Source organism: Dermacentor andersoni, chromosome 8 (assembly GCF_023375885.2).
Source record: "Dermacentor andersoni chromosome 8, qqDerAnde1_hic_scaffold, whole genome shotgun sequence".
NCBI lineage: Eukaryota > Metazoa > Arthropoda > Arachnida > Ixodida > Ixodidae > Dermacentor > Dermacentor andersoni.
The window spans coordinates 120,258,878-120,314,886 of record NC_092821.1 but is presented as its reverse complement, the minus strand read 5'-3'; the positions used below and the strand labels follow the sequence as shown (position 1 = coordinate 120,314,886).

Below are 56,009 nucleotides of genomic sequence, written 5' to 3'. Positions count from 1 at the left end.
TTTATTGAAAACGGCAAGTGTCAGAGGAGTTTATCTCACCTCCTTTAGATGGCGGGAGGGAGATGTACTTCCCCGATTCTCAGCTGGAAATATTCTTCCCCAAATTTTGGGCAGCTAAGTTGGGGGTTTGGTTTGTCCAGGTCAGTGAATTAATGTGCAGGTCAGTGAATGCATGCTCACTGACCTGGACAGGCAAAGCAGAAGGGTGGGTCTGAAAATTAATCTGCAGAAAACTGAAGTAATGTGTAACAGTCTCGGAAGAGAACAGCAGTTTACGATAGGTAGCGAGGCACTGGAAGTGGTAAGGGAATACGTCTACTTAGGACAGGTAGTGACCGCGGATCCGGATCATGTGACGGAGATAATCAGAATAAGAACGGGGTGCTGGGGTGCGTTTGGCAGGCATTCTCAGATCATGAACAGCAGGTTGCTATTATCCCTCAAGAGAAAAGTGTATATTAGCTGTGTCTCAGCAGTACTCACCTACGGGCCAGAAACCTGGAGGCTTACGAAAAGGGTTCTACCTAAATTGAGAACGGCGCAAGACGTACCGTATAGACTCGTGTAAGGGGCCGCGGCCGCTACTACCTTACTATATTATTTTTTATATTATCTTTTTTACATTGGTGCAGAGCTACTCATTTGTAAATTTCGTGCTTCAATGTTTTGGGAATACTTGCAAAAAAAATTCCAAGCCCTAAACCAAAATTTTGCTTGCTACAGTCACTAAAACTTTATCTCTCAAATGCAGCAAATTCCATTCAAATTGGTCAATCGATTGTCTCATGAAAGCATTTCCGCGTTTTAAATGCATTCGAATAGTGCCATCGGAGAAATCGTTTTTCTCGGCAACCACTCCACCAAATTTGGTGAGGTTTGCTATACTAAAAAAAAAAAAAAGAAATCCAGTGACAGCTGGAAGCAGATTGCTTATTTAGTTCAATCTATTTTTATAAGTACTGTCAAAATCGCAAATTTCCAGAAGCGAAACTACCAAGTTTACAACTCTATAGCCCGGCAATAAAATATAATATCGAAATGCTGTAATTTTCAGCTAATACATCTAAAGCGGAAAAAAACTGACCTATTATTTATACACCGCTCTCCAGTATACCGTTCTTACATGAGCGTGACTTTTGCAAACCCCTTGTAAATATCGCACGTGACAAATTCACGTAAGCTGTATGTATACATATTGCTGGCCAGAACTGTATGTATACAGTCCTGGCCAGCCGCGCCCCAAGAGCGCCCAGCCGAGCATCGAACCACCGCTCGCGCTGACGAGTCACTCTGCCCCCTACTTCTTCGACTGCTGGCTCCAATGCCGGTGTTCCGACGATGCCGGTGGCTCTGATGATGATGGCGGAGTTCCCACACTGCCCCTCCCTCTGCGAAGGCGATGACAGCACTGGCCCACGGAAGCTTGCAGCGACGGCACCGCATCCCCGGCGCTGGGCAAACCTCGCAAACTGCTGAACCGAACAAGGATTGGCGGAGCAGGCAACGTCCGAGTCACCAAAGTCTTCCAGGAACCCGAAGGCCATAAACCTGGCTGGCTCCCCGGACGTACGCGTCGCGAAGAAACGTTAGACCAGGTGGTGGGGCCTCCCAGTTGTCGAGGTCTTGCAGGAACCAGAAGGCCCTGAACCATTCCCGGAGGCACACCTGGTCCGGTCTTCCTCCTCGACCTCGTTCTGACGAGTACACGTCGACAGTTCGCCGGAAGCCGCCCGCTCGCCGCCATTCCACCGCACAGAGACCAGACGGCACCGCACCACGCAGTTAACAGGAGGGGAAGATCGCAGATGACGATGGTCGTCGCTCGAACGGTACCGCTTCCACTGCCATTGGCAACCGACCTCGAGCGCCCTTGAGTTTCTCGTCGTAGCCGTCGTTGAACTCCTCTTCTTCGGCATCGTCGTCATCGTCGTCTTCGCTGCCACTGCAGCCGGCCGGTAGCCGAGGAACCGCCGCCAGAGTCCGAGACTTCGCCCTCCTCGGGCTCAGACCGGCCCGACGCGAGGCGCTCCTGTTCTCGGCCTCGCTACCCGACGAGCGGTTATTGCGAGCCGTTTTCTCCGACGGCTTGCTTTCGCGCGCCTTGGCGTCTCCCTTACCGTCAACGATCCAGTCGTCGTCGCTCTCCGACGTCTCCGAGTCGCTCGACGCGGCCGCTCCGCCGACTTTGGAGCCGCGCCTGGTCTCCGTGCTTCGACAACTTGTCGCGTTGATGCAGCACTGCGTCGCGTTGATGCGGTAACCGCGCCTGCAGGGTCCTTCTCCAACAGTGGCTCCGGGAGCTTCAGCAGCCGGTAGGAGACCACTCCGCCCCCGCGTCCCATGCCAGACCCGATGCCGGTGACAAGAGGAGAAGGCGGAAGCGCTCCTCGGCGAACGCCAGAGCTGCAGCTCGCACCACCGCGGCGATGGTCACGCACCAGGCCAGGCAGGCGTCGCTACTGGCCGTGGAACGCGGGGGTGCCGCCCGCCTTCCCCACGATAGTGGTCCGTGCGGGAACGCCCTCGGTCCACGCCAGCAGGCCACAGTCCTGGCCAGCCGCGCCTGGAACCACCGCTCGCGCTCGCGATGCACTTTGTCACCTACTTCTTCGACTGCTGCCTCCCATAGAGTTTCCTACTCTATGCTGCCTCCGATGCCGGAGTTCCCATGATGCCGGTGACGTAGTTCCCATAATATATATATATATATATATATATATATATATGTATGTATATATATCAACTTCGTCTGCTTTAGGTGCTTTAACGGATGCAATTTACAGAACCGCGATATCTGTTTTTGATGCAGAGGGACAAATTTGTAAACTTCGGGCTTGCATTGTATTAACGTACAATTTTCTTTTTAAAGTACACTTGTAAATATATTCAGGGATTGCATCAAGATTTTGCTTGCAACATTGTCTAGAAAGTAACTTTCTTTCTAAAATGCAACACAGTTCATTAAAATCCTCCCAAGGGTTATCTCAGAAAAGCAGTTCTGCGTTTTACACGTATTTGAATAAGCGTCATCGGAGTTGGGCCCGAGCTAAAGCTTAGAGCTCTTAAGAAACAAGAAAACAAACAAAAAACGGATGTTTTGTACACGGGCGGTTTTTACCGCGAACGGCGCTGTTTAACACTCCTTCGTACAATTCTTCGTACACACGCACAAGTTAAATACCCAAGAGAGTGGACGAAATATCATCCCCATAGTAGTTAAAATGGTAAAGCAAGGGGAACGGAGAAGGCGACGAGCGTCTCCTCTCCTCGCCCGGCTGCTGATGCGCATACAGGGTGTCCAACCGAAATCTTCTCAGCTTCGGTTCAGGCTCAGGCTTTCTGGTTCGGCTGAGGTTCAGCTCCGAAGCGAAAACCGGTACGAAACTTTCTGAACCGCTTCGATGATGATGAAGCCTCAATTAATGGCACAAACACGTACACTGTGAGGGGATAGGCGACGAATCGGGTGGTGTTATGATTGAATAAATAAAAGAAATTGGTTAATAAATAACACAAAAAAGGAAAACAAACATATAATCTAAGATGATAAATAAACTGTACATACATGAGATAAGGTAGTGATCAATACTATAGTAAGCCTTGCGTTTATAGGAATACTGAAAAAAAAGGGGAAAAAAAGAGTAAAAAAAGGATATACTTAAACATGAGTAAGTTAAATTTTGAATAATAATAGTAAGATTTAAACTGTGAATTCGTGCTTCTACTTTCTGAAGTTTCTAAACTGAAGTAGTAGTAAATCAATTGTGGAAACTAAGAACTATTCACAAGGCATTCTTTTTGTGCCACATAGAAAATCATATGGCTAGGCAAACGTTCCTGTGGCTGCATCCCAATACTGTTGCTCCAAGGGAGAGTATAACAGTACTGCTTAAAGGCAATCCTAAATTTTGAAGTGGAATTTCTAGACAGTTTTCGATGAGCAGAAAACCACCATGATAATGAAAATAATCTATAAATTCCGGTTCATTGCAGAGGTAGCATAGAGTATCTGAACCGGTACATTTTCAAAGGGCTTCGAAGAAAAAAAAGAATTATGCAGAAGTTCCACTGCAGTTGCCCAAGTATGCGTAAGCACTGCGCCATTTGTTCATCCGCACGCATACAAAGCGACGTACGTTGTTTTAACATCGATAGCTTTAAAGGGCCCCTGAAACGGTTCGGACAAATTTTGTAGACGCGTAGGGTACAGCTTAAGTAGAACATTCACACCACAATTTAAGTGAAGCGTTACGTATTAATGGAGCTACAAGCGATTAGAAGTTACCCTCCTCCCTAGTCATGCTTTTCCTCCTCAACTCGTTCGCCGAGCGATCGGGTCTAAGCTCCGCCTTCACTGGTTTCGCGTCACGATGAGACGTCACATCGTCCACTTCCGGTTGTTTTGGAGCCCGCCCGCGTGAAACCTCTCCGCTAGCCGCTTGGCCGTCGACCCCAAGCGAGAGCTATCGAAGCAGCGTGCGTTGCGAGCATTCTGTCGTAGCGCCGAACGTGTCTGGTATTCCGGTAACCACAGGCAAGCTAGTCATTTCGGCAAATGACTGGAGGCATAAACTCAAGCTAATGAAGGAACTTTAGCGTAGACGTACGTGCGGCCTGATCGGTCTGCACGGTCCAGCCACTTGTTGGGGCAGCGCTTAACCAGCCAAACAAAGCGCTAATATTGCTCTAACCAAGTGTAAAACATTTTAAACATTTATAAAAACAAAGTGTTGATGATTACACTCCTGCGAAAAATACACACCAGCAGCAAAGAAGAATACACTTCGTTGCTGCTACTGTGTATGGTTGAGCTCTGTGCCACCAGGTGGCTGCACCGTGCAGACCATTCACATTTGCCCTTCTGCCAGTGCTCATCTCATGGCTCATCCTGTTACGGCACAGTCAAGCGGTGAGACTCTGTCCCTTTGCGTTTGCCCTAATACCGGAGTCGCGGAACGCTATTGCGTTAGTAATCTTCCCGTGTAAAGTGACGGCCACAAACACGCAAATCCTGGCGCCGATCGGATAGCGGCAGACCGATGCGCAGCAGCCAGCTCGCTCGTATGCTGCCTTGCAGAGGGACACGATGTCGCAGCTTGACATATTGCCAGTCGCTACGTTTGCAGTCCACAAAGCAACAAAGTCGAATCATAGTGCTCGCGAAAAGACTGAGACAGACTCTGACCGCGGAGCTCTCGTCAAAATGGAGTACGTTGTAACACAAGCAGACGACACTTGCTGTGTGCCGGAAGTGCTTCATTCTATTGAAAAATCGTTCTTGTGCATTCTCTTTATGTTACTTTCTGTTTATAAAAACAAATGAACTAACATTCCAACTATTACGAAGATCATTTGTTTACCATAAAGTTGGAAAAATTGTTGATCACGCGCCCTGGTCAGCCAATCGGATAGCTCACCCCACTGACGTCATATGGGTGATTTTCGTCATATGGGTAGGGGCGGCTTAAAATTCCGCCGAGCAGCGTGCTCCGATCGGCAGCGATGTGCATTTTTAAAACCTTATAATAAATTACACGCTTTACGCGGAGCACTTAGATGTGTCAATTAATGATCAGAAGGACCTACTCTAACGACTCAGTACGTTAGGGACCCTGAAACGATTTTGTCGATTTTCTACAAACGTACTGAGTCGTTAGAGTAGGTCCTTCTGATCATTAATTGACACATCTAAGTGCTCCGCGTAAAGCGTGTAATTTATTATAAGGTTTTAAAAATGCACATCGCTGCCGATCGGAACACGCTGCTCGGCGGAATTTGAAGCCGCCCCTACCCATATGACGAAAATCACCCATATGACGTCAGTGGGGCGAGCTATCCGATTGGCTGACCAGGGCGCGCGATCAATAATTTTTCCAACTTTATGGTAAACAAATGATCTTCGTAATAGTTGGAATGTTAGTTCATTTGTTTTTATAAACAGAAAGTAACATAAAGAGAATGCACAAGAACGATTTTTCAATAGAATGAAGCACTTCCGGCACACAGCAAGTGTCGTCTGCTTGTGTTACAACGTACTCCATTTTGACGAGAGCTCCGCGGTCAGAGTCGGTCTCAGTCTTTTCGCGAGCACTATGATTCGACTTTGTTGCTTTGTGGACTGCAAACGTAGCGACTGGCAATATGTCAAGCTGCGACATCGTGTCCCTCTGCAAGGCAGCATACGAGCGAGCTGGCTGCTGCGCATCGGACTGCCGCTATCCGATCGGCGCCAGGGTTTGCACGTTTGTGGCCGTCACTTTACACCGGAAGATTACTAACGCAATAGCGTTTCGCGAGTCCGGTATTAGGGCAAATGCAAGCGCAAGGGGACAGGGTCTGGCCGCTTGACTGTGCCGTAACGGGATGAGCCATGGGATGAGCGGAATCGCAAATGCGAATGGTCTGCACGGTGCAGCCACCTGGTGGCACAGAGCTCAACCATACACAGTAGGAGTAACGAAGTGTATTCTTCTTTGGCTGCTGGTGTGTATTTTTCGCAGGAGTGTAATCATCAACACTTTGTTTTTATAAATGTTTAAAATGTTTTACACTTGGTTAGAGCAATATTAGCGCTTTGTTTGGCTGGTTAAGCGCTGCCCCAACAAGTGGCTGGACCGTGCAGACCGATCAGGCCGCACGTACGTCTACGCTAAAGTTCCTTCATTAGCTTGAGTTTATGCCTCCAGTCATTTGCCGAAATGACCAGCTTGCCTGTGGTTACCGGAATACCAGACACGTTCGGCGCCACGACAGAATGCTCGCAACGCACGCTGCTTCGATAGCTCTCGCTTGAGTTCGACGGCCAAGCGGCTAGCGGAGAGGTTTCACGCGGGCGGGGGCGGGCTCCAAAACAACCGGAAGTGGACGATGTGACGTCGCATCGTGACGCGAAACCAGTGAAGGCGGAGCTTAGCCCCGATCGCTCGGCGAACGAGTTGAGGAGGAAAAGCACGACTAGGGAGGAGGGTAACTTCTAATCGCTTGTAGCTCCATTAATACGTAACGCTTCACTTAAATTGTGGTGTGAATGTTCTAGTTAAGCTGTACCCTACGCGTCTACAAAATTTGTCCGAACCGTTTCAGGGGCCCTTTAAGAGGAAGCTTTAGCTCGGGACATGTAAAAGGAGAATTCGTTTTTCTCGGCAACCACTGCACCAAATTTCACTAGGTTTGTTGCACTTAAAAGAAAAACGTAATATCTAATGACCATTGGCATCAAATTTTCGTCGTAGATTGTCAATTTTTTATTTAAGATTGGCTAATATAAATTAACATCGGAAATTTTCAGAAAACGAAACTATGGAGTTTGGAACCAACTCGGAAGGAAAATTATCAAAATTCTGTGAATCGGATCTGATAGTAGATCTAAAGCAGACAAAATTGATGTTACACATGAATTAAAAAAAAATCAGTAGTACGTAAATAGTTTTTGCAGAACCCTTGTAAACAACGTAACAAATTCATATTTGTAGTACTTACAGAAATCTCCAGGGGGGCAGCCGCGTTCTTATTGAGTGCCGTAAGCCAAACCTACGAGGAGTGCGCTGCGTTGTCCCTCATACTACGCGTGGGGGGCGCTTCCGACAGATGGCGACTCTGCAAGCCCTCGCCCCCAATACGAAACTATGCGTGGAAAGGGGCTGGGTGCTTCGTGTCAGAACGCCCTCCTAGACCATCGACACTACAACCCTGCTGTAAACGCACTTTTAAGGGTAACAAACAGTGCCTAGGCAATCCTAAGCACTTGCAGAAACAAAGCAGCCATTTTCTCATTAGAAACCATGCTCCCAAGCTGGGCATTGTTCCAATCAATGCCGCCAAGCCCTCACGTTGTTGCCTGGTAGACTTCCATAGTTTGCAGAAACATTTCGAGGGTTCCTATTTTCGTTAATGTTCGCGGCGACTACATAAAGGTACCAGGCATCCATTTTTAAACTTGCAAGGGTGGAAGGAGACTTGTTGGAAACTTTTCATCTTTGGTTAGCAGTACGACGTCCAACATAGGGAGAGAAGTGACAGGAAAGAGTGCAAACTTGCAACAACTTTACTGCCCACGCAGACCAGGCATCATGGCACAACAGAAGAGACTATTAAAGCATAAACTGTGTGTGGTGATCTTTGCATTAATTCCTGCGGCCATCACTGCAGATCGATTTTCGTAGGTACAGAAATCGTCAGTCACCACAAAAGCAACTAAATGAAAGATAACTGACGCGCATTCAATATACAATCCCAGAAAGCACCGTGAAAGTGCCCCTTCTCTGTCAGATAAACTGCAATATCCAGATGCATGATCTGTCCCTTGTAATGTTTGAAAATTAGTACTCTTGCAAACCTCCTCTCTTCTGATGTGTAATGGCATCGTATATAAGCCTGGTCTGCGTGTAGTACAATAAGATTGTTGCAAGTCGGCGCTCTTCCCAGTCGCGCTTCTCATTTCTTACATTGGTCACTGCCCTGCTAACCAAAGATGCATTTCTAAGCATTGCTGCACCTTTAACTGGTAAAATACGCAATGTATTATGGCTGAGTATAAGGAATGGCTACATGTATCTGTAAAGGAAAGTCAATACACGTTGCGTACTAGGATCAGACCCTCATGAAAAGTTTGTTCTCCACACAATGCAGCACAAAATGCCGACGTTGCCATTTTGCACCTTAACAAGTCGCAAAGCCATATGCAGCCCTTTGGTCTGTTGCATGCAGGAACACAGAGTCAAATGTCTAAGTTTTAATACATTCAATATATTTATTTACTCAGTTTAGACAGAGTCAAACAAAGCATCATTTTCTTTGTTTCTTCGTTCGAGTCCTTTTTTTTTTCATCGGCATACTATGTATATAAAAATGTTAAAACAGAAACCTGACTTCAAATTCCACAAGCTTAACACCGCAAACATGCACACATCCAGACACTCTGAACCAGTCACAATTTTCTTTTTTAACACACACACTCCACCACTCGCGCAAGCATTCTCACACACGCACCACGAGTAATCACTTTTTTTCCTTGTTTCTTCTTAGTGCTTTACAAAGTCATTTCCATTCCTACAAAAAAATAATGAAAAAGCCTAGATTCAGTCCACATCCTGGCGGTCTCCTCCTCCATAAGACATTCTGGCAACCATACCGCCATACCACGAGATGACAAACAGCTTTTCTGCCGTCTCCGTGTTCTGCGCCGCACAGCACGACATCTTTTCTGCTCTTTACCGAGCCTATGCCGCATGTTATGAACAACAGGGGTATTGGGGGTGGGGTGGGGGTGGGGATGAGAGGATTTGTGGGAGGACCGGCCAGTTGGCTGGTGTCGGTTGGAAAGGGAGCATGCACCGACGGTGCTACACTCGAGATGAACAGTTCGGACCCCTAAACACCGAACTACTCGAGTTACGGCAGCAACTGTGACAAACAGGGGTCGACGGGTGCCTGAACATCAAGCACGATGAACAGGACACCTAATAGTGGGGGGGAGGAGGGATGTGCGGCCTACAAGCATCACTCCTGACAAAACTTCCACTCCAGTCCTCCCCTCGCGGTTATCATCAGCAGTTTAACCATACTTTGTAAACAAGCGACACGAAGCTGCACCCTCTAACACTGTGAAGAGGAAAGCAAGAGCATGTCGTCCGGTGTCGCACCTAAGCGCTGGAGGTACATTCAACAGGCAAACAAGAAGAAAAGAAATATACAAGTGTATTACAAGTGTATCGGGCACGGTTACTAGCCAGATGGAGATCTTGGCAGCCTGTGCAATTCCTAAGCTTCCAACAAGTTGCACTTTGTACGAGGGGGGAGGGAAGAGGGGGGGCGCAAGGGGGAGGCGGGGGATCTCCGCTGTCATCACAGAGACAAGAACACAATGCAGCTTTCTATGCACGTACAGAAACTAAAATAAAGAACTGCACACATACATGAGACAAACGAAACGAAGGAGGTGGGCTCTACATCACCCAACAATGCACGGCTTCTTAAACAACACCCTGCCCTCTGCAACCCTTCCACCCTCCCCATTTAGCTGTGAACACTTCCTTCACTTTGGTGCTCATTTTGTGCACAGAGCTCTCGCACCTACGTTATATATGCACATGACATAATTTACAGATGGCTCCCCACCGGTGATGAGAGCTAGGTAGCAGCAAACGTCTCTTCCTATTCCCCTGAGTTGCCGTACGCCCCCACCCAGAACAACGATTCTTTCTTGACGAAGCCTGCACAAAGCCTGCTAAAGCACTGGCCAAGAAGACTTCTTGAGATTTCGTTTCTATGCAATGACGTCGGGATGGCTCTACGTAAGTGACTGATGCCAACCCAGACAAAAAAACAGCAGGCTATCCGTTGAGCCTGCATAGAAAATAAAACTGAACAAAGTGCAGAGGGAGAGGGTGTAGGGATTCGGAGGGAATGGGATGGGACGAGCAAGGTGGAGGCACTAACAACACTGCACGAAAAGCGTGCTCGTTGAAGTAGATATACGGTAGCGTTCATCAACTCCAACGGAGCAGGGTCACTCGGTTTCCCTTACGGGAGTCGCTAAAGCAGGTGGGGAAAAAAAAAAATAGTTCGGAAAGAACACATCTTGGGGAGTGAAGCCGAAGCGCACCTCTCCACATTCAAGATCCGCTCATGCCAAATCGGCACACGGACACACAAGAATTGCAACACAAAGAAAAAAGAACAGCAACTGGCCAGCTATTTTGCGCTTGCTTAGAGGTACGCTGCTTCTTTCCTTTTAATGTTGAACGATTACGTGCCCAACAGCACGGCGAAAGGGCCACAATTTGCAAGGTTTTTTTTTTTCTCCTTTTTCTTTCAGCTGTCCCTGCCAAGGAGCGAAAGTAGGGAGGGGGAACACACACACACACACATGCGCAGAGGGGAAACACGATCTGCCACGTAGAAACGTAGAGAGGGAAGGCTGCGGAGAGCTCGCCCAACACAAAACTCCCCCTAAACGTTGCAGTCCCGTCGTCTGCAGAGTCGCCGCCGCAACTCCACACGAAAGCAGACAGTGCTGTAGCCGGCACACCACGATGTGGGACATGCAGCAGCTTGACCCAGAAAGGAGGGAAGAGCACGCAGTCCTGTCACCGAAGCCGCCACAACTTCTTGTTCCCTTGCAGAGTGATGCGTGATGGATCGGACAGAGAGATGGCAAGCCAGACCATCTCGTGTGACCCCCTCCTCTCTTCTTTCCGAGTCTTCTTGACTGGACAACAAAGCCTCCTCAAGCTCCTACTTGAGGTGTCAAATGGTTAACGGTCCCGCTCGGGGGAGCAGCTCGGCAACAGCAGCAACCCCCTCTGGGCCCCCCACCTTCAACCCTACTGCAGAGGGCAGAAGTAGGAGCGAGAGAGAAAAAAAAACAAACAATAGTGGCAGGGACCCATCAGTGCTTGCGATGCCGCCGTTGCTCTACCTGTCCGACGCTTTTGCTACACCGCTCTGCAAAGAGAAGCAAAGAGGACATCACATTTCAGAGACAAATCCTCTGGAAATAACACGTCGCAGCATGTCAAGTGTGCAGACCCTTTTGATGCTCACAAAGATTCCTAGACACTTCTGACCTCCCACGTTGAAATTGCCCGCTAAATTATGCGGGCTAGGTCTTAAAATTTTGTAGCGATGCCTTCCACTCAATTTTACACAACACTTATCTACCAATCACAGCCTGCTGATCCAACTAATAACGCGGGCGCAGCATCCCTCTAACCACTGACAAAGGAAAAAAAAAAAAAAAAAAGGCAATGAGAGAATAGCACCGAAACAAGCATCACTACATTATCGTGATCCGGCTCTGCATTGCAGTTCATATGGACACCTATAGTCTACAGTTAACACACTACATTTTTTTTTTCCTAGCTGAGCTTTCAAATGAACACATCTGTTTCATCTCCGAGGAGAACTGTCTGAACAAGTTCCACATGAAGCCAAAGGTGGCTTGGGGTGAAGCTCGCTTCCAGGGTTCTGCCTGGTGTTACCCGGCTACTGGCGAAAAAGTTAACGTAAAATATATATATACATATATTTAACTGAATATCTTCATCTTCAAGTTCACATTTCAATGAAAAATAAACGCTTCTTCCTGGATATTATTGTGTCTTGTCTGTAAAGAGTTAAAAAGTGACACTAAAGGTAAATACCAAGTCGACGCGGACTGTTTAAGTACCATTCCAGAAACATCGCAACACCGGTTTCGTGCCAAGACTTTGTTTACGAGAAAATTGCATCTGAAGGGTCCAAATACTTTTGTCGCAATTAAAATCCCCCACCACCCAACCGGATAGTGGTGACGTCGCATACATTATCACCACCCTTTGCTGCCGTCGGTGAGTAAAACAGTGTCCGATAGACAGCTACGAATGAGTGGCCACGGAGAAATTGAGCCAAGACAGCAGTGGATTCGCCACTGCAGCCACATCTGGTCTAGTGGCGTGGACCTTTCGGGCATTCCACAACATCACATGGAAGTGGAATTCTCTGCTATTTGCAGTTCATGCGAGTTTTACGGACGCACAAAACCAGCAAAACACCCACCAACCAACCAAACCAGTTTCATTATAAAAAAAAAAAAAAAAATGTGATAATGAAACTACTGGAAAGCGAGATTTCGGGTGGCACAGAATCAACCAAAAACGAAACCTTTTGACTACCCGTGTCGTTGTCAAGGCTAATGTCAATGAGGTTTTTTTTGTTTTAAGTAGGAAATAGAAGTGGACAAGTAGCATTATCTTTCGTCTTATAATGCAATACAATGATGTATTTATAATGAGTGGTTGAGTCGTAGTGACACATTTAAATTAGGCATGCCTCCGTCATTGAGCTAGTACTTGAATGTCTAATCGTGTCCTGCATTGAATTTCTTGATTACTAAGGCTTTGTTTGTGATAATATGGATGCCTTAGAGATACTCAAGCATTAACCTATCGCTTTAGCTTGACTTCACGAGCTTGAGTGGTATTTTCGGCCAATAACTTTTGGAGATCCCAATACTTTCTTTAATTTCTTATTTAAATTGGGTGCACATTAGATTTGAGGGCATGTTAGGACTTGGTAAACACGGTAATTCTATCCAGACCGAAGGGCCTGGCTGGTTCCCATGCGTTTCTATGGGCCCAAACTTTCGTTATTTCGACCCTAAAATCGGTTTTCACCTGTTATTTGAGCTAGAACAGTTAGCGCCTGACCCCAAAGCAGCCCTTTACTAGCAGCGTCTGTCTCGACAGAGCTAAGGGGGCATGAACGCATTAACACACGCCGTCTGCATGGCAGAAACTCCAATTTTCAGCCTGCCCTGGAAGACCTTCAAACAGTAACGGTAGCTTGTAATGGCCGATTATGCCATTTACCCGATTCTAATGCGAGCCTTTCTTTATTGCGACAGCAATTAGAAAATTTTCACCATTACTGTCGGCGCAAGACTCTGCATATATTTAGGTACATGTACGCTATATGGCATGGTAAATTTGCAGGGTATATTGCCACACTAGTCCATCGCTAAAGTTGCTCGTACAAAGTCTCACATTCTTGACAAAGTCATTTCTCAGAATTCTGGGAATGGCAGCCCACAAACAAATGTCATGAAAGATAACACCGACAGCACATGCCTTTTATATTAAATCTGCTCGGACTATTAAATATTAAAAGTGCAAAACAATACCAGAGATCAAACCTATAACTGATGCACCTGTAATTGTACTACTGCAGCTCTTTTCAGGCTACGCTCTCTCTGGAATCGGCCCACGTAGGAGGGTTGAAGCATACACGATATGGAAAAGTGGTGGTGACTCACTAAGAAAGACTGCCTTTAATAAATAAACAAATGAAATTGTCTCGCGACAGGATTTGAAGAGAGGACTCCTAGCACAACAGCTCGATCCTCTAACCATTAGGCCCACGGGTGCATGCCTCAGTAAATGGAAAAAAACAACCTCAAGAATTTCCCACGTGCAAGCCAACATACTCAAGGGCTTGGCCTGTTTTCTGTATACACTGAGGTTTCTCGCTGTCGTCGATAACTACACGTTAAAATAAAGAGTCCTGTAGTTTCAACGCGATAGCGTTAAGGGCTTCGTGTTGCAGAAAATCTGGCGTCGGGGTCCCGTGTCCAGTTTTGACCGCCGTTTTAGCAAAAATCTTTCCAAACCATGCAAACCCAACCACGCATGCACAACCACACAGACCCTCCATCTAGCGCAATGAAATTACTGAACTAACTGGGTTTCTAAAAGTAAAATGCGTCAGAAAAATGGTAAAGTATGACTTGCACACAACCTACAGACATGACAGCGTTGGATTGTAATTTGAATCTACGAGAAAACATAATTCTGTTACGCAGACACTCCAACAAAACACCCTTTTCCAGTGCTTCTACTATTCATAGAGTGGCCATGGCTCCCGAAATTTGCATGCGGAAATCTAAAAGGCCATAAAGTGGCGCACCTGGTTCCTTGCAACACCTCCAAATGGCCGCTCACCTCCACCGCAACGCGGCCTTCACAAGAGGCCGCGTTTCTACCAGAAAGCTCGCCTTCGTGCATATCGTTCGCAGCCAGCATTTCCCAATAAACATTACGGTTACATAAGCTGCAGTTGCTGGGAAGTTAGCGAAGCAGTCAGGGATCTTTGAATGCTATCGCGTTGCACTCTTAAAGACGAAGCTTAAGTGTCCGCCAAATTTTTCATGTTTTCTAAGAACATAACATTAACTGCACAATTTCCTTTTGCATCAGAATTTGAAGCAGGGTAACGTAAGATGCCTGTTCCCGCAGTGTGTGGTTAGACAACTTTTCTTGCTGGAACGGATTGTAAAACCATCTACTCTGCAGACCCTATTGGCTAGTGTAATTGTTTTCCCACACGTAGCCAAAGTGTGGCTAGAACAGTACCAGTTGGCGCACGGCTTCTGCAGCGAAGCACCGCGTCCCTCACATCGCGCAAACATGCCCCCGCGTGTTGTCAGAACACCGGCAGAGAAGCTCCAGTGGAACTCTATAATCGCAATGAAGCAAGGCTGGCCAGCATACATGCAAAGACCACCCCGTTAGTTCAGACGCAGAAACAATGCGCTGCTGCATATACAGTGCATGCTGACTCTCAACATCGGAGGTGCCCCAACGTGCGGCTGTGGGAACAGGAGGCCGAGGCTAAGAGAAAATGTCCACAAAGCCCTGCAGTTCAAAAGCACAAAGGGGATGCACACATTGTGCCCACCCCAAGTATGCAGTAGTACGAGAACGTCGAGGTTAGCACTATGCAACAAAGCCGACGGGGCCTTGCAGTTTTAACTGACGCTGCTCGGGGGCCATTGTAAGGTCGTGAACGGTCTCCTTGGTTAAACTTATGTGTGCATTCTTTTTGTTTGGTTGAAGTGCATGCTTGCTCGACTTCTCTGGGGTCCACTCTGTCTTTGTGTATATATGTTGCATTGCAATGTTGTGCTGTTGGCTCGCACCCGGGCTGCTTCCAGAGAGCGCCTGCTTTGGGAAGGCGGTGGCCGGACACCGTTTGGTGAAAAAGGGAGCGGCAGGGGTTCTCGCGCACTGGTTTTGGCGAGCGCCATAAATAGCGCAGCGAGCTGCTGTAGTGGCAACTGGAGAAGGAGTCTTTGGGAAATGTTTAGGTCGGGCAGAGGCAGGGGCGGCTCGGGTGGTTTGAGCGGCGGCCACCGCTGGTGCAAGTTATGCAGCCCAGAGACATGGTCCCGCGGCTGGGGGGTGAGAATGTGTCTGGCTGAGCATCCAGTGTGGTCTGTGACGTGAAAGACAACGGACCGATCTCGCCGTGTGCCCGATCGGAGCGATGGACTGCTCCGAGGCCTTTGTTCAGCCGCATTCGTTAGTATGAACTCGTTTACCTTGTTTAGTATATACGGAGAGGTTCCAGTGTGGTCTGAGACGTGAGAGACAACAGAATGATCTCGTCAGGTGCCCGATTGGAGCGACGGACTGCTCAGAGGCCTTTGCTCAGCTGCATTCGTTAATGTGAACCTTCTTTCCTTGCTTAATATATACTCAGTGTAACCCCGCTAATGCCTGCCTGTAAATAAACTCAGTTCAAATTATTGCCATCCAGCATCTTTAGTCCCGGGATACCGAATCAGAGAACAGTGCAGCGGCATAGGAAGAGCCGAGAACGAACTAAAGCACCAAGAAAGAGGAACCCAGCGGAGGAAGAGAGGAGAAAACTTTACTGCCATTGAGATTTCTCTGTTGATGGGCCTACACATGCCACAGCATGCGTGTTTTACCTAGCTCGTTTATTGGAATTCATGCTGCCACTACAGCTACGAGTCTTATACTTCAAGCAATATGCTAATACGTTGCTTGCTATTGCATTCATTGCTTTGCACTTAAAGCGAAAATGAGCTTTTTCTCTCCAAGAAAATTGAGCCAGACACGGCATTCATGGCATTAGTGTGCTTTGCCACACAACACGCCGTATTGCGGCGAAGCTGACCTCAGTAAACCAGCTACCACTGCGCAACACATTCGACCCTTGCCCATTTCTCTTGCTAAAAATAGGATGGGCATTATTTACTTTGTTTGGGAGCTTTAATGGTACCTCCATGTTAGTTTTCTACTTTGCACACATTAGAAAGCAGGCTTGCGTTTGAGCCCGGAGTGTGCTCGAATCTTTTTGCACCTTGTTTAATTCGACCCACCAGATAATTACAGTCGCCGACCATTTATTCAGACCTCACGGGGACTGCGGAAATGTCCGAATAAACAGGTGTCCGAAAAAGCAGATTAAGAAAAAAAAAAAAAAATCTAAACCTTATTTTCACTCACTTATTCGGGCTCGGCAGTAGGCTTGAAGAAATTGTGAATGCGCCGTTGCAAACTGTTCCGTTTACGCGCAATCAAATAAGCCTGAATCTCAGAGAGGGTCGTATGGTCACTATAGGCGGCTCAAAGCACAATCACTGCTTGTACACGCTCCGCATGCGACGGCAGCATAGCACATGGTACGTCATCTTTCGACTCGGAGTCATCATCCGGCGGTGCAACAGAAACCTGACGAATGATCTCGCCGTCGTCGAGTTCTGCACGTCAGTACGGCAGTGTCAGCACCTGTGAAACTGTCAAATGAGAGGGTGTCCGGAATCGCAATGCTCGGCAGAACATTTTCGGTGTCAGTAGGGAGCACATTGGAAGGCGACAAATCCTAGACCTCCCGGCAGCTGCTTGCCGGCATTCCCCAGCACAGTCTGCACGGGCACTGTCGGCGCAATTAGACACTTGAAGCGATGTTTCTGTATGCCGCATTGGATCACCACAACCTCGACACAGCACACAAAGCAAACATCACCGCGTTGTCACGCAGACACCAGTCGCACAAACGAAAAACGTCGCCTACTCGCAGAGTCGTGCACGAAAAAACAAAACAGCTGCTGAATTGTCTTGACATGGTTTACTAAGCTGAGACCGGAACTGCTGTAGCAATGGCTGTAGCCACAAACCAGGCAGAAACGATGATGATGAGCGGAGATTTGCAGTAGCACCACTTCGTGGGGCAGCAAGGAGGCTCCGTTCAAAACAAAAATGACGTTCAGCAAGTCGTACCATGCACCGGTCAGAGTTGGTCATGGTGCTCTCGATCGAGCTGGCTCAAGGAGTGTCCGAAAAATCAGACGAGAGGTTGCAAGGTGTCCGAACTTTCGGCAGTTGTTATACGTTATGGTCTATGGCGAAAATGGCGGTGCCGCGAAGCAGACCAAATAATAGAGCATGTCTGAATTTTGGAGTCCGAAAAATCAGTCTGTGACTGTAGGTCCATTTTGTCAGTCCCACCAGGGTTGAATTAACGGAAGTAGACTATATTCCCTGCAAGTAATCATGTAGCACAACTTTGTGCATTTGAATAGCGATTTTCCACAGGGGCACATTTGTTTACATTTGCAACGACGAAATACTGCAAAGCATACAGGTTCAGCACCTATGAGCAGCACTGCATCACACTGAGATGAGCTCATATGAGCGGTCGAGCTTCTCAAATGGCTGTAACTGCTGACTGCGCAAGGGGGTTCCTGCTTATTGTGAGGTGCCACTTCCCATTTGTTGCGTGCACAGTGACGAAGTGAAGGCTTCGTTTCAGATCACTATGGCCACAACTGAACTGTAAAAAAGTTTCCTCCATCCCAATTGCTTAGCCTTAATTCAGGCCAGCTGGTTGTGGGTGCATGAACTCGCTGGCTGTGCTAAGCCTAATCTCCACAGAACAAGACTGATACTGGTTCAAAGCCAATGTGGACGTTATGAGTACCCCAGCACAAAACACAAGGACAGGTGAGTAAACAGGACAGGTGCCCATCCTGTTTACTTTCTTGTTTTAGTTGAGTATGGTGCTGCACTCGCAATGAATCCTAACTAGCCCAGTTGTCCGTTCTACTGCCTGCGATGCAGACTGCTGCAAAAGCTAACATGGTAAGTGTGTTTCATCTTACTTTGCACGCAAATGAATATATACAGTCAATGTTCATTACAAAGGCAGAGTTGGCACCATTGCTAACAGCGGCGAATTGTTTCAATGAAAAACATGGTACAGAACTGCAAGAAGCTTGGTAGTGAACATTTAAGTAGCTAGGTGCGAGACCGCCGATTCGAGGTAATCAATATGGCGGCGGCAGTGGCTTCCATGATGTTATTTCGGTACTGCGGTCACGGCAAAAAGTCCAAAAAATCGGACGGCAGTTTTTTTGTTCCGAAAAGACTCTGGCGGTGCACCAAAGGCGTCCCAATTACTGGGCGTGCCTGAAAAATCGGTCGTTGCCTGTATACAGGTGCAGTTGCTCTGGCAATCGCATAGTGAATGCAATGTTTCTGCTCAGTGGCAAATCTTGCGACAGCTGGCAGACCAACGGCTGGCAGACTGGGCCTCGCAACAAACAAATGTCAAACTCAAAACAAACTACGAGGTAAGGATTTCCATACCGACTCATGAACACTGTGTTGACTCGAGTAATGGACCTATCCACCACTTTCGTCCTCGAGAATTGACTTTCCTCCTGTAAAAAATGTGCACCTAACCTTCAGAAAGGTGCCACATTCACTTTGTCTCGGTGCGATTGGCAGGCGCCGTCTACTACAGTCGAACCCATTTACATCAAATTATTCTGTACATCGAACACTTTCTGAACACGGTATAGCTACAATGAGTATATACAGCAAAAATTACGCTTGCATCGAACAAAAATAGCAGAGACTTCCAATGTAACGAACGTCAAGCAGCGCAAAAGTTCCCACAGGAGTTCCCTCGCGCCACCGAGTTTCCCCAGCGGTGCGGCTCCAAGCAACTGCTCTCCCTACCGTGATCGCGCTGTGTCGGGCGAGCCATTGACACCCCCCTGCAAAAAAATGGTCCTGGCCTGCTCGCAGCACTTGCTCAGATCGCCAATCAGAGGCTCTTATGCACTCGTCATGCAAGATGGTGCACGCGCGGGCTGTCTTGCTGCTTTTCTGACTTGTGTTTGCGCCTTGTGGGCCTTCTCCCACAGTGTCGCTGTGATGAAGCGGCAGAATTTGCCTTTCGCCGTGAAGCTTGAAATCATAAGTAGGGTTGAATGCGGTGACAAGTCTGATGCCCCCGCAGCATGCAAAATTCTGAGGAGCACCCTCAGCCTGATCTTGAAGAATAAGGGGGAGATTAGGGGTGAAGCGGAGAAACTCACAACCTGGTGATGACTGTAAATTCTGATGAGTGCGACGAAGCTGTTGCCGATGTTGCCGAAGTCTGGAGCGAGGTGTCAGAATTTATGAATCAATGGTCGACGAGTTTGAGTGTGCCATGATGGTGTCACCACCATGAAAACGAAGACTACATTCCCGGCATCATACCGGGCATAAGTGAAAGTGGGAACAATGAGGAAAGCAACGACAGTCCTTTGGCCACAAGGACAGATGACGATTATTGTTGTGGGACAAGCCCCAAAGGGTGCAAGCTTTTTTTAAGACTGTAGATTCAGTTACAGTTTCAACATGGTGGAAGCAGCTATGCATCTCCGGCGATCTGGATTTTAGACGCCACTGCAAATTGTAGCAACTAATAAACCTTGGCAGGTGGTGAAGCAGTACTGTATTTTGGAACGTATAGCTGCACCGAGAATCATCACTTATGAAACGCAGGTCACATAAATCTTCTTTGAGATACCCAACGCAGACAAACAACAAATGAAATATAAAAAGGTAATCATATTTGGCCAAATCCGAGATTTTAAAAACCAAGGTTGGCAGCGAAGATGACATGTTCTAGGCAACATTCGGCAATACTGATGCCTTTATGTGGCATGTGCGGGTTTATTGACCGGTTGCCTTCACCCAAAAAGATCGCGTTCTCGCGACGCCTGCGGCAGAAGGGATGTTCCACATCCGCCGCCAAGGTCTGCGAGTGGTGTCGCTGGCTAACACTCCCAGGGTTCTACTAGGAAACAAATACCCAAAAAAATGGACGGGGAAACGGAGCCGCAGTAGCTCAATTGGTACAGCATTGCACACGAAATGCGAAGGTTGTGGGTTCGTTCCCCACCTGCGGCAAGTTGCTTTTTCACTCACTTTCATTTCCATCAATTTATCGTTTCTTTATTTCATTTATTAAGCACAAGTAATTTCCCTTACGTTGCCCTTGGTGACAGTGTTTGTTGGCTTCTTATATGACTAATGAAAATTGGGCCCCTCGGTTAACCCCCTTTCTTCTCGTTTATGTTCTAGGCTGCTAATTCTAAGGCTTTTCAAAGCAATGATGACTGATTTCTGGTCCAGTGCGAGTCAGATGCAATAAATTTTCTTTTTCTAAGTGATGGCAAATCGACCTTACTTTCAATCCACAAAAATACACACAGTGAACAATTTACTCTCAATCCATAAAAATCCGCACAGTGAGCAATTTTTTTGGATGTGAATATTGTGGTTTGCATTACAATTGAAGGCTTGTTCCTCATTCTCCCTATCTCTGATTTTTGGCCATAAAACACATTACAACTGAAGGGCACATTCGAATCAAGTAAATACGGTAATGCACTATGCAGCGACATTAATAATGCACTATTTCCCCGCTAATGGCAATGAGCTATAGGTAGAAGATTCCAAAAAGCATTGCAGCCTTCAACACACTTGCATACGAAGATAGATCTCCAGCTCTTTGTACGTCAAGCATCAATTTGGCTCAAAGGAGGCATCTGGTACACAGTGTATAAGGAGGCCAGCAGTGCCTAACTGCGAGACACTCACCTTTGTGAGCGCTCCGGAAGCGGCGTTGTGATGGTCGGCGCCCTTCCTCCAGGGGGGGTAGGGGGGAGATGCGGGCATGGCGTGCTGCTCGCCGTTCATGCCGCTCAGGAAGGTCCCTCGGTACGGGGGCCGCTGCGAGCCCGACGCCGTCGTTGGGGGAAGGCCCCGCGAGGCCGCCGTCGACGCGTGGTGCGCCTGCTGGGTGCCCCCCTGGGCTCGGTGACCCACCTCTGGCCCCCCCTCGGCCCCGACCACTCCCGTGGCCCCTGCCTCGGCACCGCCAGCCTGGCTCCGATTGCCGCCCTGCACAGATCGACCCCACACGGTCGGTCGAGGGTGGCACGGATCAAGGCGCATGCCGCACAGGTGATCACCTCATTTCGTAGAATCTTAATTAAAGATGGCTAATTGCAAACATTGAAAGGATCACTGTAGAATTACAGGCTCACCATTGTACTTACCAGCTCATTTTTTTACAAGTGCAAGATGAATACATTTCGCCTCAGCAAATACCCTTACCCCCGTCTCGTGCCGGTCAACTCCATCCTATAGCGATTGTTTCCTAATGGCTCCACAGCACCCAAATCTCTCGACACCATAGTTTTCATTTCACTTTTCTATCCAGAATACAGCCCTCAGTGGCCTGCTGCAACTACACTTCCTCTTAACCACTACACTCCGTTTCATACTCCGCTGACAACACCGTGGAAGCTACACAAGCAGCGCGATCGTAGAAATCTCACTCTGCACACTTTACAGTGAAGTTGCTCTTGATCGGTGACACTATCTAGGGAATAACTTTCATTTATGCAGAAATGCTTTGGCCTGCTTGCTCAACAGCTTCAGGTCCGTGACGCCTTGCATGGAACAACTACTACGCTATTTTGTGACATAATAGTAAGAGACTTAACATTGCATCAAATACATGATGCCCGTACACACACACACACGTCTAACGCTTTTCCCCTTTTCAGTGCTATTTCCACAGCCCCTAGCTTTTTTTTCTTTTACTCGAATTGGGCTACCCTTCTAAGAGGGCTTCCGAACAGTGAAATTTCCTAATCAAATACCAGCATTGGACAGCTTCGAACTATCAAATATTTCCTCATTTCTATATACTGCATGGAGACTCTTTAGAATAAAGAGGAAAAGTCTTATTGACAATATCTGATACATGTAATACCGTCCCAATTGACTTAACCCTGCCAACTGAGAAGTTTGTAAATAAGCAATTGAATGGTGATCTTGTCTGGCACACCATGCAAACAACACTAACGCAATGCAGGATAATCACATCACCACATGTCAAGGTAATTAATAAAGGGAAAATCGGACATCCACCAGTTCGTAGCAATTGCTATAAAGGAAACCCACACGGGTTTCTTGAAAGAAAAGCCTCACAGATAAGAAAAATTCGTCCTGGCCCGGGACTCGAACAAGGGACCACCGCCTTTCCGGGTCAAAGGATTAAAGTGCAATACCGCAACCCCACACATACCTTCTAAAGGGATGCAAACTTAGTAGGAAATCGAAAAACAAATCGGAGAGGCACCTTTACTGAACTAATTCGAATTACTGAGAAAAAGTTAGTTAATCCACGCACTCCCTCAGAAAGTGGCACCCATTCACAGCAGAATCACTCTGAACAGTCATTGCTCGCACCCGGCTTTCTCCCTGGAGACACCAGTAAGCGTTATCCTTCATGTCGAGAATGTTTCACATTCAATATTTCAAATATTCAGGCAGCACTACCTGAAATGCTTAATTCATGCCAAGAAATGACATATTTCCAGAAGCCACTACCAAAAGACTCAACAATTCAACTTAAACCTCCCACGACGAATGGGGTCTCGCACATAGATACCCCGAAAAGCTGAGCTGGTGGCCTTAGAGACTGTGCTTCGTGAAGCCACTACCGAGTGGTTTTGTTTGAGGTGCAGGTTTCATGGCAAGATGCCACACTTCTGTCAATAGCACCTCGTACACAGGAATTGGGGTTCGCAAATTGCTGTGCTAATTCACCTGAGCATACTTAAGGTACGTGGAGAGCTCGCCTAACGAATAGTGTTACAGCCAATTTGTAGAACTGTGCCAATGGAATTTCATGAGCGCATCGGTGTGCTACAGGCCAGCATCTTAGGCCCAACTTGCCAAGCTGTGAAGGCTGTATAGAAGAAATGAGGTGTGCAGATCACTCCTCCACATGACCACATTTTTAAGCTATGTGAAAGTCCTCCCAATTAAGGTGTTACAGCCAATAAGTAGGTGGCAGGAAGTTGCACAGATGGCACTGCCATGCACACATCAGTTTACTACTACAGGTCAACACTACAGTAACCCACCTTGTCGAGCTGTGAAGGCCATACACAGAGCGAGGTGAACAATTAAACTGCCCACCATGACTGGACTTAAACTACCATTCTTGCAGCTACAGGCGAGTAAATTGAGACTTGTGACAGCCAACACTGAAAGCTTGATGTGTAGAGCTGTTAGCATTCATGGGGTGAGAAGGCCCTGCCCTAGGTCATTATGCGATATATGAACACAAGTTATAGCATCACGACACACACGCACACCAAAACTACAGTTAGGAAGGAGCACAGCAACCATGCTGACTGTTTCGAGTACGACACACATCACATGAATAAAACGAATTGCCGAAATAATCAAGAACTGTGACAACACACACTTAAAAGATATCCTGACACTTCTGTACAGGCATCAGCAATAGCAGACATAGCGAGACACAATGCAAGTATTTCATGTCAGTGTCTGTGCAGTTTTACAACAACACGAATGGGAGAGAAGTGCGCAATGATATCTGAGCCAAAAGTGGCAGAGAGGGCCATTTGCTGCAACGAAAACGGAAAACCCATCGAAAAACACAGCAGCTGGCAAGAAAAAGAAAGAGAGGAGGCCGAGAGCCCAGATGCGTACTCACAAACTTGAGCATGTTCCAGTCAAACACGTAGTCGTAGGTGAAGCCCTGCCTATGGAAGAGGTTGCGTAGGAGCTGCCGCAGGTACGAGTAGTCGGGCTTCTCGTCAAAGCGCAACGACCGGCAGTAGTTCAGGTAGGTGGCAAACTCCGAGGGGAAGCTGCGACAGAGTTCCTCAATGGGCGTCGACATCTTCTTCTCGCTGATGCGTTCATACTTCTGCCGCTTGGTGGCCGCCCGCAGTCCCTGCCAGGGCAGGCTGCCCCGGTTGAAGTACATCAGCACGTAGCCGAGGCTCTCCAGGTCGTCCCGGCGACTCTGCTCAATGCCCAGGTGCGTGTTGATCGAGGCATAGCGTGCTGTGCCCGTCAGGTTCTTGTTCTCCCGGTAGGGGATGTGGTTGTGCGTCCGCGAGTCCCGGTACTTCTTGGCCAGCCCAAAGTCAATGATGTACACCAGGTTGCCCTTCTTGCCCAGGCCCATGAGGAAGTTGTCTGGCTTGATGTCGCGATGGATGAAGTTCTTCGAGTGAATGTACTCGACACGCGACACAAGCTGGTCTGCCAGCAGCAGCACCGTCTTGAGCGAGAACTTGCGGTTGCAGAAGTTGAACAGGTCCTCGAGCGAGGGGCCGAGCAGCTCCATCACCATGACGTTATAGTCGCCCTCAGAGCCGCACCACTTAATGAGGGGGATGCCGACACCTCCCTGCATCATCTTGTAGAACTTGGACTCGATGTGCAGTTGTGGGTGCTTCGTCTTGATGCACTCGAGCTTGATGGCCACCTCTTCCCCCGTGGTTATGTTTGTCCCTGTGCAAAAAGAAAGAGGAAAGAAAAAGGGGAGGTCAACCAAGCGTCACGTTTTCACTAAGCAGCAAGTCTCTACTCAGCTCAAGATGGGGCCGCATGCTTAGCCAATCGGTTTTTGATGATGCAACGCGCAGCACACACCCAACAGCTCAAACTGCAAGGGTGAGAGAATAAAACTCGAGCACAGACAGCTCCTGCCAGATTTGACCACTGTCAAGCATGCTTGGAGTATAGAGATAGAAAAGATGATCAGAAGACCTGATCATTGAAGGATGTCCTTGATTACAGTAAGCAACAGCACGAACAACAGGCAACAGTTGAACAGGCTTCATCGGTTTGCACTGTCTAGTGGTAAGGTTTTAATTGCCTTGTGTAGACTGTTGGCTGCTGTCGTTTTGTCCTTATACACTTGCATGATGTCCTGCACTGTGACCTGTTAGTCAGCAAGTAACGTATTGTGGGCAGGTACAAGAACAGTGATGCTACTCAGCTAATGACAGCCACACAAGTACCTATTTACAAACCCTTGACAGCAGATGCACGAGTGTTCCTCATATTGTATTGCTAGCAGTTTGACACACACAGCTCCTGCACAAACCTGGCTACAATCTAATCATAATCTGGCAGTGCAACCTTTCTTCTCTTCTCCTGCTATCACTTTAACCACTTGGGAAGTGCAGATAATGAAGTTGTATGCGCTGCCAAATCTGACCAGGTATCCTCGAGCACTTTCCGGGATGCAGCCAACTGCAGACCGGATGCCAAACATGCGTATGCATGACTCAGTCAAGCCGATAAAAGGACCAAAACAAGCGCTGCACAGAATAACTGAGTACTAGGTTGCTCACTACATAAACATACAAGAAAAAATGACAGAATCTGGCTTGTTTTAAACAGCAATAAGACAATTGTGATTACAGTCTTGATTCCACACAGTAACAGCTCTTATCAGGACTAAGTGCAGCAGGTTAAGAAGTGCACAACAAGCAGACCCAAAAACACACTGACAAGCTAGACTGCAGTGACCAGCACACTGAGCAACACTAATTTGTATTTTATAAAGATTTTACCATGTTTGGGGACACAATTGAAGACCAGTCGGGTCTGTGCTTTCCCTGCTGACAGTGTCAGATCTTTTTGCGCTGAACAAGAGATTGTTCCAAAAGATTCAACATATCTGTTAGCATAAACTATAGCTTGCAATTAACCAGGGCCAAAAACCTAATAGTCACTGCCACCCACTAATGAGTCTGCAGAACTCGCTGAACCAGGGACAACTTTGCGATGTTCTAAATGAAGAGAGTAAATTCTAGGCCAAAGCCTAACAAGGACACGAAACACCCACTGTCTTCCACTACGAAGTATCGCTCAATCACCAATTTTTCTGCAATCAAGTGTAATCACATTAGTGCTAGTTGAACCTAATTTAGTGTACCTCTGGGGTATGGTGTTTCAAAGCAATACTTGAGGTTATGATGCTGTGGCAAGAGTGCCATGAATTGAACTGCACCACACAACAGTGCATGATTCAGCTTTTCTTTCTGTGCTGTCAGTTCAATGAAGAGCAAAGGTAGTGCTAACCCAATCTGGTGCCAGCTGCTTCTCCTGCTTTCTGACAATGCATTGAAAAAAAAAAAAAAAAGAAAGAACACTCTAGGCTATAGGACTGGCACTTGCTTCAGCATAAACGTCACATGGCCTGTTACAAATGTTCACTGTCCAGTACGAAACAGCTGTGACCTAGTGTGTGCCCGCTGAAAGTGAACAGCTGTGCATGACTAAGGCAGATTGCATGAGAGATGATGGCACACATAGGGAAATTAGTGATGCCGGCAACATGATGAAATGTACTGCTACGATTCCCAAATTTCTGCCGGCAGATGATACCTGCGAGACAGTAATTACTTCAAATTCACAGTACAAGTGCGCAACCCATCCTGTGTACATCGGACGACTGCTGCTCGTCAGGCCGCGTCGTACAGATCCAGCCACTGACTGGCAGGACTGTCAATAAGCAATGCGCACCTTATTGCCAGCAAGTTCTCATTCGGTCCTCTTAAGTTGCGAATTAACAACATACATAGCCACAGCCTATTTTGTAGTTTGGTCAAGGTCTTATTTGTTGGACCAAGTTGTTCACTTCCAGCAAGAGACTAGCAAGCCTTTGCTCAATTTATTTACAAAAACTACCTGTCAAGGCAACTTCTCCACTGCTATCCTCAGATGCAACTACAACCCATTTCATACTTAGGGCAAGCACTTCTTATCAGGCCAAGATCTACAGGTCCAACCAGGGACGGTGCTCTCACCAGTTATTTGAAGTGTTGTTTTTGCCCGGAAGAATATAGAGCTTTCTGCTAATCTTTGTTGACCACGATCAAAGCGGTGCAACTTTTACCATCTCTTAGCAACAGGGAAAGCTCTCTGAAAATAAGCAAACAAGCAGGCACACAAACAGCTGCATGCTGCTCCAAGTTCAAACACGTAATGAAGCCGAGCTGCAAGGCATTGCACCTGTGGACAGAACCAAGCCTGCCCACTTGCGCCATGGGCAAGACACCAGCCCTCCATCTACGCCAAGCAACCCTGTTCGGGAATTCACGGGGGTGAGTCACTGCAGACGGCGGCGCAGCAGACGACGTGAACGAAAAGAAAGCCGATCCATCGCGCGGCGCCAGTTCAACTGTCAAAAAAAAAAAAAAAAAAGAACAAAGAGCGAGAACTTGAGCTTGGTGCACCAGCCGATAAGGTGGAAGAGGGAGGGGGAGGGGCGTTAACAATCTCAGATAAGAACAAAACCTCGCTGTTGCGACGTACGCAAATTAACCCGTCAACAACAAAACAGCTCGGGGTAGAGACCTGTACCTCGTGCCTTTCTTTTTATCAGTGGTGCAATTCGTTGCTCCGCTAACTACTGCTCGCTGGCCTAGGCCTTTACCTCGAGGAATGGAAGATGAGGGTGTTTACGGGTTCCGCCGTGAAAATGCACTCGGCTTTTTATTGAAAGACAGTGGCGGAGGCCCGGCCTTGGTTCGCGCGCCCGGCCACCACCCAGCCTGTACTGCGCACTTGGGAGGGAAGACGCGTTGCTACGCATCCCGAGACTCATTTGCACGGATCGCGCCGTTGGTAAAAACAAAAATGAAAAGAAAAGAAGCGAGGACGACGTTCGTTCTTTCCGAAGCAACTTGGGGCAGGCACCAACGACCCCCCCCCCCCCCCCTCAACCACAGCGCCGGTCGAAGGCGGCTCTCCCGTCTCTATTCTACTGCGGGCTGCTGTCTTCAACGGACCGCCCACAAAAGACGAAGCACACAGCGGTGCCCGACTAGCGCCGCTCGGAAACAGACAAAAGTATAAAGAACGAACGCTGACCACGAAACGCCTCGCCGGCCAAAAGGGCACGAAGCTGAGGCAACGCGAGCCCGTGCAACACACACGCACGCCTACGGCGCCGCGATTGTTCGGGTCGACCATCTTCGATCAGAGGCACGAACGCACAGACACCGGACCAGCGAAGCCTGCGCCGCGCACAGCTGGGCGAAGCGAGGGCGGACGACGTCTGGCGAGGCACCGAGCTCGCTCGCGCCGACGACAAGCCGCACCGCGTCGCCCCGGATCCAAATTCGGCGATTGCCGTCACACAGCTGACCGCGGCAGCACCGCGTGAAAAACTCGACGGGAGGTCGTAGCCGCGGCGCCGTTCGGGCACACGATAAAAAAGCGTCTATTTTTCTCGCGAGTCCTATCGATTACCGGGGACCCCCGTTCCTTTTCTTTTGTTATTGCCAACCACCCCCCCCACCCTGCCGCTGCACCTTTCGTTTTTGCGAGCGACGACGGAGCGCTCCCACTCGCTTCGGCAGCGCACGGACTTGGGAGAATTAAAACGCGCATCGCGACGACCCCTTCTCACTGACAACTGAGCAGCGGAAGACGCATCGCAGATCCCTTCACGACGGACGGTCCACACCCTGAGACTTATTTGGGTGCCCCGTCGTCGACCAACTAAACAAACACTACAAAGGCTGGCTTTCTCGCGACACAATGACGGGGCTGCGACGCAAATTATTTCAAATCATACTCGGCTGCGCGGCCGGCAGGTCTCGACAGCGGCAACGATATGTGGGGTACTACGTGACCGAGCATTCGGGTAGTTCCCCTCGCGAACGTTTTTGTCCCGAGACGCCCAGTCAGGGTACAAAGAACTCTCGGGTCTGATGGGGCCGACGCTCGCAAGCGCGGTTCGGACTAAGCTTTCGACAAACGAGCAAGGATCGGTTAAACGCTGGGGGGGCCCGAATTGTACGGTGGCTCGACAGATGAAGCTGCTGGCAATCTCAAACAAAAATCCCGAGCCCGGAAGGACAACACGGCGCCGTCCAAAATGGGTCTGGGTCATCATCAGCTGAACACTGCGACTACTGCCGTGCAAGGGAAACGGAACGTCACTTACCCAAATAAATATCCCCGAAGGATCCGCTGCCAATTTTCCGTCCGAGCCGGTACTTGTTGCCGACTCGAAGCTCCATTTCGAGAGGCAGGAATCGGCAGGAGCCCGCTCGGAGAGAACGAACTGGTGACGGTGGGGGGATACCCTGTCAATTTTTTTCAACGAAAATACGCCGCCATCTTGGAAGGATACTGGGCGACTCTGACAATATCGTACTCTTCGCGGCGGTTCACCTCGTCGACGGGCACCTTCGCCGGCTCGGGACCTGCGGCACGGTGCTAGGCCACTATCGAAGCACCGTTCTTGTTAGTTTTCATGCTGCTGGAGTCAATTCGTAACGAGGATTCTTTGGATTTTTCGGAAACATCGCACCACTCTTTTCCCAACAAATCTTGTAGCGACCTCTCTGCGCATGCGCCAGAAACTCCGCACAGCGAGCTCCCGGATGAACGTTGCCAGACCAGTTGCGCGTTCCGAGGCGGCCGCCGTGGCGAGAACAAAAAAATTGCGCAAGTTGGCACCGTAATTGCGCGTTTAAATCGAGGCGTATACGCGCTACGCACGCAATGCACGAGTGAGCGAGAAGCAACACGAAAACGAGTCCGTGCCGTTCGCGCTTTTGCTGTTTCTCGACTCTAGATGCGGACCGGGCAGTGAGTCAGCGGAACGGGCGACGAAACTGAAGCAACGCGATAAAATTAAAAAAAGAAAAAGAGAAAAGACAAAGGTATTACGAAGGCGTAGCAGTGAAGCTTTAAGAAGTGATTGAGATAACGCAATTGTACATTTGAACCTGCCTTATACTGCAGTGCCTTGTGGGCGAGCGAAACTGACTTCGAAGAGCGAGGAGCAGTTAACCTAACCAGTTCAACCTAACTTCACTTGAACCCTCGATAGAGTGATTTTGACTAATTAACACGGTAACAAAATTATGACATGCGTACTAACTACAAGATTTTGAACTTGTTTCAACACTTTTTGAAGGTAACGGTATCAATAGAACTTTTATGTACCAGCCGCGGTGGCTTAGCGGTTAGGGTGTTGCGCTACTAAGCACGAGGTCGTGGGATCAAATCCTGGTCGCGGCGGCCACATTTCGATGGGAGGCGAAATGCAAAAACGCCCGTTTCCAGTGCCTTGGGGGGACGTTAAAGATTCCCCTGGCGGTCAAAATTAATCCTAATTGTGGTTCTGGCACGTAAAACCGTAGAATTCAATGCTTGAGTAGATGCATTTTATTTCAATATTCGCCGGCCTCACACAAGACGAACTATAAAATATTGCTTTTGGCTTTACTAAGACGGACTGTGAAAGAGAAAACAGTATTACAAAAGTAGATGTGTGTGTGCAACAAATTAAACAGAAAATTAGTTTATGCTGCTTGCCAACGTAGAATATACGTACAGCTTCCAGACAGGTTAAGAAATGCCAGAAGTGTTTGCCAGCTGCATCGTTTTACATACACTAAACAAACAACCAGACACAAATAAGACAGCTCTCAGGAAAAATACTGAAGTGTAGATGGTTTATTTCTTTGTAAAGATATAACGTAAAGCACTGGAACTTATCACGTAAATAAAACCGTGGCACACATATTTCGCATTATGTGTTAACTTCAAAGCTCATTGGCTCACACTCCAGAGTTCTCATATTTAGCCAGACACAGGTGAACGTCTTGCAGAAAGATGGCACGGCTATCAGACGAACCGTCTGCCCCTGCTCACCTGAAAGAAAGCAGAAAAAAGAAAATAAATAAATGCAAGAAGAAGCAGATGGAATGACATAATTTCATACTTGCCAACCTCAATATTATATAAAAAAATACCAGTCCAAATAAAAAAAATCATTAAAACCTAGAGGAAAAATACTAAAAAAAAAATGCTGACTGCTTATTAACCACTTCGCAGACTTTGTTTCGAAAGAACAGTGTGAAAAGGCCCTTTGCTCTGTAGTCACAACTAGAGAATGCCCTGTGTCACACATTCATGAATTTTATTCTTGAAATATTCATCTAATGAAGACCAAAATTTGGGTCAAAATAATACACTGTTTTTTACGGAGCGAGTAGTGGTGCTACAGGTGAGCCTGAATATTTGAGCAGGTTTAAAAATAAGGGTCTCAAATATGTACTGCAGAATGGACGAAAATAAAAAGTTGCCCGACAGAGATATTGGTCACATTGTAACAATCGTAAAAATTGTGCTTTTAGAAAATTAATGAGTGCTCTAAAAGAAGGATCGTTTATTCTGTGCTGGCAGAAAACGTAAAATGCATGAAAACTGTCATCGCGAATTGACTTGCATGCGATGGTTGTGGACATAAACAATCATTGTGCTCATTGTATGCACCCCATCTTTACTTCTTCAATCTTCGCCCTTTCTATAACGTCTAGCCAGTGGAACGCGTATCACAACTTTGCGTTTTTCTTACGGAGAGCTATCAATGCTTTATTTAAACAATACAGGTAGTTAAAAATTACAACATTCACTAACAAATAACCTTCAAATACTGAGTTGTGCTCGAAATACTGCGCATTTCTTTAGTGACAGTCCCAGAGTGCTACACCAGGCTACACAGCAAATTTTGGTTATATGCTGGAAGTTCTTACGGGATTGTTCTCTGAGGGTTGTTCCACTGCAACAATTTGTCAAATTAGTTCATTGATAGCAGAGACAGAAATATTTGAAGTGCTGCGAACCCATGATTTCAGGAGATGAGCGCTATCGCCGACATGGACACTCTCTCCACTTGCCCCGTCTAGCCTCCGCAAGTGAAATTCCTTCCCTGCATTCTCCGATACCGGAGCTAGAGGATTGCATGACGAATATGTCACGGGCCCCACACTCTCTCTCTCTCTCTCTCTCTCTCTCTCTCTCTCTCGTTTTTGCTGAGTGGCACACTTCTGGTGAGAGACTCGCAAGCGAGCTGTTGCATTTGTCTCGTTTCGCGCAGTGGACGATTTTGCATGCTCTGCACGAGAACACCTGGGGTGCGATCTTGTACGCATTCCAAAATAGAACGGAGACGGTCCATTCCACCGAGCCGCACACGATTGGTCAATTTGAACCGTGATGAACGCCATGACATCAATTGTGACGTGATATCTGCTGTCAATCATTCCGTGTCGCCTGCTATCGGACGAACGCAACGGAACGGACCGCCTGTTTCGTGACATAAAGAACGGACCGCCTCTGTTCGATTTTGGAATGCATACAAGATCGCACCCCTGATCTATGCTGCAAACACCATGAATGAGGCAGGCGCGAGAGGATGAAAGAGCATGATCGCAGCACTGGAAAACGGTAGAAAATGAGATTCGTTCTCTGTGCGTACAACTCCACAACATGGGAACAAGCCGATGAAATGGAAGTTATATCTCTCTTGCTATGGTACTGTAAAACAAAAACATCCAGGCATTTGGTTTGTATGTTCTATTTCTCTGAACCTTAATTGAAGCAACAGATTAAACAAATAAGTGATGTTGCCTTGAATAATTCTTGAAGCCATGTGATACTATGAGCGAGGTCACAGCACTGCTATGTATGTAGGCGCATTTGCGCGACATACGTCGACTCTCCGGATGGGAGCGCGGCGACCGCGAGAAGGGAAAAATGGCGTTCGGTTTCAAATTTAAGCTCTTTCTGCAGCGCGTAGAGATGTAATACTTAGCTGACACGAACGTTAGTGCGCGTTGTATGCACTGCGCTTGTCAGCTCAAAATGGCCAGACCCTGGTGAGGGGCCCTTTAAGGAAAGTGGATTCGAGGACAAATTGATAACATTTGCTGACCGAGCTTCACGGCAGTGGTGGACACAGAACTTGCACGGTAATCGCCAATGCGATTATTAACAAGATTTCACTAATTAATGACGCAAGTGGGCATGCTGGAATCGTACATTTGAAGTCAGCCAGCAGTCAAAAGCATAGTAGTTTGCTAGAAACCATGCTCAAGTTTCAAGACGTACAGACTTCAAAATGTGCCATGAAATGGGCTGCTGTCCCGGTTAAAATTCTTCCACAAAGCGGAAACATATAAATTGAGAAAACAGTGCATTTCATAGCAGATTCTCAGTACTTTTGAAAACTGATGCAAGGGAGAGTGCTTATTGCAAAAGGTTATGCTTTGAGTACTGAATGATTTCACTGTGAAAAAAAGAAACCACGTGCATAAACATGCAGACCAAGTGTTTGTGTGCTAATTGTTTACGATGCAACCATGCCAACTTGCACAACTTACTGTTGTATGAATCACTTCAGTGCTGCAACTAGAACACACTCATAAATTCAGTGTTAAAAAGATACTTATTAGAGGTACCGGAAAAATAAAATTTTTGAATCGAATAAAGATATGTTACAAAAATGGCCTACATATATAGAATATTTTTTTTTTCTGTTCCAGAGAAGGTGAAATACTGAGTTTTCGTGGAGTTTGTTTTGTAAAGAAATGTCTCATTCACATCATTTCAACAACAAACATCTGCTTTCAGTTATCTGGCATGCCATTGCATTAAGCCCAGGCCACACGTATGTTTGTCAACGTGTGCCTTACATTTGCTGCGCCTTGCGAGGAATGGCTGTTTGCGTCATTGAAGGACACGCAACAGTGTGTGCCCACTTCAAGTCACGGCCAACTGATGGATGCTTTGACAGACATCGCGCCTCATACTTTGTTACTGACAGTGCTTCAAAATTCTAAAATTTTGATAGACGCTATTGTTTTGTTTTCAAGGCCGTTAGATCGGCGCAAGAAATAGAGAAAAAAGCACATTGTCGCACGACAGAAATGTGCCTCTCCGAGCGCTGACTAGACCATGACGTAGCTGCGTACCGTAATATCTCGACAGATGCCCCACCCCCGAAAGATAACCCAACCCGCTTTATGGCATGATTTTATAGTTTCTCAAGAGCACAGATAAATAACCCGCCCCTCACAACAGCATCATCCCTTTCGGTGATAACGTCTGCGGAAATGAGGTTAGCTAGCATTGGATGGCACCTGATGTGCTCCTGGAGTGGGTGCGACGAATTTGAGGCCCGAACGGAGATGATCAGCAGCTCGTGCCGGTCCTTGACCAGGCCCCAATCCACAAGACCGACACTGCCCGCAAGGCCTTACGTCAAAGGACACCGACGTTGTGTTCGTTCCGGGTGGCTGCACACGAATATTGCAGCCAGCTGATGTGAGTTGGATGAAACCATTCAAGGACAGCCTTTGGGAGACCTGGGCAAGCTTCGTTCGAGTTGGGGCAGTGATGTTTAAGGGTAATCTCAAGAAGCCATCGCGACAAGATGTTGCCAACTTTGTTTCCAAGGCTTGGGTGGCAGCGAGAGAGGTAGTTGTCGCCCGCTCCTTGAAGCTGCTCCTTGATATCAACCATCCTCAATGGATCAGAAGACGGAAAGCTTCATGAGCGGCTTGCTTCAGCGGTCCCCCCTTCTGCTGCCCTGCTAACCACGTCGAGCACTGTGTGTGAGGAGGTTGGCGACCTTCTGTTGGAAAGTGAAAGCGACTGTTCATTTGATGGTTTTGACAATGAATGAATTCAGTGCTAACACATGCGTGTTCATCTTTTCGCTGCTACAAATTTTTCAACTTTTTTTTTTTTACTGCAAAAGGAAAGTTAGCCCACGTCATATTTTCATTAGATTTTCTTTTGATTTTAAGTGGGCTATTTCTCGGGATTTTACTGTAGACAGGCGCATGGAAACACAAGGCAGCCAGAGCCCAGCACCTGTCTGAAACAGATATTCACGCTCATACTGCGCTTGGATGCGTACAACCGGTTGCACACCTGCACAGATGGTACGCGACCGGTCGTACGCGTCCAAGCGCAGTACGAGCGCGGCACACGTACGCGTGACTTGGCTTTTACAGCAACAGAACAAAGAACCTGCAGCTCGCCAGATGCACGTAAAGTGTTGTACGTTTGTCGAAGGAGACTAGTGTAATACTGCAGCACTGCACGCTGTTTCAAGGGGATGCAAACTTGGTGGGACTGGAAAATCGCTTTGCCTAAACCGAGACAACAGAGCTGTAGGCTGCCGAAAAGTTAGGCACTCTCATACAATAAGTAAATATATTATTCAGCAAGCATGCTAGGACTTAATAAATAGACTACCCTCTCCCATTTCTGTAACACCATGGCAGAGATGAACTTCCTGCCCTGACACTATGTCTTGGAATGAGGAGGCCAGAAAGCAAGTGCACGCTGAATCCGCGAACTGGTTGGGAAATTTAAACCCCCTGATTACGGTAAGAATGGCCTTTTTTGGCAATGGGGAAGCGTAATTTATTAATAGAGCTAAAATTATTTTTTTTCTGCTTAGTGTGCTTTTAAGAAAGCTCTTTAACTCACTATATAGAGCTTCGCATGTGACACTTACATAGTGTGTCACACTTAGCCCATCTTTCTTTTTTCCTTTACTCACTTCTCGAAAGAGGCCTCAAGCCATTGTTTAAATATATTTAGGGTCTTTGGTTTTTAGGTACAGTTTTCGAAATTCAGGGAGGGTGGGGGTAATAGCTGGGTGTTACATTCAAAGAGGGGAAACTGGGGAGAAATTGGGGATTTCATTGTCTGGCACAGGAAAATGAGGGAGGAATCGTTCATTCTCTGGCAGCCAAAAAGGTCAGGGATTTTCCCATAACATCTACAAATGATTACCATGAGCAATGGCCTCCTTTAGGACACTAATGTTCCTTAAACAAGCGAAATCACTCTCAGGAACCTGCAATGGCAAGTGCAATTGCAAGACTTGCAATTGCATGACTTGAATTGCATGACTTGCAATTGCATTGGCAATGCAATTGCAAGTCATGCGACAAGCTAACCTCTACAAATCCTCATTGTGAGGTATCATTAATACATTTAAAAGAAACCATATTAACAAGAACAACAAATAAAGTAGTGCTTGGCGATCTCTTCCTTACTTAGTTTTTTTCCACTTTTCTAACAAAGAAAAAGAATATGAAAGTAGTGCACACAGGCATGCATCACAGGAGGTGTGATGCTTTTCCTCATACTATTACAGGGCCTTATTGACGTACATCGTTGTATGCATTAGAAGCATTTTTGTGTCCATCCTAGACCTGTTGGGCTTTTCATGCTGGCCTGTTGTGATGCTGTTTTGCTGGTCCCCAATATACGCTCTTGCAACAAAATTAATGGAATCACCCTTCTTTGAACATAACGTAGTTGGGTAAGCACCTTCTCAATGCCGCAGTTACTGTTTGCAATGCACAGCAATGTAATCGTTGCATTATTTAGCTTCCTAGGACATCACCACGCTTTACATGTGTGTGACGTGTGGGAAGGACGATGCAATGCGCCATGGTCATACTGAGTTAACCATGGCACTACAGAAGCATCAGGCTTTTGTTCACTCAACTTCAGTAAGCGGTGAATATATTATATTACAGCGAAGCTGTATATGGCTACCCAATTCATCCATCTATCGCCTGCGCGCCGAAAACTTTTCTGGCGCAACCCCAGGCACACGTGAAAAAAACAAAGAAGACAGAGAGGCGTGTGATTGGCTGGGCCAGTAGTTGCTCACTGCCGCAGCCAAGCGTGCGTGCAGCAGTTTCACTCCGGCTCCGAAATGGGAAGGCCACGCGATATACGCACTCCTGGGGAGCAGGCAGCTTTCCATTAGCAACGCTGTGAGCAGAACTGGCAACGAGCTTGTCTACACCATGGCAATGCTGCAGCCTGAGTACAAGAACAGGCTAATGCAGCCGAGCACAAGCAGCAACTGCGTACCGAGGATCCGACAGCCTACCAAGCCGCTGTTTAATGAACCGTCAGGATTAACCCAGTGATTAACACCATGGCTGCACGTTTCAGCTTAGTTGGTACAGAGCAACGTTACTAGACTAGCTTCAGTTGTAAAACTCCCCGCCCGCGCGCTTACAGCCGCTGTCGCCACTTCTGTGACAGCCGCCAGAGGGCAACGCTGTTCCATCGGGCTCCACTGCAGACGCCTCGTCACAGCCTTGAGCTCGTGCGGACGGGCAGTTTGCGCATGTTTCGCGCTCGCTGGCGTTCTCCCTTGTCCGAATTAGTGATACCACGAGAAAGCGGTATCTACCTACAGCAATAAGATTTATCGCGCCAGTTCGTTAATACTGGAAGAAGGGTAAACTGCACGAAAGGAAGAAACGCATACAGCGAAGCGCAGAAGCTGTGTTTCTAAATGCCGTGTGTTTCTTCCTGTCGTCTTAACGTTTCGCGCAGTTTAGGCTCACGAGCCTGAATATCTGGCCTAAGTGCGTGATTGTAGGATGATCTTCATCCCCACCGAAGCTTCTCACCACGCCAAAGAAGCGCTACAAAAAGAAAGATGAGGTCGGTCTTTGTACACACAAGCCACAAAAAAAAAAAAAAAAAAAGAAATAAAGGAAGAAGTCGGATTTTTCATTCCGAGAAGATGCTTAATCAGCGAAACTGAAACGTGCGGCCCCTGTGTTTATCACTGGGTTGAGGGTTCATTAAGGTATTTCTCAGTTATGAGGTTACACACACAATCGGCTACGAGAGAGAACGACGTCACATACGGTATGCCCGCAGTCCGCAGTTGTCGCTTGCGTTCGATGTCTCGAGTTTGCTCGGTGGCGTGGTTACCAGCCTTCGCCTGCGATTTGCCGCTTGTAATTCTTCGAAATTAAATTTCTTCAAAATTAAATCTTTCCGTTACGTATGACCATGAGTGGCTCATACCCCCGTAAACGCGGCCTCCCCATTACGACGACAGAAGTGAAGTGAAATTCTACACTGTAAAGATGAACGGCCACGCAGCCAGCTGTGGAAGACGACGACGAACGCGGGAGCAGTGGCACGAGCGCGTGCCGTTGATTTCGCAGAGAGTTCCCGGTCGGCACGAGGAATCGCTCTGTTTCACGCTGAGCGAAGCGTCGCTTTGCTGGGAGCAGAGAAAAAGTGGTGCACCGAACTGTTGACATCGTTCCGATAGCGGCCTATGCAGCCAGGTACGCAGCACGGCGGCATCGTCTGCTGATATTCTTAAGAAACTCGGCGAAGGCTACAGTTCCAAGGATGACATGCTTGCGAAATTCGCTCTCAATAACGAACCACAGAATACATCAACGCTGCACCGCGTGCTTAGTCCGGCCTGCCCGCGTAGCCGGCTAGTGAGGAAGTGAAGCCGGGCGCGACTGCAGCGCCACGAAGGCGCGGGCGGGTGGCGGTTCCGCGCAACGGCGCCGAGTTTTAAAACTGAAGCTAGTCTAGTAACGTTGGTACAGAGTGCTTCGGCAGTGATATTTACGGTGGAGCTGTTAGAACCTCGCTGGGTTTCTCTTGACATCCGCAGCTTCGCCGAGCTGGGGGAGAGAGAGCTGAGAGAGAGTGAAAGCAGAGTATAAGAATAGCATCGCGCAGCATAGCAAATGCAGCATGGGTGGGTGGATCCTAGCGGGGGAGAAAGAGCGGTGCATACGCGAGTGAGGAACGTGGCCTGGATGCATGCCCCCTCCTGTGGCGCACGGGGCAGGGGGGTCCATGAATACTTTGTTTAGCGCAAAACAACAGACACGAGAAAGACGACAGGACAAGGCGCTACTCTCAACTCCTGTCGTCTTTCTTGTCCTGTCGTCTTTCTTGTGTCTGTTGTTTTGCGCTAAACAAAGTATTCATGGATTCGCACCAACTAGCCCGCCAAAGCATTGAGCAGGGGGGTCAGGCAAGAGAGGAGGGGCATTCTTCTCCGGCAGCTGCCAGGGTGCCTGGATGTCCTCCTCGCCCACCGCTCCGTACAGAGTGGAGACAACCGCGGCATCTACTGCGACGTTGACCATGCGAATCGCGGATGCCATAGTAGACGCCTTTGGCAGATGCCGTAGCGATGCGTTGCCAGCGCTCGTGTGTTTTGTGTGCGGTTTGGCACTACTTTACTGACCTTCCCCCAGCTCTGTTGGTCTCTGGTGTTTGCGATAGCAGAGCTATGCACAATGCTTTTATTTGTGCCTGTTATTCCTTGAGTGTTAAGCGAAAACAAGGCATATGCCATATGTAAATATTATTACAATATACTTTAACCTCCTGCTCATGAAAGGAGGGCCACATTTATCAGTTTTCTTAACACCCATATTTATTACTGTTATTTAGAAAAGGGGCACACTTCGAGGGGAAATTGGATTCAACGCGATCTACATAAATCAGGCATTATCGAGTTTTACCTAAAAGCAAACGACCCTAAACATGTTGTTTTCTCTCTAGCCAGTCATGAAACGGGTCATCGTAACTGTGGTGAACTCTGACTTAGTATGCAACAAAGAGTCTCTTACTTTTGTACAGCTTCGTCGCAAACTTCTTTTGGTTGCCCACGAAATAAACATGCGGGCACGAATCCAGAATGAACGGGTCTTGATCCGTAAATGGGTAGCACGCTGCGTAAATAAAGAAGTGCGAAGATAAAAATACAAGCATGTGCAATTCTAAAGGCAAACAGTTTGAAATCAGTTAATACTTTCTAGAGTCTGTATTTTCTGTAATGCGAGCACTATGCATAACATTAACATAGAAAGCCAAGCCTAAAAACTTTACACAGTGTCCAAGACATTGCAGACATAGCAATTTTTTTCTGTTTGTGTTGGAAGTCAGATAAACTGCAAGAATTTATCCATGCTTAGGGAGCCTGAAACCTGCAATAAATTGGGTACTTTGTGCTGCTAACTTCTTAGGCACAAAAACAATTTATTTAGTAAGTTTTGAATACATGAACATGGTGCCTGTTCTTTAACGGAGATGCCCAAGCGTATTGATAAGTGCAGATTGCGTGCAATTTTTTTTTTGTTTTGTAATGCCATCTCCTTAGCAATGCGCCCCAAAAAATGTCTGCATTCATGAGTTAATCTTGCATTCTCAAAAGGGAACATGTCACTTTGATTATTTATCACTAACAGATGTTAGAAACGCTGACAGTTCTCAATACTAGACGTAATTGCCCTGCAACTCCAACAAAACTGAGAAACAATCTTACTTGGCCTTCACGACATTGAACTTGGCAAGGTTTGTTGCCTTTGAAAGATTAAAAAAATCCACTGACAGTATGGAGTAGACTTTTTATTTAGTCTGTTAGTATTGAAGGTAACAAAATTTTAAGAAATCTGAAGCATCAAGCTTACAACTCTGTAATATTGAAATTAAAACAAATGATTTCACAATTATTTAAAGTACATCTACCTAGAAATCTGAAGCGGACAGAATCGATGTATCATACATTGCTCTCTGTAATATATAAAACTGTGAGTGCAAATTCTGCAACGACCCTCGTAAACACTGTAACAATTTCATGTACAAACGATAGATTGAACTTGTCCGCTTCAGATGCTCGAGCGGAAAGAGTTTACAGGAATGCGATATCCGTTTCTGGTACAGAATTGCAGATCTGTATGCTCGCTGCTTAGTTCATTTCTAAAATTACGGATTTTCGTAAATTTTTTGTTAAGCCTATAGTGGCCCTAATAAAAAATTCTGGATCCCATAGTCAGTAGAATTCTGCTTACAGTCTTAAATGCAACAAATTTTATCAAAACTGGTCTAGAGGTCTAATAAGATGATTCCTACATTTCACATGCATTTGAGTAGGCAAATTGCAGTTGGCCTTGAGGTAAAACTACCCATTAAGTAAGGCCTACTCACTTGCACTCCTCAATCACTAGATGAAAAATATGAGAAAACTGTTCAAGAAGTGTGGATGAGGCAAGTACTCCCTCAAGTGCAAAAAGAGAGCTAAGAAAAAAGAAAAAGACCAGGAAGAACACTTGACAAATTTCATACACAGCGTGTCTGGACATGTCGGCGCCAGATGGCGCCATTGCATTGTCTTCTCCATGATCTCCAAGGGACAGGTGAGCTTGCTATAGCGTTGGATGTCTGTCACATTCTGTCCCGACGTTCCCAGGATTCTGTAAGGAACACAGATTCCATCTTCTCCGACCTTAAAAAGATACTAAAGAGAAGCACGAAGTAGGTTTAGAGCGACAGAGTATTCTTTCAAAACATTACGTTTGTTAATTTTGCTGTATTATGTTGGTTACAAGATCAGAAAATGAAGGTCAAAGTCTCACTTCTTAAAATTTTGTGCCGAATCACCAACGCCGATGTGTCGGCGAGGTGTTGGGGATTTCAAAGTATCATATTGTATTTGGGTCCCCTGTGTCTCCGTAAATATTCATGAAACTTGCTAGGGTGAAAATATCTGGCACTTTTGGAGTACAATGTAGCGCACCTTTATCGACAAAAAATTAGCCGTGCTGGAGCAGATGCTGTCAAAGTATGCAATGAACTGGTGCGGTAACATTAAGGCCGTGTTGTCAGCCATCCGTTTTTTTTCCTTAGAATTCTGTCTTACCAAGCCTCTTATGGTAAGATTGGCTTTTCTGGAATTGTGAAAGGATAATGTACTAATACAGCTCAACGTAATTTTCTATTTAGTGTCCTTTAAAAGGCGCACTGGCACATGTTTTCAAAGATATAGGAACTTCACCATATGCTTCTCCGACATGAAAAGATTACACTTGATACATACGAAGTGCTGAAAACATACAAAATACAATAGCCACCCGTTAATTTGACACCGCTTAATTTGATTTTTCGGTTAATTCGATCCCATCCGAGAGTCCTGGCTGGCACCCATGGATTTCAATAGGCCAGAACTTGTGTTATATTTTGATCCTAAATTGGTGCTCGCCAGATGATTTGACTGAACTTGACCAGTCAGCATGCATGCGCCTGACCTTATGATGGACCCAACAGCGACCCCTTTAGTAGGCAGCATGTCTTGCCGGAACTTAGGGGACAGTGAATGCATCGTCAAAATCTGTCGTTGAAAACGCCTACTTTCGGCCTGCCCTTGAAAGACATTTAATGCCAAAATTTTCAACGGTAGCTCCCAATCTCCAATCACGGTATTAACCCGATGCTAACATGCTTTTTTTTTCCCATGAAAATTGAGCTGACAATTTCCTGCGCAGTGCAATCAGATATGAAACCAAACCTGCCTTCACGACGTTTTATGCTTTACCGCATCACGTGGCTGTATCGCGGCGAAGCTAACTTAGAAAACAAACCGCTACCGTAAGAGACATACCATAGCCCCCCTCCCATTTCTTTTGTAAAAAAAATGGGTGTGCGTTACATTTCTACTAGTTTAGGTGATTTAATGTCATTTTCGTACGGTATTTTTCTGTTTTCGGAACATATCAAGAGGGCGCAGATCTGTTCCTGGGGCGTGGTTAAAATTGGGCAAATACTACCAAATCAATTAGCGGTGCGTTCCTGTTTCTTTTTTAGCATCTCGTTCAATTAGACCTGCCAGATAATTAGATCGGTATGGACAGTCCTGTCAGGGTCGACTTAATAGAAGCCAACTGTATCTTATTCTGGCACTTAAAGACCGGATTTAATGTCACTGACATTATCATGACGTCATAACACACGGCGAAACTTGCTAACATTGCGTTGCAGTAAGGCTAGAGATGATAACATTCATCACAAAAAATAAAAATAAAACAAGAGTGCTGTTAACATTTCTTGTGAGTGCACTCACGTGTGGTAGCCCCAGCGATCACAAAGACGGGACCTCAGTCACTATCATAACCTTATGACACATTCACCACGTAGGCACCAAAAGCAAAACTGGATCATAAAGAGAAGTAATGTGGCTAATTATTTATGGTGCTCTGATACTTGCCACTATACTTCCACAGATTTAAAAGGTTCAGATTACTACTTCACAGGAAAATAACTGAGAAGTAAAAAACGTTATGCCATTACTCTTTTAGTACTCGAACTTTAAAAAATATTGGCATCTCCTTGTACACTACATGCGTTGCTCGGCAAAAAGACGCTGGGCTGATGCAGCCAATGCTCAGCGCTGCTATTGATTGCAAATGAAATTTTTTTTCCTTAAAACACATTTCTTCGAAGCATATTCTGCAAAACGAAATCTTAAAATGTTAGATTAAGAAAAACTTGGCATGCTTTTCCTCCACTTACAAAGGCGACATGGTTACCCCAAATCATCATTATCCTACTCGTGTCCACTGCTAATTTCAACTTGACCGATATTTCGACATATCAGAGTTTAGGTTGATGAGGGGGGTGAAAGAATTTTTCACATTGCAGGACGTTCACCGTGATCTAAAGGTAACTACCCTGCAAACAATCCAACACGAATGCTGTCTATGACTGGACTTACCCTTTTCTCTTCATCCATTATGTTACTGGCTAGCTCGTAGTATTGATTCATTTAAAGAAGCACTGTCATAACATTTCCACCTTGAAAATTCTTTTTGTGTTAAACAGATGTGCAAGCCTCGTAAAGCTTACAAAAAATACTGGGAAGCCATCACGTGGCTGTAATTAATTAATTATAGCAGTTCTTACAAATCGAATGGAATTCCGGAGTTTTAGGTGCCAAAACCACAATTTGATTATAAGGCACGCCGTAGTGGGGGACTCCGGATTAACTTGAACACCAGGGGATCTTTAACGTGCCCCCTATGCACGGGACACGGGCGTTTTCGTATTTTGCCCCCATCGATATGTGGCCACCAAGGCTGTAATTCGATCCTGCGACCTCGTGCTTAGCAGCGTAACATCATAGCCGCTAAGCCACCGCAGCGGGTTTCTTCTTACAAATCAGCCTCGGTTTCTGCACCCAAGTGGTGAATGCATCATGACGGCACAATACCGCTGGTGCGTCACAACACGTTGACTTGCTTCGTTTGTGTGATCGCTGTGGCTGCCGCACGCGAGTGCATCCAGGAGGAACTGCGTGCAGCACTCTTGTGTATCGTTCTAGCGAGCAACGTCTTCGCACCAAGCCTCACTGCTATGATATGTCAGCGAACTTAGCTCGGTGCCACAACGTCAAGATACCATTGATGATGCCAGGTCTCGCGGTTCGAGACCGAATTTAGTATCAAATTAATACGTCTTATAACTGTTTTCCTATCCTTCATTCCAGTTAAGTGTCATCCTATGTATGAAAAACGGTTGGTAGGGTCTTAAAGCAAATAGCTTTCTTTGGCTCTTGTCCATTTTCGTGGTGATCAGTGGTCAGGGGTGGTCGGACTTTCACCATCAATGAAAAGGGCGCATGCCTTTGCGTAACCGCATTGCGGGGCCCATTCGTCGCCAAACACCAACTATTACACATCTTCGAGACACACACGTATTTGCATGAGAGCTTTGGGTCATCTGAAGGTTTAGATGCTAAGATGGAACATGCAGTAAAGACCACTCTCCTCCTCTCCCATCGCCCTCTCCCCACATAGCAGATGCAGGAGAGGACGATGGCAGTCGCCTTCCATGCCTATGCTCACGCTGCTAGAGATAACAAGCACACGATGACTCGGCTTATATGTACAGCCACCTTGTACTATGGCTACAGATGCTCCGGTTGTTGGCTCTGTTCTCTACAGAATTACGCCATGAAAGGACAGACTGCAACAAATACATGTCTTGTAGCGAATCACTGCTTTAATGAAGCAAAACAGCTCTACAGAACTGCTCGCCGATTTGTTTATCGTCGACTGTTTCTGCAAACCTTTTGATAACTTTGAAAATATGTGCCAATACTCTTTCAATCTGTTTGCAACATGTGACCAGTGTGGGCAGTGGACTCACTCACCTCAGGCCGTCCAACTCGAATTGGTAAGGATTGGTGACGCATCGCAGCGAGGCTCGCTGCGAAGCACCGGGAAAGAGGCAGGGGTGCATGGGCTGCTGGGGAAGGAGGCTGGCAGCAGGATCCGACAGGCCGGGCATGACATCCACTTCCACGGAACGCTACGAGGCGGCAGGACGTCAGAACAGTGCACAGCATGCTTGTGGCAAGATCCTTGGGACTAAACTTCTGATTCACATGACCAAACACGTGCGACGCTGAGCTAATTGTTTCAACGTGGACTGACAAAAACAACAAGAGGTGCCAGAAATGAAGATAGACACAAGGAATGAACACACAGCACAAAGTACTGACTAACAAGTGAATGATTCGTTGCGACGAGAGCAAATAAATAAGAATATAACAATGAAGAATGTGAAAGCAACAGCAAAGTGTTGTGAGAACATGTAGCATGATAAAACTAAGCAGGAGAAATGCTTAACAATGGGACAAAAAAAAAGAATACATGCAACCTTCTGCACGCCGATTTTACCATGCAATGTCAAGGTATGTGATCTCTTTTCCAGCTGGTGCTAAGAATACAGTGCTTACACAAGCATCACCCCTTTAGTTAATCACATGCGCTCAGGCAGTCGGTGCAAGACGATAGGACGATATCGCCAGGACACATGCTCGTGACAGCTAAAATGCACAGAGGAGCCTCCGTGCAATACTTTATGTTTGAAATAAGTGTGGATGCGTCAGAAAATTAAGCAAATATAGACGTTTTTGATATGGAAAAAAAGAAGAAAAATATGCTGCCATTACCACTTGCCAGAAGTGCCACATGATTCGGGTCCAGCAGCTCTACTCTGTGTGACTTGCAAGACTATGCACTAACCGCGGGGCTCAGAAAAATTTCGGAAGTAACGTGCTACATCACATCCGCTAACCACCAGGTGCTTGAGTTGCATGCTTAGCTGCTGCTATTTAAAGGCAGCTTATAAGAAGATCAGCTTCGCTAGTACAACTCATCTATCACCAATTTAGACAAAGTGAAAATTCATTAACGTTGCGCCTTAACAGTTCGCTATGCCTTCATTTCGAATTCCCGATTCCTGCACACGATGACCCACCGGTGGGTCATTCATCATATTGCTCTGGCACGTTGTGACCTACCGGTGGATCACCAGGGAGCCATGCCCCTTGAAAACTTCCTCAAGTTGCAGAGAGATAGCGCCACGACGCATCAAATCAGAATCAACAAGAATTTTCTCCTCTCTTTTGATCTCTAGCAAGGTCATCGCTTGCACACTACAAAAAATCCTGCACAGCCACACAGGGGGAATAACTGTGGAGGCCCAGCTGTGACCCATGGCTGCAAGGAACGTGTTAAGAGAAGGAGAAGCAACATCAGTGTATAGCAAAGTCCTTACTGAAAGCTGCTCCAAGAGGGTGTCCAGAAGCCGTGCCACGCTGGCATCCGCAGACGACTCCTTGCGAACGGAAAACTTGGCCTGGACAGGAGAAGAGAATAGCAAGCGATGGGGTTTAGGTGACCGCGGGTGCAGCATACAAGTATGGTAAACTGAGCCAGGCAATGCCAATTGCATGCTCAAACCCAATGCAAAGCAAACCCTCGCCAAGAAAAGACACTAGGAAGTGACAACCCTGGGGCACTGACCATCAGATGCTGACACATGCATAAGTAAACGACCCGTTTCCCTGCTCAATATCAAAACTGAGCTCTTGAAATTAGAGTGAGGATGTTTTTTTTATGTGCCTCGAGGAAGAGATACGAGTGCATTTTTGGGTATGTTGCGCCAATGCTATAATGAAACGGCGAAAAAAAAATTCATTTTAGGAGGCTTAACATTATGAAACTGCCCAATTGATTATGGGGGGTACTGTAGCAGACGCCTCTGAATTAGTTTAGATCGTTTTGGGTTCTTAGTGCACTCATAAATCTGAGTACACCAGTGCTACTGCATTCTGCCCCTAACGAAATGTGGCCACCATAGTCCGGAATCAAACCCAGGACTTTGCACTCAGCAGCAGAATGCGGTGCTAAGCAAAATTTTTTTTTTTTGCCACATTTTTCTTTTTTTGTGTTCGGATTGTTTTTGTGCAGACAAAGTTCTAAAGCAGGGGTGAAGATGTGTCTTCAAGTATTTTCTAACAAGATTGCATGAAAGCTGAAATGTCTTCTGACCCCTTTGACCACCTCTGACAAAACGTGCCCGCAGTGTTCAGTCCCATTAGAACAAGCAAACCTGCAGCACCTTATGTGGGAGTGCATGGGCCTTAGTGATATTTGCCACCGGGTAAACTGAAAACCTCCATATGAAGCAACAACCGCATTCCTTCTGTGATCTACTCCACGAGACCACCGCCAATGTGAAAGAAAACACTGGACAACTTCTTGTACTTTATCAGAGAAGTGCAGCTCTAGGATATCATTTAGCCCCAACGACACCGCCAAAGGGCAAAATGCAAATTATTGCGGTCTCTTGTATGGTTCTTTGGTTCAATAAAATAATTTACAATCAATCAAACTTTCACCCAGTCACAATGGTCGGTGTTATTTCTTTGTTTACTTTAATGTTGTCGCACAGCGTAGGAACAGGGCTACAAGAAAGATAATTAAGTGAGTAAAAACAAGCACTTCTCTGGGTGAATTTGTGACCACAAGGGAAGAGACTAACTCGGCGGTGGTGATCGGGACAAGTACAGTAGCTGTTGACGAATCAGAGCTGAAGCTGTTCTTACTCAGGCTGCTATTTATACATGACACGGAAACTTCCTGATGAACCACCTAAGCCCTTCCCCGATGAATGTTTCACAAGGAGCTGGAAGCCTCGAGCTGAAGACCCACCAAGATAGCGCGATAACAGCACAGCTTCCAGAACACACTGGTTGCATTGACATGCAGAGGTATTGCATGCAGAGGTATTGACATGCAGGTATTGCAAGGACCCAAACTTTGAAACATAAAGTTATCAGACATTGCGACAGCAGTGATAACAAAGCAAAGGTAAAGCTAACACATCAGGCTGCAATATGATCAAGAGACAATGTACAATAAGGAGGCAACCCACAATCTTACCATTAGCGACTGACGAATGGAACATGCTACCAGATCATGCTGCTAACAAACGTAACACCCTGAAGTTCAAGTAACTACGGAAAGTTCATTTCAAAAATTAATATTTGATGTTATATCCCCCATGTTATTCTGCGTCTTATGAGATGTCTAATTGTTTCACATGTTCATGGAACGATGTTTTGATGCACCTCTCGTTTACACCCATGCCCCTTATGTAACACCTCGAAAGGAACCTTTAAGGGCTCAGTAAATGATGATGCATGAAGCAGCGCCTCCATACCCGAGCCATGTCCTTGCTCGAGCCCTTCTGCCGTAGGCTATTGCCAGCCAAGATGACGCGGACGACACGTGATGCCTTCTCCTGGTCAGCATCACAGCCGAGGAAGCCCGACACGTAATCTATGAGCAGCTGAAAGGGCAGCAGGCTGTCTGCTTTCTCGGTCAGGCCCACTCCCGAGATCAAGAGCACGAACCTACGAGGAACGTGATTGAATGACGGATGCATTCAGCTGGTGTACTAAACTATGTCAAATCAAATTAACATCTAATTATCTTCAGAAGTGCTTTGACGGGGGCTAGTATGTAAGACATAGATGTGTGATGTAGAGCCAAGCTGCTAAGGTGGCATGCAGGGGGGGGGGGGGGACACACACGTAAACACGAAACGGACACGGACTACGACTAGTCCCATGGCAACGTATGGACTACGAGAGACGCCATAATGGAAGCCTCCAGATTATCTTGGACCACGTGAGGTTTTTTACTGCGCACTTAAATCTAATGACAGGAGCATTCTTGCCCGTTTTGCTTCCGTCAGAATGTGGCGCCAGCCGGCATTTGAACCTGTGACTTTGTGCTTAGAAGCCACAGGAAAACATTGCAAGTGATGTAATGAAAAGTAATACTGTATAACGCAACCACAAGTATAATGTGAGGGGGTGGGGCACTTTCGGTATCACAGAAAAATTTAAGGACACCCACAATAAAGTTAAAGGGCGAGTGCTTATGTCTCTGTCACTGTCGGCGAGAACGGCAGCATCCTTCGTGGCACGAACAACAAGACAATCGAACACGCAAAGCATTTCACAGATTTCACGATTCACTGCGCGACTTCGAAGACCGCTTGCTTGATGTGCCTGCACAACAGCACGGATCGTCTCACTCAAGGTTGCGATTGTTATGTTGTAACCACACTGATGTGGCATTAACAGCAGTCTAAATCAGGAGAAGAAAGACGCCGTAAAATGCACAGTGGTAATTTTCAGCTCAACGATCAATACTCTTTTCAGTGCAACAGTGACCTTCTTTGGCATTGCAGAAGGCTGTTTTACTCATACTGCTCAAATTAATGTTCTCGTTTGTGTCTCTTAAAGAGGAAGAAGTGTAAGTGGGCAAGCCACTTATAATGTGTGGAGCAGATCACAGAAGACCAATACAAGTACTACTAACAGGAAAGGTTCCAAGGATATCTGGATACACGGGGTGGAGTTGGCCAATTCAGAGAAGAGGCACTAATTGGAGTTTGCTGGAAGAGGCCTTCGTCCTGCAGTGGACTTCAATATAGGCTGATTAAGAGACACGATGATGGCAGTTTAGATTAAAGAGCAAACTGGATGTAGCTGATATTCTACTTGATGTTAGGAGGTAGAAATGAAACTGGGCAGGCCGTTTAATGCATAGGGCAGATAACTGGCGGTCCATCACAGTTACAGAATGGGTGAGATGAGAAGAGAAGCTCTGTCGAGGGCAGCAGGGAATTGGGTGATCTGACTGAATTGGAACATTTTCAAGCGTAAGTGGGGTCACTTGGTGCAAGAGAAAGTAAGTGCAGTTTGCTGGAAGAGGCCTTTGTTCTGCAGTGGGCGTAAGACAGCTGGATTATGACTGATGATGATGACTGATGGGTTATAACAACCCATGAATCACTGTAAGCTATCATCATCACTGTCATCGGACATCATCACTGTAAGCTATGAATGACGTCCTCTAGTGCACGGTTTTGGATTCACACTCACTACCCATAGTTTTTCAATATGCACCTAAATGTAAGTGCACGAGCATTCTCAAATACCAACACCTACTGGACTTTCAACAGCGAAAAAGGGGTCGTGCGCTTAAAAATCTAGTGCTATACATACGTGACTGGTGATTAACACATTTTTCCTAATGCCACAAACTGTGTGCTGGGAAAAGGATAGTTTCTTGGTGTCTAATAACCACTCTTTGTTTTACATTAATTAAAAGACTTCACTGGAACACTCAGTATAACCACACAAACACTACGAAAGGTGGTTGAGCTAATCTTAAACGTTGATGAAACGCAGTCATCAGCCAGTTATTTTTCTCAATACTACACTACTTTGTGCTAAGTAACAAGTGCAGTGGTTTTGGTGCCGTGCACCTGAATTCCGACTCGAGGTGCAGGTGCAAATGGATGCTCCAGTACAGGAGTCTGAGGAACTCTGACTAAAAATCTGTGATAAAACACAGATTTGGAGGAAAAAGAATACAGACTTGAATGCAAGCAACTCGCCTTTTCCATGGAAAGAACTTACAACAACCTACTGAGAAATTTTGCAAATTACTTAGAGGAAAGAACCAGCCCAAGTCAGCTTATAATGAGGAGGGCTTTTCACTTCACTGTTCTTTCCAAAGCAGTCTTGCATGTGGGCCCGCATTCACAAAAAAATTCTGACGCCAGAACTTCTCGAAAGTTCAGGTGTCAGCCAATATTGATATTGTACTACCTTTGTCAAAAGTATATGGGCTACCCTGTGCTTTTTTTATGCGTCGTTCAGCTGTGTGCTTGGATTCCCGTGGCACTCCTGACACTCCAGACCTCTGGATGATGGCACACCACGGGAACTCCTTTAAACAGACTGTAGTCAGCATGGCAGCCGCAGGCCACATAGCTTGTAAACTTATGACAAAGACTGTGCATGTTTATTAGCGACGGCCGCCGGACAATGGCAAAGAGTTGCCACAAATTAATTTTTGAAATACGGGCCCTGCTTTTTAGAACAGAAGAGGGCGAGAAATGTTGACAGCACTGCACATAGAACACAATTTGCCAAAGTCAATTGACTCGAGTGTTGTTAATGAGACTTGACAAAAACTGCGGTGCACCAGTCACAGACATAAAAAATGTGAAAGACACCGCGGTGTGCACTGTGGTGTTTTTCTTCTGTGTTTCTCTGACGCACTGACACATTAACAATTTGCTGGCTGGAATGAAGCAATACATGGCCTCGGCAATGAAAAGTGTCAATAATACCCCAGTCAAAAAGGGCACTTTCAATCACAACTGAACCCAATCAGGATCGAATTTCTCATTCACAATAGGTTCTCTTCCAAAGCCAAGCAGACAACTGCCACTGAGAAATCAGATCCCGATAGGATGTGCCCCATGTGACTGGGGTATAAGAATATGACTACGCTGGCTGCTACTTATGTAGTGTAGAAGCCTGTGGACATTATGTGCGATGATGCCCAATCTGCCAATGGTGACAGAAAACAGTGAATATTTTCTTTGTATTGAGGTGATTTGTTGGCAAAGCAAAATAGTTAAAAAACATGAACAAAAGCAGCATCAAATAAATGCATGTAGCCACGTGTGACGCAGGCACAGCAGCAATGAGTTAGTGCATTTGTTGTTAATTCTTGGGGAGTTATGCATTTGCTTTCTTCCAGAGCAGCACCCACGTAGTATGCAGTATAGTGTAACACACACGCCTCCTTGGAGAAAGCAAGGTGCTTCGAAAGACTTACATGTCAGCCTCGAGGAGCGGCCTCTTGATTTGCTCCGGCGGGTCGGCGTAGCAGAAGTCCTCCACGGCGAAGCGACCATCCGTTCTCACTCGACCCAGCAGCGCTACGGGAACACCTGCAGAAGGGTGCACCAGAGAGGAGCTCAGCTCTAAGCCTATCGTGTTGAAGAACTTACCACGCGTCGGTAAACAGTGCAACAGCGTCAAATCAAAGTTATAGGTTGAGAGGAGCATAAAAGAGCAAAATATTTTAAGCTTCATCAGTAATTCACCATCGTCAGCCTGTTTATGTCCACTGCAGGATGAAGGCCTCTACCAGCAACCTTTAACTGACCCGGTCTTGCGACATCTTACCCCGTCCTGTGCCAACAAATTTCCAAATTTTATCGTACCACCTAGTCCTCTGCCCGTCCTCAACTTCGTGTCTCTTCTCTTGGCACCCGTCCTTCAAATGTACTAGACCACCGGTGATCTGTCCTATGCATTATGTGACCTGCTCAGCTGACTTTCGTCCTCTTAATGTAAACCAGAATACCGGCTACCCCCGTTTGCTCTCTAATCCCCATTAGTAATTAATGTACTAGTAAATACACACATCAGTAATTACATTAGCATTAGCAATTATCATTCTGCAATACCGAAAAAAGCTACAAAGAGGCTTGGTGAGCAAGAAAAGGTCCAAGAACGAAGAATGGGTGGTGACAGTGCCTCGAAGTTCCCACACCATCTCACTGTTGCGTCGTGCATTTTGACGCCGTCTGCTCGGGCCCAGGTAACTTCTTTATTGGTTAAAGATGGGCTACGTTGCATTCTAAAAAATATGCCAGAGAGTGAACTTAGGAAGTTTTAGAAACATTTGCTTAGTCACAACAGCCCAAATACAAAGAAAAAAGAAAGATAAAAAAAAGTAACTTGAAATCCGTGACATCACACTGACGTTCCAACTTATGCACAAAAATGTTTAAAAAATTTGAACATTGGCCTTCATTTTCTCTTGGGTAATCATTCTATTGCCATGAAATTAGCGAAAATATGGTTTTTAAAGAATGTTTATTTAATGTGTCTCCTTGGAGTCCATTTGACATTCCCAGGCAACAAATGGGCTGTCACAGACACTGGAAGTAAGGACGGAGGAGGGGCTTCAAATTTATTTAGGCCATTTGGTGTTCTCCAACATGTATCCAAAGCAAAGTGCTCACATGGTCTTGCACTCTGGTGCCTTAGGAACGAGGTGGCTGCAGTTCGGAAGTGATAAGGACCTTCCTCTTTCACAGGTGGTCTCGCTGCCAATGCGATATACCTTACAGGGTCTGATGAGAACCGGCATGTTTGGCATGTTCTGGGTCAGTTTTCCGGAAGTCCGTCGCCAAATCCAAGCAAATGCATCCACGAGCATGTCACCAGAGAGCGGCGATTAATAAGAAAACTGTTCCAACCTGTTACGTGAGTGTGAACGTCGATGTCCCCGGAGAGAGCTAGCCGCTGCTTGTCGTCTTCGAGGACGAGCGAGTCTGCGTTGTCCGTGAAGTGGCTGCGTTGAGGCTGCGGCGCGATGTGGTGCTACAGAAGGCAATTAAATAGCCTAGATTAGCATAAACGCAGCTGACATAATAAATTAAATGAAAAAAATTCAAAGGGCATTAGGAGTGGAGTCATCAGAAAGGCATCAGGTGAGAATGCACGCATTCCTTCTGAACTTCGAAAAAGTAATAAAAAGAAAGATGTACGTGGGAACCATCTTACACTGGGATACCAGGAAAAAAGGGCGGGGGCAGGGGGGGGGACTGCCAGCAGCTGTCTTTTAAAAGAGACAATCAGACTTCCACCAGACCTGCCAATCTTAGTAGTTGAAAAACAATGCAGTCAAAGCCAGAAAATACTAGCATTTTGTGAAAAAATACTAAAACTTGTTTTATTACAAGATGCGGACTGTTTATTTAAGAAATTTGGAAAGTGCATTCTGTAGAGGGGCTGTTAACAGGCATTCTGCTCTGTAGTTACCACAAGAATTATCAATTATCTGCGCCACAGACAGACAAAAATATTTGTGATGTTTATTCATGAAGGAAGCATTACGTAACTGCAGCCGATATTTTGGTTCCCATGAAGAATTGGGCTGAGAAATCAGTCGGGGACACTGCTTTCCTCTTTTTTTTAATAACAAGTTTAACCTTACACTTGACGCAACTGAAGAATCGTAAATTTATTATTGTCAATATGATATACGTAAACGAATTGTAAATATGGTAAATATTGGTAGGTATGCCTCCAACATATTTCCTGTGGAGAATCTTAACACTCCAATGCCACACTGACAGTGTCAAAGGAGCACCAATGACAGCGCTACGATTGGGGCCAAAAGAAGTTTTATTTGGTTACCAGTAACTGCACGTAAATTAAAATGCACGTAAACTGTGGTGCAAACTTCAACCAGTTTTTGATGCAACGTTAAATGGCTGCACCAACGCTACACAAAGAATGTGTCAGAAATGCATTCCTCGTAGTTGCCACTCCAATGTTAACACCATTTATGCTCCTAATGAACATTATCTTGTACACTTTTTTTCTCCTATCTTCAGTATGGTACTCTCTTAAAGGGAACACCTAATTAATATTCGGCCAGCCACCAATTACAGCTGGCATACACGACACAGCCCAGTAGACAATCTTTTACATGTGGATGTTTGCCTCATACATTACATCAATCACTTTTTCACGACGCAGTAAAATAAACGTGGTTACAATGCACTTATTACCAGCTAGATGTTTCCTTTCATAGCGGACCATACTGCACAACATGCTTACATTTGTGCGTTCTCAATCATGCACAACCATAAAGCAAGTCTTATATTGCTGTAACAATTGCAACGCCCTGCAGAGAAGAAAAGCAAGTGAAACTTGCATGAATTCCGGTTTCAGCCAAGGGGGAAATGAAGCAGTTTTCCATTGTCTTATCTATACAGCACCTTCTAGCATTTCCTGGAGGGCAGAGAATGCGCAGTCTCGACATGAGGTGGGATCACGGGCGGAATATGGCAATGCGGACAATCGCGCTCACCTCCTCGCTGATTTCCTTCAAGATGCTCGGCTGGAGTTCCATGATCTTGAACAGTGTACCTACGACGACTGATCTCTTGTCCTCGACGAGGTCGCACAGTGTTGCGAGCGGAACGTCCAGCTTGCCTGCGTGCATAACAAAACCACGTTTTGAGCCGCTGGCTAAGCAGCAACACATGTACGCTGTGCACGGGTGACAACGCCGTTGTGTTTACGACGAACTGAATCCGCGTTAAATGTAGTGGTTACGATCTCCGTAATGGAATTCATGATGTCTGTTTTTTGGTGCGAAAATGCACCGTTAAGCAACAGGAACGCTACCTTTATTTTCATTGGCGTGCGGCAATGTTATTCTAATTTATAGCCTTTATTGCGTGAGCCGCACATCTCTAGCATCAGCCACCACTATTCAGGTACTCCACAGTCTAGACCAACATCATCAGAAGAAGCAAGGGAGGCCAATAAACATGCCGCGTACCCCATTTTTCCTTGGCTCGGTCTTCTAGAAAGGAACGCACGGCTTGGTAACGGGCGCAGTAGAAGGCGGCATACTGCCGGTTGAACGTGCGATCGGGCAGCGTAAATCGGTCGCTGAGGTCACAAAAAGCGCACTCTGGCCTTGTGTACTTGACCTCGGTCAGTTTGCCGTCAACAGCCATGGGCATTTTAGACTAAAACAGATGTCGTTACAGTCCAATAGCGATATAATTCGGCAATCAGACCCGTCTGCAGCTAATAGCGCGTAGAACCATTTACGCGCGCCATGCTCTCCTGGATTGGCTTGACTTGGATCACTTCACAACGCCAACGGGCTAATGCTATGTGTATGTTAAAGTGCAACGAAATGTAACAAAAATAAATTCTAAATAAATCACAAAGAAATAAAGTTTTACACTATATTCAAATCCTATAGAACACGTCGTCTTTCTGCTTCTCTCTCTCTCTCTCTCTCTCTCTCACTGGATATCCCGTTGCATGCAAATCGCGCTGCATTCAAATCCCTGATCTCCAGGTCA

At 46.5% G+C, this 56,009-nt stretch overlaps 2 protein-coding genes across 4 annotated transcripts; both read right to left on the bottom strand.

Annotated features, from left to right (window-relative positions):
• Positions 1-8,725: 8,725 nt before the first annotated feature.
• On the bottom strand, positions 8,726-29,862 carry LOC126529111 (casein kinase I-like). 3 transcript variants are annotated; one of them, XM_050176715.3, is made up of 4 exons: positions 29,431-29,862; positions 24,166-24,974; positions 21,225-21,527; positions 8,726-11,445 (listed from the first exon to the last, which is right to left on the bottom strand). In XM_050176715.3, exons 1-4 carry the CDS (start codon positions 29,504-29,506, stop codon positions 11,416-11,418), a joined length of 1,218 nt encoding a protein of 405 aa, XP_050032672.1. In that variant the 5' UTR covers positions 29,507-29,862; the 3' UTR covers positions 8,726-11,415. The 3 variants fall into 3 exon arrangements, with proteins under 3 accessions (XP_050032672.1, XP_054925577.1, XP_054925578.1); XM_055069602.2 differs by lacking the exon at positions 29,431-29,862 and adding an exon at positions 28,350-28,484; XM_055069603.2 differs by lacking the exon at positions 29,431-29,862 and adding an exon at positions 26,045-26,118.
• Positions 29,863-30,935: 1,073 nt separating this feature from the next.
• On the bottom strand, positions 30,936-55,770 carry PolD2 (DNA polymerase delta subunit 2). The gene is made up of 10 exons (XM_050176713.2): positions 55,472-55,770; positions 54,995-55,119; positions 53,373-53,496; positions 51,938-52,052; positions 48,450-48,642; positions 46,500-46,580; positions 45,088-45,245; positions 41,229-41,356; positions 39,734-39,835; positions 30,936-31,151 (listed from the first exon to the last, which is right to left on the bottom strand). Exons 1-10 carry the CDS (start codon positions 55,656-55,658, stop codon positions 31,030-31,032), a joined length of 1,335 nt encoding a protein of 444 aa, XP_050032670.1. The 5' UTR covers positions 55,659-55,770; the 3' UTR covers positions 30,936-31,029.
• Positions 55,771-56,009: the final 239 nt, after the last annotated feature.

Excerpts from the sequence above, each read along its gene's own strand:
- LOC126529111 (XM_050176715.3), bottom strand. The coding sequence starts at position 29,506 with ATGGAGCTTCGAGTCGGCAACAAGTACCGGCTCGGACGGAAAATTGGC. Across the intron at positions 24,975-29,430 it reads CTTCGGGGATATTTATTTGG|GGACAAACATAACCACGGGG; the intron begins GTAAGTGACGTT and ends CTTTTTGCACAG. Across the intron at positions 11,446-21,224 it reads CTTCCGGAGCGCTCACAAAG|AGCGGTGTAGCAAAAGCGTC; the intron begins GTGAGTGTCTCG and ends TTCTCTTTGCAG.
- PolD2 (XM_050176713.2), bottom strand. The coding sequence starts at position 55,658 with ATGCCCATGGCTGTTGACGGCAAACTGACCGAGGTCAAGTACACAAGG. Across the intron at positions 55,120-55,471 it reads CCGAGCCAAGGAAAAATGGG|GCAAGCTGGACGTTCCGCTC; the intron begins GTACGCGGCATG and ends TTATGCACGCAG. Across the intron at positions 53,497-54,994 it reads TGAAGGAAATCAGCGAGGAG|CACCACATCGCGCCGCAGCC; the intron begins GTGAGCGCGATT and ends TGCCTTCTGTAG.